At 37.3% G+C, this 72,089-nt stretch overlaps 3 protein-coding genes, 1 long non-coding RNA gene and 1 pseudogene across 12 annotated transcripts; 4 read left to right on the plus strand and 1 right to left on the minus strand.

Annotated features, from left to right (window-relative positions):
• The first annotated feature begins 8,551 nt into the window (after positions 1-8,551).
• Positions 8,552-12,342, plus strand: LOC140864918 (uncharacterized). Its single transcript, XM_073269329.1, has 8 exons — positions 8,552-8,727; positions 9,856-9,972; positions 10,116-10,309; positions 10,395-10,500; positions 10,589-10,736; positions 10,950-11,089; positions 11,600-11,766; positions 11,852-12,342. The coding sequence occupies exons 1-8, from the start codon at positions 8,667-8,669 to the stop codon at positions 12,143-12,145; spliced, it is 1,227 nt and encodes a 408-aa protein (XP_073125430.1). The 5' UTR covers positions 8,552-8,666; the 3' UTR covers positions 12,146-12,342.
• Positions 12,343-16,565: 4,223 nt separating this feature from the next.
• On the minus strand, positions 16,566-22,677 carry LOC140863640 (DNA polymerase kappa). Of its 2 annotated transcripts, XM_073267217.1 has the most exons (15): positions 22,488-22,677; positions 22,236-22,408; positions 21,890-22,063; positions 21,609-21,732; positions 21,411-21,511; positions 21,168-21,254; positions 20,914-21,009; positions 20,698-20,818; positions 20,383-20,511; positions 19,352-19,443; positions 18,665-18,776; positions 18,240-18,565; positions 17,783-18,102; positions 17,614-17,684; positions 16,566-16,756 (listed from the first exon to the last, which is right to left on the minus strand). In XM_073267217.1, exons 1-15 carry the CDS (start codon positions 22,573-22,575, stop codon positions 16,743-16,745), a joined length of 2,028 nt encoding a protein of 675 aa, XP_073123318.1. In that variant the 5' UTR covers positions 22,576-22,677; the 3' UTR covers positions 16,566-16,742. The 2 variants fall into 2 exon arrangements, with proteins under 2 accessions (XP_073123318.1, XP_073123317.1); XM_073267216.1 differs by lacking the exon at positions 16,566-16,756 and having other exon boundaries at positions 17,505-17,684.
• Positions 22,678-23,908: 1,231 nt separating this feature from the next.
• On the plus strand, positions 23,909-36,092 carry LOC140861191 (endo-1,4-beta-xylanase 5-like; annotated as a pseudogene).
• Positions 36,093-58,639: 22,547 nt separating this feature from the next.
• On the plus strand, positions 58,640-61,476 carry LOC140865026 (uncharacterized). 8 transcript variants are annotated; one of them, XR_012144467.1, is made up of 7 exons: positions 58,640-59,014; positions 59,110-59,193; positions 59,440-59,515; positions 60,479-60,564; positions 60,654-60,871; positions 60,941-61,193; positions 61,279-61,476. It is a non-coding gene; the product is annotated as an uncharacterized lncRNA (long non-coding RNA). The 8 variants fall into 8 exon arrangements; XR_012144466.1 differs by having other exon boundaries at positions 59,440-60,871; positions 60,941-60,996; positions 61,079-61,193; XR_012144463.1 differs by having other exon boundaries at positions 59,440-60,564.
• Positions 61,477-67,061: 5,585 nt separating this feature from the next.
• LOC140861192 (endo-1,4-beta-xylanase 5-like) lies at positions 67,062-69,915 on the plus strand. Its single transcript, XM_073264200.1, has 6 exons — positions 67,062-67,119; positions 67,278-67,324; positions 67,457-67,679; positions 68,170-68,333; positions 68,554-69,432; positions 69,520-69,915. Exons 1-6 carry the CDS (start codon positions 67,062-67,064, stop codon positions 69,913-69,915), a joined length of 1,767 nt encoding a protein of 588 aa, XP_073120301.1.
• The last annotated feature ends 2,174 nt before the right edge of the window (positions 69,916-72,089 follow it).

Genomic DNA, 72,089 nt, shown 5'->3' on the forward strand with positions numbered 1-72,089 from the left:
TGATGATAAGATATGATCTTATGATATATTAAGTAAAATTTGATTTTATTTGTAAAATTGGATTTTATAGATAAAATATGATTTTATTTGATATAGAGATAAAATATGATTTTATATGTGAAATGAGATTTTATATATAAAATATGATTTTATCTTGTTTAAATTTGAATTGCCACAGCATGTTATCCAATAAATTAATTTTGAATTAAATGTTATTGGATAAGGATGATCGATTGCCATGACCAATTTTGTAGGTGTATGTTAGGAATTTACATTTTGTCTTTATTATTGTTGGTTTTATTAATGGGCCTGGTTTATGGTCCGATATGAATGTCATATGTAATAAAAGTGGGCTTGGTTTATAGCCGTTCCCACCCCTAAAAATGTATCCCCTACTTGTCATTGTTATTTATTGTAAATACATTAGATTTAGTGGGAGATCAAGATTTGAAGATGGTGGGCCCAGCAGACAATGAAGACTGAAGAAATGTAAATTGGAAGCATATGTAATAGGATTGCATTTGCATACTGCATATTACCTAGGATTGGACTAAGACCCGTGATTGGCAACCACGGGTCAATTAGAAATGGAATTGATCATCCTATATAATATGTGATATTATGATTGTATGCATGTTTAGACATAAATTGCGTGAATCCGGCAATGCATGCAATAAATTAAATATGATGAGACAAATATTTTTATAAATAAAATCTCTCATTTTAAATATGATTTAAAATTTATATCAAGATAAATAAAGGAAATTTAAATATTGTTTAAATGTTCCTACCTTCCATCAACGGTCAATGTATGTGATGCTACCCGCGGATACGGTCCGGCTCATATTATTGGGGGGGCCCGTCCGTCGGAAAGCTGTACATTGGATCGACAAATGTTGTAAGTTGGGTGGAACTCCCATGGGATCGGCTCATATTATTGGGGGATCCACATGGCGACCGTCCATCACAACTTAATATTGATGGGTCATCTTGACATGTCACTTTAAACGGCGTCATATTATTGGGCCCTTATTGGACATGAGGTAAATACATGGGGGTTGCTTTGGAAGCAATTGGGCTCTACCTTTTGAGAATTATGGTTGGCTGATATTATTCGGGACCATAAGTTTGTCAATTGGACTCCATGTTCTCACTAAGGAAAAAGTTTCCCGTTTTCACTAGAGGGTGGTGAAATCGTTAAAATAGTGGGAGTGAGATTCATAAAATTAAATTCGCCTATTTTATGTCTTAGTAAATTGTTAAACAATCATTGATATATGTCTGTTTTCCTTTTCAGTATTTCATACAATGAATTCGCGAAATCCTTTATTCTCGATCCTCGAACAAAACAAGCTGACTGGCGCCAACTATACGGAATGGTTCCGGAAGTTGAAGATTGTCTTAACTTCGGAGAAAATGCTCTATGTGTTAGAGAAAGCACCTCCGAAGGAAGCACCAGCTGATGTTAGTCCGGAGGAATTGGCCAAGCTTGATGCATGGTGGGACCATGACATCAAGACCAAATGCTATATGCAAGCCTCGATGTCTGATGAACTCCAGAGGCGATTTGAGGACACGGTGAATGCTGCTGACATTCACGCGCAACTCAAGGAACTTTTTGGGGCTCAGTCGAGGGCTGAAAGGTTCTCTACTGTTAAGGAGTTGATGACGTGCCGCATGCGTGAAGGGACTTCGGTCCGTGATCATGGGGTACGAGTGATTTGGCTCATACAGAAGTTAGCGACCCTTGATTTGGTGTTGGAGCATGAACTCAATGTGGACTTGCTGCTTCTATCTCTTCCTTCTTCATTTGATGGATTCGTGATAAATTTTAATATGAACAAGATAGAGGCCACCCTTGAAGAGATGGTCAATATGCTCGTTACATATGAATCCACACTTAAGAAGGATAAGCCAGCTTTCTTGGTGGGCTCCTCATCTTCTGCTAAGAAGGGGCCAAGTATGAAGGGCAAGAAACGTTCTGCCCCACCCAAGAAAGTGGAACCCGAGAAGAAGCAAAAGACAAAGGCTTCAAACAATGGAAAATCCAAGGATGTTTGCCATTACTGCAAGAAGCCGGGTCATTGGAAGCGCAACTGCAAGGAGTATCTTGAGCAGTTGGGAACTGCAAAGGGTATGTTCTATATCGAAATAAACATGTCACTTAATACAACTTCTTGGGTATTGGATACCGGATGTGGATCTCACATTTGCAATGATTTGCAGGTGATGACAAGAAGTCACAGGCTTAGAATGGGTGAGACCCAGCTGAGGCTCGGGAATGGTTCCAGAGTTGAAGCTACGGCCATTGGAGATGTTTGTTTGATTTTGCAGAATGGTTTTAAATTATTGTTGAGAGATGTTTTATTTGTGCCAGATTTAATTAAAAACATTATTTCTATTTCTATGCTTGATAGAGATGGTTATTCTTGTAATTTTGTGAATGGGATTTGCAATATTTACAAGAATGAATGTTTAATTGGAAATGGACAACTTGAAAACGATCTATACAATTTAAAACTAAAAGACGTTCCAGTGAATTGTATTGACAAACCGGCGACAACAAACAAAAGGAAAATCGATAGTCAAAACCCGGCAAACCTTTGGCACGCTAGACTAGGTCATATTTCCTCAAGGAGGATGAACAAGCTAGTGGGAGAGGGCATGTTTGATATGTCTGATATTAACTCTCTACCTACTTGTGAATCCTGCCTAAAAGGAAAAATGACTAAATCTCCTTTTAAGGGGAAACCTGAGCGTAGTCAGAATCTGTTGGATTTGATCCATACAGATGTTTGTGGTCCATTTAGAGTAGGGACTCAACATGGCCACACCTACTTCATTACCTTTACTGATGATTATTCAAAGTATGGGTATTTATTTAATGAAATATAAGTCTGAAGCATTTGAAAAGTTCAAAGAATTCAGGGCTGAAGTAGAAAACAAGCTAGGTAAAAGTATTAAAGCACTTCGATCGGATCGAGGTGGAGAATACTTGAGTACCGAGTTTTTGGACTATCTGAAAGAGAATGGGATTCTCTCTCAGTGGACTCCTCCTATGACACCACAGCTTAATGGTGTATCGGAGCGTCGTAATCGAACTTTGTTGGACATGGTTCGATCTATGATGAGCTTCACTGAGCTTCCACCTTCGTTTTGGGGCTATGCGCTTGAAACGGCGGTATTGTTGTTGAACAACGTCCACACTAAAGCAGTGGACAAAACACCATACGAGTTATGGAATGGCAAAGCTCCTAAGTATTCGTACTTGAGGATTTGGGGATGTCCTGCTTACGTGAAGCGGACAGTGGGAGATAAGTTGGATAGTCGATCCAGCTTATGTTATTTTGTAGGGTATCCGAAGAATTCAATCGGATATTATTTCTATTATCCTGCTGAAACAAAGGTGTTTGTTTCTAGGAATGCCACCTTCTTGGAGAAGGAATTCTTATTGGATAAGAAAGGCGAGATGATGGAACTCGAAGAAGTTCGAGAAGAACCCGAAATACAAAATAACGATCCTACACCTCAGGAACCATTGCTGGACACGCCTGCACCTAGAAGATCCGAAAGGACTTCTAGACCTCCAGTTCGATATGGTCTTCTTCTTGAAGGGGATCAAGATGAACCCGACATTGGATGTGATCCAAGAAACTTCAAGGAAGCAATTTCTGATGCGGATTCGAATTTATGGCTTGAAGCTATGCAGTCAGAATTGGATTCGATGCATACAAACCAAGTTTGGTCTTTAGTAGATCCTCCCGATGGAATTGTTCCGATAGGGTGTAAATGGATCTACAAAAGAAAGCTTGGGCCTGATGGTAAGGTATTGACCTACAAGGCGCGATTGGTGGCTAAAGGTTATACTCAAAGGCAAGGAGTTGACTATGACGAAACCTTTTCACCAGTTGCAATGTTCAAGTCCATAAGAATCCTAATTGCCATAGCTGCATGGTATGACTATGAGATATGGCAAATGGATGTGAAGACTGCTTTTCTTAATGGAGACATTAAGGAGGAAATCTATATGAAGCAGCCTGAGGGGTACACATCCATGGGAAGCGAGCATAAGGTATGCAAGCTTCAGAGATCAATTTATGGTCTAAAACAAGCATCAAGAAGTTGGAACCAGAAATTTGATGAAACAATAAAAGATTTTGGTTTCATCAAGAACCCGGAGGAACCTTGCGTGTACAAGAAAGTAGTTAAGGATGCGGTGACATTCTTAGTACTTTATGTTGATGACATCCTACTCATTGGGAATGATGTAGGGATGTTGCAGTCAACAAAGATATGGTTATCAGGTAGATTTTCGATGAAGGATTTGGGAGAGGCATCCTACATTCTTGGGATACAGATCTATAGAGATAGGTCTAAGAGAATGATAGGACTCACTCAATCAACCTACATCGATACCATATTGAAACGGTTTTCAATGGATGGGTCCAAAAGAGGACATCTACCCATGTGTCATGGAGTTTCTCTATCCAAGTCTATGTGTCCCAAGACTGATGAAGAGATAGAGAATATGACACATGTACCATATGCGTCAGCTATAGGTAGTATCATGTATGGGATGATATCTACCAGACCGGATGTAGCATTTGCTCTGAGTGTCACGAGCAGATATCAGTCTAATCCTGGTCAAATGCATTGGAAAGCCGTGAAGGACATTCTTAAGTACTTGCGAAGGACTAAGAATATGTTCATGGTTTATGGAGGACGAGAACTCAAACTGGAAGGCTATACCGACTCTAGCTTCCAAAGTGATGTGGATGACTCGAAGTCTACCTCTGGATTTGTGTTCATGCTCAATGGCGGTGCTGTCTCTTGGAAGAGTTCCAAGCAGGACACCACAGCGGATTCCACCACTGAGGCTGAATACATTGCAGCATCAGCTGCTGCTAAAGAGGCCGTTTGGATGAGGAATTTCGTCCAAGAGTTGGGCGTCATTCCTGAATTTGTTGGTCCAGTCCGGTGTACTGCGACAACACGGGTGCCGTTGCTCAAGCAAAGGAACCAAGGTCTCATCAAAGGTCCAAACACGTACTGAGGAAATACCACATAATCCGGGAGATTGTGGAAAGAGGAGACATCATTGTCGAACGAGTGGCCTCTGCAGACAATATCGCTGATCCGCTTACTAAGCCCTTGCCAGGACCATTGTTTGACAAACATCGCGAAGCAATGGGTCTACGTAGTATGACTAGTTGGCTATAGGGCAAGTGGGAGATTGTAAGAGTGGGTGCCCAGTGAGCCAACTGTGTGGCTATGGGCTTTGATGACTCTTTGTATAAACAATCTTTTGTTTAACATTATTTACACTTTTATGGCAATGACTTTATATTACTTCATATTGTTATATTGTGATATACTATTGTTGTTTTGATAAAGACCTTGAATATACTATAGTGTATGTAAGATGTGGTAGAACATGGAGATGTCTATCATGAAATACATCTTATAGTCACTGTATATTCTAAAAACCGTTCCTAGTCGATTGAGCCGTCCGATAATAAGGATAAGGATCGCTCGAGTTTGAGACTAGCATTTGCGATGCGGAGTACCACGTTTCATTGGTAGGGAACATGGAGATGTTCGAAGCATGCAAATGGATATTCATATGATGAATAATCGAACTACCCTATCCGGACTTTCCAAGTGGTTATCACTTATCGAGTGGATTAAGTCCGCGGTTTTGGTTGTACACCATTAGTCCTTACGACTTGAAACATCATGGAGACTCTATATGCTAGTGCTGTGCTTTGACTCGTTTACCGACTCTATGGGGGTCATCAGGTGTCGAGATTGGGTACAGTCACGACACATATAGGAGTCAATGCATTGTTGTCAAGGATTCACCACATACTTGCGAGTGTGGATATCCTATGCGATCTGAGGAGATATTAGTGTGATAAATCTCTGGCCAGAGTAATTGATGTGATTTAAGAAATGGTTTCTTAGTAGCACATGCGATGTCACTAATTTGATCTTCAAGATGTATTGCATAGTTATCGAATCTTGAGCGACTCTCGATATACCAATGGTTGTTGATTCGATCGGGATATATGGATGAAGGGACCGTACTGTACGCTAACCAAAATCTACTGGTTCTTGTAGGCACTATCAGTGATACCTAGGGAATCATGGGGCGATGTTGCTAGGCGCTTTACCATGATTCGTTGGGCAAGTCGGAAAGTGTTGTTCCGAGTCACAAGGAGTTGTGAGCCCACGGCTAGCTGTATCCCTGAACCATTGAGGGTCACACAGTGTAATGGAGTTTTAATCCCCGTTGAGATAGTTAAATTTAAAGAGTTAAATTTAATGAACTAAGGAGTTGGACTTCTTAAATAAGAGTAAGGGAGTAGGGTTTCCTAAAATGACATAGGGATGGACATTTTTGGAAACCACTGAATTCGGATTCAGGAAAATTTATTTTGACTTTAAAACGTGCAGAAATGGTTTTTGTGCACATTGGTGAAATCGTTTCATCAATCGGAGTCACGATGAATTTTATATTAATTTCTGAACATGCGGGCTTTGCTTGTCGGGCCCCAGCTTATGACTAATGGGCCCTAAGGTGTTAGTGGCCTGCATTATAAATAAGTTATTTCAGTACAGAAATTACACACAACAGCTCATAATTTTTGAGAAGCAAAAATCGAACCCTAGCCTCTCAAAAGTTTCGGCCGTCCCCTCCCTGTCCTCTGCCCGAGAAAATTCCGGTCTGTGATTTTGAATCGCAGTAAGGAATAGCGAATCAGATTCGTTTATTCTCTTCGCAGAAAACTTCTGATAGATTTTCTAGTGCAATCTATCAGAGGGATTAAACCTCTGTTCGTGGACCTGATTGAAGGAGTTCATCGGTTCCAGGGAGAGACAACAAGAGCAGATCAAATCTGTTGGTGTCCATTAATCTCGTTGCGAGATTGGAGGTAAAATTTAATAACTGTTATTTAAATTTTACACACACAATAATTTAATCGTTGAACGGTTGATACCCACACTATGGAATTGTTCCATAACAAAATTTTTAAACTTCCGCTGCACCGGGTATCAATCGTGATTGATCTGAGAGCCGCGTTTTCCAACAAAGACATTGGGATGCAAGTGGATCTATAAACAGAATGAAGAAAATCTTGGTACAGATTAGATCAAGTATAAAGCAAAATTGGTTGCAAAGGGGTTTGGTCAAGTAGAAGGGATAGATTTTAATGAGGTCGATTCTTCAGCGGTCAAACATTGTTTCATCCGGATTATTTTAGCACTGGTGAACCAGAGCTTGAGCACATGGATGTGAAAACTATATTTCTACACCGTGACCTGGAAGAAACCATTTATATGGAACAACCTAAGGGCTTCACACATCATAAAACACATGATAAGGTCTGCTTACTGAGGAAATCATTGTATGGGCTGAACCAGAGTCCGAGGCAATGGAATAGGAGGTTTGACGAGTTCATGATTGGTATTGGTTTTATGAGAAGCCAATATAACAGATGTGTCTATCTGAAGAAGGATGAAGGGCAGGTTATGACGAAGTCACTGCCGTATGCTAAGTTCAAGAAATGTTTGGACTTAGTTAATGCGGTGATTGGAAATTAGCCAATGAGGCTAGGAAGGAGAGCAGCATTCAACCTGAAAGAATCGAGGTGGAGATTGTTGAAGTATGCTTCTATCAGATTGAATAAGAATAGAGAAGAGATCAGATCAAAGAGTACAGATCAGATGAATTCAGTGATCAGATGAGTTCATGCAGATCAATTGCTCGAGTACTGGGACTTGGTTAGAAGTCAGGTGAATTGTCCGTAAAGCTGGAAGCTTGAAGACAAATCAATGCAGATCGAAGTACGAGAGCAGATTAGACTGAAGCAAGATGACTAATCGGGTTGGATCATGTTGACTTTATAATTGAGTCATAAGTTGTTGTTGACCTAAATCCCGAGATGAAAGTCGGCTTAATTTTCTATATAAGCAGATGGAAGCTGACCGCAACGAACATAACAGAAAATCAAATTCTTTAAACTCCAGAATATGTTTGAGAGAGAAGAAAAGAGAGATTTCAGAGGAGAGAACTGGGACGCAGATTGTGACGAAAAGATTTCAAGGATAACAAGCTTGAATTGAGTCTGTAGCGTTAGAGTTTCATTCGGGTCTCTGTAATAAGCTCTGGTGTTAGAGTTTGGATTTCTTCTGTTGATTATTAATAAAGTGGTTGTGTTGATCTCCCGTGGAGGTACACGTAAATACTTGCGTCGTTTATTTGCTTTCACGTGAGTTTTGTGTTTGATATGCGTGTGCGTTGGGTTTTTATGTGTTTTTGGGATTGTGTTCTTGTTGCTGTGATTGCGTGGTGAATTATCTAAATATCGAATTCTTCTGTTTGATTCCTAATAGTTTTTTTTTTATTTTTTGCGTCACTAAAACATGATACCGGGTTTTCGTGGTCGATACCGGGTTTTCGTGGTCGGGACTAGTTGGACATTTAATGATTGGGCATTGAAAATTTCTATCTAATATTTGGGTGAAATTTAAATGGCTTACGCTTTCACCGACTGGCAAGTTTTTCACTTTCGACAGATGATCTGCCACCGTTCTTCACTGAATCCCAAATGAAATTACTCGTCAAAACTCATCTTTGAATAAGATCACAAGCAGGATCAGATATGGGCAGAGAGGAAAATTCGAAGTTGAACATCGCAATTATTCACCCTGATCTTGGAATAGGTAGGTTGATTTCCTTGCATCCTTCATTTGACTGGTTTTACGTTTTTATGTTCTTATACAGTTTTTCCTATTCTTTTATCTTTAATTTTCTAGATTTGGGAGCTTGTGGAATTAATCTATCTATTTTTATGTGAACTTTTATGGGCTTAGGTGTTTTCGATGATGTGAGAACAAATTTTTCAATTTTTTTGGAGATTAATCGACCCGAGAGAGATTATTAGTCGGTGTTATAGTGTTGGGATCCTGTAGGATTTAGAAATCTTTTGAAGGAGAAGCTTTAAAGTGCATCCTAGAAGCTCTCCAAAACACTACCTTGGCCTATATTTGCGAGAGAGGTTATTTTTCTGTGTTTGGGATAAAGATCAAGGCTTTGATATCTCTCATGCTTGGTATCGAAAAACTGTTTCCTGTGTGCTAAAGTTAAGTGAATTCGATTATGGATACGGTTAAGAGCAAGCTGAAAAGAAAATATTGTGCCATGCATTTTTTTTTAAAAGCACAATTTATTATCTTGATGCATAGATTCAAGAAAGCCATTTCTTTTCTTTTTTTTGAAAATGAAACCTTGTCCAGGGAATGCATGAAATGTGAGTGTGGGCTTATTTGGTGTGAGAAGGACAGTTTTTTCATTTAGATTAGTTCTTTTGTAAAAATGCAAGTTTTATATTTAAAAGGTTACCAAATTTCAAGATTTATCAAAACCAAGTGTTACTCATGCAGTTTTTGAAAGGATGAAGCTCTAACATCACATTTTGATTTCATGTTTGGATGATAACTATCCTTGTAGTTTATTTCAATGAGAATGTGCCATGTATATTCGGCGAATTTGTGGGTACTACTACAGCCTTGACACTGCATTCTTAAGATTTACATATATATGTTTTTGGATTTTAATGTAGTTTATTTAATTTTTTGGCATCCGTTATGAATTTGTGTTGAAGGAATTAATATGGGATAATGGTATAAATTATTTTTGAGTTTTGCATTGATCCCATGATGACATTTTATGAATTTATGCAAAAATAGAATTTCTCAAGGTTGGCAGTATCACATACTATGTTGTCTTTAACTTGTCTTGATTGAAAATGCATCAGCTGAATTTTAACTCTCTGTGTTTCGCATGCCTAGGTGGAGCAGAAAGATTAGTTGTCGATGCTGCTGTTGAACTCACATCTTATGGGCACAATGTTCATATTTTTACCTCACACCATGACCAAAACCGATGTTTTGAGGAAACAGTTTCTGGTGCACTACAATTTGTTGTTTTCTTTGCTTTTTTCTTTATCTCTCTCTCAATTGAAATTTGTTTTCCTTTTCTGGGAAGTTTGTAACTTAACGTTTTTTTAAGTCAATATGCATTCTGATCTTGGACATTAAAAATTGAACAGGCATCTTTCCAGTAACTGTGTATGGTGCTTTCCTACCACGCCATATCTTCTATCGTCTTCATGCAGTATGCGCATACCTGCGGTGTATTTTTGTTGCTCTATGTGTGTTTTTCATGTATCCTACATTCGACGTTATACTCGTGGATCAGGTCTCCGTTGTCATTCCATTGATGAAGCTGAAGAAGGTTTCAAAGGTTTGACATATTTAATACTACTTTTGAATTGGATCTTTGCTATGCTCGATCAGACCTATATATTTATGGAATTTTTGTTATCTAGGTTGTATTTTATTGCCATTTTCCAGATTTATTACTGGCTCAACACACGACCATTCTTAGAAGAATTTATCGGAAACCTATAGATTATTTAGAAGAAATAACAACAGGTTGTGTCTAACATTGTATTTATTCATTAAATATTTTATGCTTCCTTCTGTGCACAATTTGATTTTCTGAACTCTCTATCAATTGTAGGCATGGCAGATTTAATTCTGGTCAACAGCAAATTTACTGCATCTACCTTTGCCAAAACTTTCAAGTTTCTCAATGCGAGTGGAATTAGACCTGCTGTGCTCTATCCTGCTGTTAACGTGGATCAGTTTGATGAAGTCAATGCTACCAAGTAACAGACATGATTCTAATTCTTGGTATCTTCTAGTTCTAGGATAAGACACACCGTTCCCCATATTGAATTTTAATTCTGTTTGTTTTTTCCCCCAAATTTATACTCTTTTTATTCAAATGATGTCTATCAACAAAATGACAGAAAAATTGAAATAGATGAACACATGGACTCTCAAGCCAATGTGGTCTTATTATGCTGCACCTATTCTAGGTTGAATTTTCTATCCATCAATCGGTTTGAAAGGAAGAAGAATATAGACCTGGCTATATCCTCTTTTGCAAGGCTCTGCAATAACGAGTTTGATGTCCTTGGAGGTGCCAACAATGAAGGATTTACCTTGACTATTGCAGGTGTGTTAGTTTGAAAGTACTTAAAAAACATTTTTACCTTAAGTATTTGTTTCTGTGTTTGTGTTTACTACTACATTTGTAAATGCAATAAAAGAATTCTTGACAGGTTATATCAGACTTGGACGACATTTATGATGACCGTGTTGAAAAGGATTACCATTTTTAGCGGTCACAGAATTACTAAACACCAAATTAAATGTTTTTCTTTCGGCAGCACTTTGTTTTTACCTATCTATTGCAATTGCGACAAATTGCATGTTCTGTTCCAGAGGAGACAAAAAACTCATGTTGAAGAAATGTTTTAATCTACTTTGTTAACCTGAAAAGGTGAAAAATTGTTTTGTCATTCCATTTGATCTCGAAACTCAATAATTCCATCTAAAAGAGTGCTCCTTTTGACAGTTCAGTCCTTAACCATGGAAAATTTACACCCTCCCCCCTACTCTCTCCTTTAACTAGTGCCGTTCTTTTATGCTTGGGGCAGCCTGATGCAACTATGTTGAATGACAGGTGGTTTTGATAAACGCCTCAGAGAGAATGTCGAGTGTCTGGAAGATTTGAAAAACTTGTCAAAAAGCAAAGGCGTGCTTGATCGAGTTCATTTCGTCACGTCTTGTCCAACGTCTGAGAGAAACACCCTCCTGTCCCAATGCCTCTGTGTTATTTACACACCAAAGGTCTGTTAGTCTCTTATAAATATATATTCACCCATCTCAACTGAAATAATCTAGCATTGTCTAATATCGTATAAAATTGATGTAGGACGAACATTTTGGAATCGTTCCATTGGAAGCAATGGCAGCCCATAAGCCCGTAATTGCATGTAACAGTGGGGGTCCAGTAGAGACAATTAAGAACGGTGTGACAGGCTTCCTGTGTGACCCTACGCCCCAAGAGTTCTCTTTGGCCATGGCAAATTTTATTCGGAATCCTCAGATGTCAGAAACAATGGGGAGTGATGCTCGAAAGCACGTGGTGCAGTCATTCTCTACCAAGATTTTTGGCCAACATCTGAATGCATATCTAGTCGACACAGCTCGGAGAAAGAGAGAATGAAAAGGCTACAGAACATCGAATTTTATGACCTATACGAGTCAACAACTTCTTGATAGTTATTGAAACATGCCTTTTTTTTCTTCAGAGTTGTTGCTTAGGTAGATAATAGGACATTTTTATTTCCTTTTTATACAAACTTATGCTTGCGCATCAACCACTTTTGCCTCCTTCGCTCAAATAGAATGATTTTGCAAACGTTTCCCGCTCATAGTTCATTTCTTGAATGCGTTTTTGAAATGGTCGTTAAGCAGGCCATAATATCTTAAGATTAATAAAAAAAAACAATGAAAAACCAGAGCTGTAATAATTGCATAAGTTTAATGTTAATATCGTGTTAGTGTAAAACTACATTAAAATATTATATCTATAAACTTACATGAATTATTGATGATGTCTTATTCTAAATTGTTAATTTAGATATAAAATAATGATGACTTGTAAATAATAAAAATATTGAAACTGCAAGTGTTACATTATTCGAAAATGTTGCAAATATTTTTATTAATTACAATGTCGAAAATTATATTGATTCCTCTTTCAAAAAGCACATATTATTATTATGAAAATCATTAATTAATTGAGTGTTAATATCTTTTCATATCAACTAATTTATTTAACAACGTTTATCGATAACAAAAAGTGTTCCCACGTGCATCTAAGATTTATAGTAAAAATATATATTAAGCATAGTAATGCTTATTCATGGGTTGAGTCGGAGATCTCGGCTCACAAAATTGGCTGACATAACTATTTTATATAAGATTTTGTGTATGATCAGTTGACTTGTAACAGTGTCTCATAAGACTTTAGACTCTACTTGTTCTCCTTGATCCAACCAACCAATTCTATAAACTATAAAAAAAACTTTTCTGAGAATAGTCACTATGTTTTTTTCTTGAATCTTGAACACCATTTGATCATAAGTTGTTGAATATCGGCATCCATACGAGTGCCAACTCCTCCCCAAACCAACATGTGACTCAAATCTTCAAGTGACCCACCCCTCACCTCGTACACTTTCTTGAAACCAAGCCTCGTGTAAAACTTCACAAGCTGCAATTTAGTTTATAAAACAGGTCATCGAATTCGACCCCAACTTTGCATTAGTTTATAAAAAAAATGTAATTCAAAATAATTTGGTATCTCATGGTTCCTACGCTATAATATGAGTTAGAAGAGTCTGATGAAATCACAGTCGACCATATTACTTTCTATGCTAAAATTATATATATCTAGTCAGACTTGTTCCACAATATACCTCTCCTTTATTTGAATCTTTTTTAAAAAAATAAAAAATAAAAAATAAAATTCAAAGATAACCTTGGAGTGGTACAACTGGGTGTCATTGATAGCGAGCAATTCAGCTGTGCTGCAACCACACTCGTATCCATGTCTGATGGCAACCGCTCCGATGAACAATCCGATCCCAAATATCGATTTCTCCATCCCAATCGTCTCCTTTCGAAGCTTCATAGAATCCAAATGCAGAATCTTCCCTCCAAACCAGACTCTGATCACCCCCTCTGCCCTTCCCAGATCGCTGTTCGTCAGCAAGCTCGTTGCCGTGATTCTGAAAAAGGGTCCAAATGTCCGCAGCTCAAGCTCCAGATTCTGCGCTCTCGATGCGCCCACGATTTCGGACATTGTTGGCAATTCCATCTCATGATTCTGATATCGGATTCGCGTCGGGCTGGATTTCGGATTGCATTTTCTTACGGGGAATTGAGGGTGGTTCTGGATTGTGATTAGGGCTTTTTGAGGAGGAAAAGGGGAAACGGAGTGATTCAGAGGATTTGTTATCCGCATGGATTGATTGAATCTCACACAAGACAAGAGAGAGCTTCACCCTTGCAAAGTATTGAAACAATATTCTATTTGTATTTTTTTCAAATAAACGTGGCCAAACCACGATATTGTTGGATTATTTATTGTCCTCTACTTAGGGGTGGAATATATGGTCGGGACCCTACCCAACTCCCGTCTCGAAAGGATTGGGAAACCTTTTTTTTTTTCGATCCCGTACCCGAAACATTTCGGGACCCGATTATTCGGGATCTCGAAGGGAGAGAAAATTCCGATTTTTTTTTTCATATTTCAGATTCCGTTCAAAAAATTTTAAAAAAAAAATTGATTATTTTATTAAATATATTATTTAGAAACTTATATTTATAAATAAAAATAAATATTCAACTTAAAACATATAATATTAAAATATTTCGGATAATATTTCAAGGTTATGCTAAAAGAAAAAATGTATCGGATAATTATTAGTAAATGTTCGGATACAATTACTAAAAAAATTTGTTAAATAGATTTTTAAATTAATCTCTTAAGTCTTGTTCTACATATTTGTTTTAATTAGATAATTATACATATGAATTAATATCGTTAATTAAATTATTAAATTAATTTTTTTTAAAATACACAAAAATAAAATGTCATTTCGTGATTTTACAATTTGATCGTTTCAACAATAAAAATTATGCCAATTAAGTTCACAATTAAGTGTTATATGAGTTGAAACCTAATAGTATTTAGCTTATTATATCAATAAAGTTATTAAAAATATATTATTATATTATTTCGAAACGGGTCGGGAATCCCGTCGGGATAATGTTTTATTCCCGATCCATCTCCCGATATTAATCGGGATGGGAAAAATCCAGAAAATTCGGGTCGAAAAAATTTCAGGTTGAGATTTTTCGGGACGGGAATGGGATGGGATTCGGGAAGGGTCGGGGTTTTGGGAATTTTTGCCACCCCTACCCTCTACTTATGAAAATTGAAATTTATCACTATAAACTTTCATCATCCGACAAATTTTTTTTTTTTGTTTTTGACAGTATCATCCGACAAATTTTTGTTTCATATAATGTTTGAATCAAGTTCCACGAAAGATTAGAGTTTATATATTAATGGAAAAATTGCGTGTATCATCCTGTGAAATCCCGGGTTTGCTGATGACCTCCTATGAAAGTTTTTTGAACTAATAATAACCTCTTGTGATTCAAGATCTATAGCATACACACCCCTTCCAGTTAAAAAATGACAAAATATCCATGTTTAATTAAATAATTAAATTAATTTTATTTTATAATTCTATATTTAAATGAATAAAATAATCAAATTTTAGTTCAATAGCTTTTGAAAATTATATATAATTATTTTATCTTAATATTTTTTATACGCTAAATATATTTTAATAATAAATTATATTATTACATTAAATTAAGTAATAAGTTTAATTATTTTTAAATAAAATTTAATATTAAATTAATTAAAGTGATTGTATAAATAAATTTGATTGAAAATATAAGTAAATGCATTTTTGTTTTAATTTAAATTTTCAATAAAGAGTGATAAAAGAATTCATAAAAATCATTCAATGGAAGTTTCGTCATTTTTTAGCCGAAAGGAGTGTGTGTTACAGATCTTGAATCACATGAGATTATTAGCTCAAAAAACTTTCATAGGGCGTCATCAGCAAACCCGAGACTTCACATGAGTGGTACATGTAATTTTCCCTATATTAATTTATGTCTCCTATAATGCATTATATGAATGTCACATCTTAATTCTTCTGAATCAGACGATACTCTAGATAGCCCTGAGAACCAGAATTTTTTAATTATCAGCAACTTAAGTACGAGAATGTGCGTACAAAACCTTATGATATTTTTTGTGTTTGCTGGTGCTCCTTTCAAAATTTGTGAAATCAAATCAAAATAAATAAAATATATATGATCGATACTGAGTTTACATCCTTGTGATATAGTTACATAATTCTCTCTCGATTATTTTTGAAAAAAAAGAAGAAAAAAAGAGTTTATAGGTTTCGGATCCACGTTGAATGAAAAATCTTTCACTTGGAGAATGTTCAAATTTCAATGGAGAGAGAATGTTGGTGTGATGAAGTTGGTAACTACATTGCATGAAGATGTCAACGATGATAACTTCATCGCTTAATTCTGCGAGGGTGAGATGATGTTGTAGAGAGGATGTTGAAATATTAATTTTTTATTTTATTAAATATATATTTTTATTTAAACACAAAATAAATTTGCATAATTAAAAGAAATTAAAATTAAACATAATTAAAATTTAAATATTACAAAAAATTAAGAAATACACGAAATTAATAAATTTTAAAAATTACAAATAATTAAAGCAATTTATCAACAATAAAATAAATTACTGCCCAAATATTTTACGAAGAATTGCTTGTTGCATCTTCGTAAAATATTCACGTTGCACATCATTCATGTTTGGATCATTAATATCTTTCTCCATGATTCGATTTTCTTGATCCTCTCCAGCTCCATCTCTTTCATTGCTTGTTTCCTCTCATTTGTTTCCTGCTTCCTCATCTCTATTTCGTACTTCTTGAACATTCGTTCCTCAATTTTTGCATAATTCTCTCTTGCTATAGCAATCTTCGTATCCTCAATTTCATAAAATCTTGTTTGATTATCACACATTTTTGCATACAAATCTGTCATAGATGAATTTTTTGAGCCAGATTCTTTCATTCTCTCTTTGAAGGTCTTTCTTCCCATTGGTCTAAATGGTTTTGTCCACTTCTTGCACGTCATTTACTTCATCGGTTGTAGCCTTGTAGGCGTATCAGTAAGCGTATCAGTAAGCGTATCATTTTCGGATTTGAATGGAATGAAATCAAAGATAAAAAAAATTTATTTTTTATAGAATGAAAGTAGAAGTAGTTGTGAATTTTTGAAAGAATAACGAAGAATATAGCCGTTAGAGTTTTTTTTTTAATTTTTTTTTAAAATTAATAATTTTTTATTTTTTTAAAAAAAAATTAAGGATGGAATGATCTTGACCATTAATTTACAACGATCAAATCACCTCATTCACTCCTTGGTTTTTTTTTTTTAAATGTTTTATTATAAATTTTTTAAATTTTTTAATAATTTAAAAATGTCAGATTAATCTGAGCCGTTGGATCTAATTCCACTTAAAAAACAAAATATAAAAAAATAATAATAAGGCCCACCTATAACATCGCACGAGGAGTCTTCTTCGTGCGATTTCCTCGCCCTTTGCCCACTTCCTCGCTGGGCTTTCTCGCTCGTTGTACACACCCTAAATGGAAGATTTTTTTTTTTACAGGGTTTCTACAATCTTTAGCTTATTATTTTTTATTTTTTTAATCTAATTTATTACCTGAGTTTTTTATAGTGAGATCTCGTGTCTAATTGTCTGCTCTAGCCTCTAGTTTAATTTCAGGAATCAATTTACTACTATTTATTTATTTATTTGATGGTTTCACGGAGGTGCGCTTATTTATGAATCTTGTGAGATAAGATCTGATGAGCATACTACTTATAGCAATATAAAATTTTTCTTATAAAACACATTCTTGATATACACAATAAATATTAATTGTATAATATCTCAAAAATTTTGACTTGTCTTTACAAAGAACACATCAATTGGAATGTGTGTACCTTTCGAAGGACATGCTTTGGGCTTCTTTTTCTTTTGGCGATGGATTACTTTATGGTCTTCATGGATGAGCCTGGAACATATTCAAATATCATGAGATTCTTCACTCGGTTATGAGGGGCGAAAGGGACACTCATGGCTCAAGAAAAAGCAGTAAAATCGATCGATTACCTCTTCCTAGGTGTGGGAATTCTCGGAACACTGCTCGACTCTTCTTCTTGCAGCTTTTCGGCTAGATGGAAGTCAAAATGTTCTTGTCTTTCATCGATGAAGCTAGAGGGTAGTTCGATACCACATATGGAGCACCTGTAATCATTCAACCAAAGAAAAGGTTCTTTTTCATGCAATGACACTGGTTCATCGTCACTGCAGCCGATTGCTCTTCTCTGTCTTTCCAGGCAGCTTTCCTCATACTTCATGGAAGGGGAAACTCTTTCAGCACCGGTTGGAACCATCTTTATTGCCCCATGATCTGTACTGAGGTCATCAACCTAAGTAACGAAGACTCTGAATAAGTTTTGATTGGAATAACGAAACAAGACTAGCTAAGAGGCAACCTAAATGTATCCGAGTTTTTTTATGTTGGTAAAGTTTCAATGCCAGAAACAACCAGAACTAATAAACTTACATTTTTTCTTGAACAATCAACCTGAAGATCTAAACTTTCCCCATCTTCCACCACGACCTCGCCCTTCTTGGGGTCAGGGTGGCCAAGATTTTGTACTTGGTGGAAATGGGCAAAATCCATCGATTCCCATGAACTTGTATCATTAGAGAAACTGGTTCCTCTGTCTATGGATGAGCTATCATCCTTGAGATTGAATTGTGAAAGCTTTTGGTCTCTCAAACCTCTTCCCAAAGCATCATCTGTAACAATGAAGGTAGAAAGTGTTTTTTGCTTGGGGTCTACTGAAACACATTTGCCATCTTCACTGAATTGAGACATTCGTAGTCCTGAAAGAAGGGGCAAAAATTCAAAGTTCAGTTCATCACTTCAGAACAGTGTAAAGAATCGATATTTGTATAATCGATGCACAAAAAGTAGTGCCTTACCCATCAGCCGGAAGGATGCCGGGAGTTCAGCCTTAAGAAGCATCATAGCATGCTTCAGAATATCCTCACTTGAAAAAATGTAGCGTGGCAAAGTCACTGCCCGAGTTCGAACCTGAAGTCTGATATTAGTGGATAACATGCCAACAAATCTCTCCTTCAAATAAAGTGGAATAAATATCTAAAGATGAGGGAACATAAACAAGTAAATCTAATCTCCGAAGCTTCAATAACCGAGAAACGCAAAGACACGGTTGGTTTCATGTAAGCTTCACATGGAATGCAACAGCATGAGAAGTTCTTTTATATATAAAAACAAGGCAGAAGCAGAGGATTGGCAAGGAACCTACCGACAAATTTTTTTCTCAAAAAAACATAAAGGCTACACCTGACCTCATAATGATACAAGCAAAAATAGTTCGTATATTTGGTTCATGTCCGCAGGGTGATATAATAACTCATCAGTATAGCATGTGTTGAATGTACAAACTAATGAGTAAATTAGTTTTAGTTGATGTATCAATTAATTTATGCTGAGCTGTTTGACCTTTCAAAGGAACTGTTGGCACAATAACTTTACTTTCAGATGACATTTAAAGTAGAAAATGAACTTACAGCAAAACTACATGTAGATACACAATCTCTAGAAGGAGAGTTCAAGCACACAATTCAGCGATGATCAAACAGTACCTCAAAACATGATGTTTTCAACTTCAATGTCAATGTTTTTCCGCACAGGCCTTCTTTCTTCAAGTCAGTAGAAAGATTTTCAGCAAGATCAACTGTAAACAGATCATTACATATTACATTGAGAATGCACATAACATGCGAAAGAATATAGTTTATGCAGCATTCACATGGGATACCACCCAGCACCAGAACCATTCACTTAAAGACCTTGTTTCGGCTAACTCATTTTGAAAATGAATATTCTTGTTTCAGTTGTTTGACTATTCAAACTAAACGCCATCTAACACCATAAAAATTTCATGCATATCGGAAAGCCGACAAATCCATGCTGCATCAATAATGAATCAAACTGGCATATCAAAACTTGATGCTGAACGGTAAGCCACGAAAGTCATTTGAAAGCAACTCGTTAGAAGCATATAATTACTCCCTTCCCCCAACCACAAGGATTTGTTGAAGCTCCTATGAAAAATACCTTAAGGGTGCATTTGCACTGTCTCATTTGGAATCTATGTATTTGAAATGGATTTTCATTGTTTAACTTTAAGTAAATTAATCAAAGCACTTCAGATTTACCTCTCTACTTATTTACACAATAATTATACTAGTCACAATCCTCAGAATATTGGACTCACTTGAAATTCATTGTGATTAGTATAATTATAGTGTAAATAAGTATGAGATAAATTGGAGTTTCCTTTGTCTAAGTTATTTAACAATAAAAATAAATTCTAAATGATGGATTTCAACCGACTCAATCCAAATGCAACCTAAAATACCGAATCATCATCACCCAAGGTTGGGATAAAATTGTGAGATGACTTTATTTTTTGTTTTGAAAAAGATAGTAAAGCAAGTATAATAACAAGACTATTTTTAAAGAAGTTGCTGTCAAACTATTTTTAAAGAAAAGTAAGATTTCAGAGATTTATCGCATAGTTTGAGCCAGAATGGAAGTGAAGGGGTGGGTGGAGCGATTGATACTAAAGTAAATACATGAATTTGAGTGTTAGACATGTTAAACTGATTACCCAATTTCTGGCAAAGTGAAGTCTCATCTTTTGTGGATGGAAATGTTCTCTCAGTACTCATACTTTTTCTGCGGACAAATTGGGGTGTATCTGTCCTTCCAAGTCCCAGGCCTACAGACAAGAAAAAATCTACAACATCGAAAAAAAATGTTCAGTACATGTGTAGTCAAAAAACTCATAGTATTCAAGTAATTAGAATTTGTGAAGCTTTCAGTGCCAGCTACTAGAATCTTAAAAAAGAACGAGTACTACTGAAAAAATCCTAATCACGTTAAAGATAGTAGGAAAAGAGTTTACAACTATTATCGCACAAACCTGCCGATGACCGAGAAAATAGAGCAAATATTAAGCCGCTCTTCTGCAGCATTTCCTCGCATGTTGTAATTTCAAGCACATCTTTCAAAATATTTTCAGTGACTTTACCAATGCCACCAATCTACACAAGGGATTTTTCTGTGAATTTGACAAAAGAACCTCCGGCATAACAAAACATAAAAACCACTCGAAATATCAACATGCAACAGAATATACCTTCCTTATAGGTAGCGAAGATACAAATGTCATGATAGCCATACGGTCGTTTGGCAACAGAAACTGTCCATTCGGTTTATTGATATCAGAACAAACCTGTTTGAAAAAGAAAAGGTTTAGATTTTTAACATTTACTAGAAGGCAATGCTAAACAGAACCCAGGTTGTATGCGAAATCGACTGAAGGTTTGCATTGCTTGCGAGATAGTTAATAATAGATAATGCTAAAAATCTTCCACATAAAGCCTGCAAAACCTTAGCTAGTAAGCGATTCGGTGCCACCCCAGCACTACAAGTGAGTCCAGTCTCACTGTGAACACTTTCTCTGAGCTCTTCTGCCACCTTGAGGAAGCATAAACATAAAGAATTAATGTTACGGGCATCTGAAAACAACATGAGAAAACGGAGAAATGATTGATAGAAAATAAAAGGTAACACATGTCAATGCAAAGGAATAAACGAATATTGGATTGCATGGTAATTCAGTCTTCGACATACTTGTTCACCAGTTAATCCCCTGTCACTACAGAAGTCTGTTATATCTAGGTATGCCTCATCCAAACTAGCAGGGAAGAAGTTGGGATCATATTTCTGGAAAACTAAAATGCAAGAAAAAGCACAAGGAAAATCAGGAAAAGAAACAATAGTTTTTGTGCAACAAAGAATTCACATGGGGTAAAAACGATAAAAACTAACCTTTCCTGGTCAAATCACTATAGTAAGTGTATTTTTTGAAGTCAGTTGGAACAAAAATGAGTTCTGGACACAATTTCCTGGCAATAAAACCAGGCATTGCAGCTCTAACCCCAAATTTCCTCGCCTGAGAAGAAAATTTTGAGCCTCAGTAAAGGCTAAGCAGCAAACATGAGTCACAACTTTGAATAAAAGGTGAACCCAAATAAATTACAAGCTTGGCTTAGCTGAGATGAAACAGCATTCACAATCAACCAAAAAAATTCAAACTCGACGATTCCAACCTCATAATTAGCAGTTGAGATCATAGACAAACCACCAACAGCCATTGGCTTGCCTTCCAGAGAAGGATTGCTCAGCGTTTCAACAGCGGCGTAAAAAGCATCCATATCAACATGTAGCCAAATCCTAGACAAGTCACGTGTGGCCTCTAAATATACCAACCTCTCATCAGCAATCTGTATATGATATACAGAAGTCAATCAAAGCTGACACGTCCTCAACACGAAAATTTCACAATTAAAAGAAGTATGTTAGGCCGAACTAAACATGTTCAATTTCAAAAGCCAGACAACATTAACCAACAACTTGCTCAATTTTTACTTCATTTTCACTAAAGATAGACCATACCTTCTGATAACTGGCTATGTCCGAGGGAGTGAGCTTCGCAAGTTGCATCCGCATAGTCTCGATTTTCTGCTTCATGTAAGCTTCTTTTCTTTCCTCATTCTCGAAATATTTGGACCCTTTGCTCATCTCATACACTATTCTCTGCACTTTCTCCTTATCCACCCCTTCCATGCCTAAGTGCAAATGAATTCGCCCGATTACAAAAATCCGAATTGCGTGCATCAATCTCGGGACTTAATCAAAGAAAAATACCTGCTTTCGCGTTGGTGTAAACAGTGTGATAGGATTGCCATGGACGAGCGGTATCGTTTCCAGAATTTGAATCTTCCTCATTCTTCATCAATACTCTTCTAGCTTTCTTCAATTTTTTTCAATTAGGGTTTTACAAATGTTCAGAAAGTAAACACCGATTCACATTTTGGGAAACGAGGGAGACGGCGCTAAAGATTAAATTATATATATATATATATATATATAAAAGTTTTAATCCGTCCAACAATTCCTGCCAAGCTACCCACTTCGTCTCCGAACACTAAAACCCGATATCGAATTGAGAACGAATTGAACATTATTGGTTGGACAGCTAAAAATTTATATATATATATATAATAAAAATAAACAAATAAAGCAAAATTCTTTAAGAAGCTAGCTACATATCTCTTGAATTGTTAATTAATTAATTAATTAATTAATTAGTTTGACATTTTACAAATGCGAAAATAAACGATTGCAAACCGCATTTGCATGCAAGCTCTGTATCGTAACATTGTGATTTTTTAACTTTTGTTTGTCGTGCATATCAGTCGTCAACCAATTTTTTCTGATAAAGTCAGTAAGATCTTTGTAAGGTGTGTAGCTTGTATGAGAAAATAACTTTACTCAAATTTTCAAAAATATTGTGATAGTAAACAGTTGAGTAGTCCTTATATCCTACCGTGTCAATCTAGATGGTTGAGTAGATCAAGTAGACTACTGAAATCTTGAAACGACTAGATAGCTTTGCATCTTGAAATCGGCTGATAATTTTAAGTTGTATATTCAATGGAGCGGCCAAGTACTTATAAAACAGCTTGATTTAGTAAAATAAGTTATTGTTTGTTATCACCAAGACTAAATGTTCTAACAAAATTTTATATCGATTAACATAATTTCTCGTATTAATTATAAATCTCTATTTTTCAGTGCTAAATCAAATTTAAAAATATCAAGTAAATAATTATGGAAAATTAGTTGTCTTATGTCTTTAAGCACCTACAATAAATTTAAATTTCAAATTTAAATGTTGGAAATCAATGAAACAGATTTTTAACATTTAATTTAATTTTATAGGGAATAATTAATCACTATAAATCTTGTGTGGCGTTTTCCAATTAGAAGAACGTCGTTGCCTTAAAAAAAAAAAAAAAAAAAAAGATAAAAAAAAGAAGGAATCCATGGAAAAATTCTTGAAAAATTGTTTGTTCTTCTTTCTAGTTCTTGGTCTCGAGCATTTTGGTAATATGCTGATTTCTATTATTCTTTATGTTATCATTGTTTTGTTATAACAATTATTATAATGATATATAAACCATATATTTATCAATAATCATGCAACTAAAATAACATATAGTCATATCTCAATCGTAAAAGATAACTGTTTGTACGGTGTGAATTAATGATAATTTTTTATTACCATGGGTTAGTATATTTGAGATACAAAATTTACATGTTTCTTAAAAAAAATTCATTTAAATTAGCAAAATTTTCAAGTAAACTAGCAAATTAACTCCCGGTGTAGCATTCGTCACTAATCACGTACACCACATGAAATTTATTTTAAAGTCATCCCTCCATCCAGGGGCGGATCCACCATAGGACCCGGGGGGGTCACGGCCCCCCCAAAAATAAAAAATAAAAATTTAGTACTATATAACTATTATTTTTATGATACTAAATATATACTGGGTAAAAGGTACATTATAACTTCCATGAATCAAGGTTCGATTCCTCCACCTATCAACAATTTATTTTCTGTTTTTCCTCTTATTATCTCTCTTTTGTTTTCTTTCTTCTCTCTCACATCCTATTTTGTTTTCTTATTTCCATCTTCTTTTTTAATGTCACCAAATATCTAAATTATTATTATTATTTAAATAAAAATAAATTATTTATTTATTGAAAATTTAAAAATTTATTCTCTAAAATTATGTAAAACAAAATGACATTATAGTAACAAATAAAATAAAAAAAATATCATATTAATCGAAAAAACAATTCCAAATATCTAAAATATTTATATATTTATTGATATCTTTAAAATTAATTTATGTTCTAAAATTATATTGTGTCATATATAATCACTTTTTCAGATTTTTTTTCCATAATATATATACTTGTACGATAATTAATAATATTTTTTCGGTTTTTTTCATTAATATGCTCATATAATTAATTAGACTTTTCATTATATATATAGTTTACTTTCAATAATTTTTTACGACATATAAGTATTTATTAAATTAAACTTGAAAAGTTATTTATCAATTGACATTCAAAAAAAAATTTTTTTGATATGTATAAAAAAGATGTAAGTATATATATTTGAGACGAATTGAGTATAAAATAAGATGATATATATATATATATATATATTTAAAGATATATATATATATATATATATTTAAAGTAATAAAATAACATATTTGAAATACATAAAAGATTATGAGCAAATTAAATGGAGAATGATTTTTTCTTGGATGCATTGATGATATGTATTGAAAGAGAAATCGCTAAAAAAATTTGTATTGATGTTATCATCGAAACTTTAAAAATTCTAATGAACGTCGAGTTCCTTTAATATATAAATATTTTGTTCGAAACATACATATGACGCTTAATTAGTTGAATATAACTGATACTGTAATTTATCTTTTCTCTCGAGCTTGTAGGCGGGCAAGGGATGAGCTGCGCGAAAGAACTTACTAGTGCTTGAGTTAACGGTGCCCCCCCCCCCCCCCTCCCCCCAATGACCGAAATCCTGGATCCGCCCCTGCCTCCATCCAGTGACTATTAACCAACTGAATATGTTACACTCAATATATGGCACATATATACATATCTTTTCCATTGTTTAAATTACATATAGCGATCATATATAGTGAAAACAGTCACTACTTTTAATCTTATACAGGTGATTCAAAACTAAAAGTCCATGCAGTGCCGTATGATTACAGCTTCACGAAAGAGGTAGAAAAACTCGATCATTCGACTTTCAAGGACTTTTCTTTTATCTATTATATAATAGACTTGGAGTCATCATGTTAATTTGATTGAAAAAAAATATTAAATTTTATAGTGTATGAAAAATCCTCTTGCTCCGCAATATGGTGGAGGGATATTGAAGAATCCCGAGATAAACAGAGGGACGTTGGAGGGATGGACTCGATTCGGGGACTCGAAAATTGAGCATCGACAATCAGAAGATGGCAACAAATACATCGTTGCATCGAATAGAAGTCGGTCATTTCATAGCTTCTCGCAGAGATTTCACTTGGAGAAGGAAAAACTTTACACATTTTCAAGTATTCGTATTTGGATCGATAATTTCACTTATAATTAATATAGAAAAAAAATCCCATTTTTAGCTGAATATTAATTATTTATAAAATTTTGGCCCTATGATTTCGATCATTATGCAAGTTGTTGGAATTCAGTGTTATGGTTCCTATATATCTTTCAATTCTTAGCAATTTCAATTATTTGCTCTTGCATGTGCTTGTAGCATGGCTGCAAGTGAGCCATGGAGAAGCGCACATTGCCGCCATGTTCAAAACAAAGGATAGCTATGAAAATGCGGGTTGGGTCATCGCACACAAGGGGTGCTGGTCCATGCTCAAGGGCGGTCTCGTCGTCAACGCTTCCGGCCCTGCCGACCTCTACTTTCAGGTTAGTTCCCTCTTCATTATACTACCTACCTCTGAAAGAGTGGGTGCCCTGTTAGCCAACTTGTGGCTAAGGGCCTTTATGACTCTATTTGTAAACAATCTTTGTTTAATATAATTTACACTTTATATTGGCATTTACTTTATATTTTATCATATTGTTATATTGTGACGTACTATACAATGTTTAGATAAAGACCTTGAATATACTAAAGTGCATGCAAGATGTGATAGTGGATATGGATGACTATCATGAAACACATCTTGTAATCACTGTATATTCTAAGCCAGTTCCTAGTCAATTGAGCCGTCCGCAATAAGGATAAGGATCGCTCAAGATTGAGACTAGCATTTGCGATGCCGAGTACCGTGTTTCATTGGTATGGAACATAGAGATGTTCGAAGCATGCAAATGGATATTCATTGGATGAATGATCGAACTACCCTATTCGGACTTTTCAAGTGGTTTTCACTAATTGAGTGGAAAAGTCTGTGGTTTTGGTTGTACATCATTAGTCCTTACTACTTGAAACATCATGGAGACTCTATATGCTAGTACTGTACTTTGACTCGTTTACCGATTCTATGAGGGTCATCAGGTGTCGAGATTGGGTACAGTTACAACACATATAGGAGTCAATATTTTGTTGTCAAGGATTCACCACACGCTTGCGAGTGTGGATATCCTATGCGATCTGAGGAGATATTAGTGTGACAAATCTCTGGCCAGAGTACATGATGTGCTTTAGGTTACTTGGTTTCCTAGTTGCACATGCGATGTCACTATTTGATCTTCAAGAAGTATTGCATAGTTATCGAATCTCTAATGACTCTCGATATACCAATGGTTGTTGATTCGATCGGGATATATGGATGAAGGGACCGTACTGTACGCTAACGAAAACCCACTGGTTCTTGCAGGCACTATCAGTGATACCTAGGGAATCATGGGGCGAGGTTGCTAGGCGCTCTTACCATGATTCAATGGGCAAGTCGAAAATTGTTGTTCCGAATCACAAAGGAGTTGTGGGCCCACGACTAGCTGTATCCCTAAACCATTGAGGGTTACACAAGTAATAGATTTCTAATCCCTATTGAGATAATTAAATTTAATGAGTTAAATTTAGTGAATGAGAAGTAGGACTTCTTATTAATGAGTAGAGGGAGTGAGATTTTCAAAAATGACATAGGGATGCCATTTTTGGAAACCACTGAATTCGGATTCAGAAAATTTATCTTGACTTTAAAATGTACATAAAAGGTTTCTGTACATATTGGTAAAATTGGTTTGTCAATTTAAGTCACGATGAATTTTATATTAATTTCTGAACATGCGGGCTTTGCTTGTCAGGCTTGAACTTATGACTAATGGGCTCTAAGCTGTTAGCAGCCCATGTTATAAATAAGTTATTGCAGTACAAAAATTACACAACATAGCTCAAAAATTTCGAAACCTAGAGAGCTCTCTCCCTAGGGTTTCGGGCGACCCCCCCTCCTCTGTGTTCGAATTTTCAGTCTGCAAATTTTCGAATTTGCAGTCTGTTTTAACAGATCAGATCTGTTTATTCTCTTCGTAGAAACTTCTGATAGACTTTCTAGTGCAGTTTGTCAGAGGGATTAAGAATTCTGTTCGTGGACCTGATTCAGGAGTTGATCGATCGAGTCATCAGTTCCTGGGATATACAAGAAGAGCAAATTAATCTGTTGGAGTCCATAACCTCAAATTAAAACTTGAGAGGTAAAATTTAATTGTTATTTTATTTTACTTAATTGTTTTAATCGTAAGGATTTGATACCAAAGATCTGGAATCGTTTCAGATCAGAAAATAAAAATTTTTAAACTTTCGCTGCTACCGGTATCACATCTGACAGATCCGAGAACGTGTTCCAACAACCTCGTCTCATTTGAAAACAAACACGTGTGTCCATCTCTAGTTTTTATGTTTACAAAGATGTTCTCCTGTGAAATATATAAATCATCTTATATATTGTTCACCTCAAAAAATATGCAGAGCGACAATGCAGAAGTAGATATACGGGCAGATAGAATCTCAATCCAACCATTTACACATGAAGAATGGAAATCCCACCAAGATCAAAGTGTCCAAAAGATGCGCAAGAAATCAGTGAAATTCCAAGTTTTGGATAAACATGGCTGACCCATTTCAAATGCCACAGTCTCCATCAAACAGAACAGATCGAGATTTCCATTGGGATATGCCATGAACCAAAACATTCTCCAAAACTCCACGTACCAAAAGTGGTTCGGGGCGAGATTCAAATACACGGTGTTCGAAAACAAGATGAAATGGTACTCAAATGAGCCATCCCGCGGCGTCGAAGACTACTCAGTCGCGGACTCCATGCTCCGATTCGCCCAATCCCACGGGATCACGATCCGTGGACACAATGTCTTCTGGGACAACCCAAATTTCATGTCTGGGTGGGTTGCAGCGCTTTCGCCCAACGACTTGCGGGCAGCTTCAGAGAGGAGGATAAGTTCTGTGGTGGGGAGGTACAGGGGCCAACTCATTCACTGGGACGTGATGAACGAGAACATGCACCATTCATTCTTTGAGAGTGTAGTGACCCTTACCCGGATCACCTACTAAACAGAACTTAGGCATGCAATTAACTTAATTAAACAGATATCAGAATAAACTGCGGAAACATTACAAATACTACAATCCCAAGGCAAGAAATCTATAAAAATCCAATTAGATTATACAACCATATCGAAAAGCTGTATCAATCCGATAACAACAGAAATAGAAACCTAAGCGAAGCTCCAGCTGACCAACCGCTGCCTAGCCCCTCCTGAAACCACCCGCCTCGTCCAATCGCAAACCTTCCCCATGGAATAGGGTGTCCAAAAACACAAAGTACGAGACGTGAGTATAAAACGCTCAGTACGAGAGTATGAGTATACATGCATGCAAAGTGAACTCTCTATAACTCGAGGTCAAAGATCAGATAACAGAGACTGACCGGGCCCTGGTATGTAGCATGTTGTGCCGTCGCTTCAGGAGGTGGCTCCCATACCAATATACCAGTGGATATGCCGGACCCAAATCGATGGAAGTCCATCCACTAACAGGCCTACTAATATACATCTCGAAGGAGATAGCTCAATATGCAGATGAATGAAGCATAAATCAATGACATATAAATCATGCAGTCACATAATACATGCATACTCAGTCAGGATATCTCGAACAGTACTATCGTACCTAACACCGAAGTCTGAACTAAGCTGGAAGAAGACAACCCCTAGCTGCCTTAGGTTCAAGTCCCGACCCGACCTGGTCTCAAGACTGACCCGACCTGACTTCTCCCTTCAAGCCCGACCTGAACTGCTCCTGGTCAAGCCCGACCTGAACTGCTCCTGGTCAAGCCCGACCTGAACTGCTCCTCGTCAATCCCCGAGCTACTCCTTCCCGAACTCCCGAGCTACTCTTTCCCGAGCTCCCGAGCTACTCCTTGGTCCGAGTAGAACTAAGAAGTGAGATGAAATGGTGTAAAATGACCGAACTCTCGACTCCTATTTATAGAGGATGAGCCGGGACAGGTGTCAATCGAGTGCATGACACCTAGCAGGACACTAATCGTGTTATAGCTCCAGCCACGTGTCCATTCCCGACCTGAATACCATGTGTTCTTCCCATGACCGAACACTACCCTGGCCTTGCACATCACTTTCTTGAGCACCCTAAGCCCCGATCCGAGCCAAGCACTAATACATTCCCGAGCCCTAGCTCCAAGCCCGAGCTCTAGCTCAATGCTCGAGCTCTTGCTCAATGCCTGAGCTATTGTTGAACAACCATGACCGACCCGAGCTACTCATGTCATGTGTTCTTGATCTTAACTTGTGCTCTTGTTAATAAAATATAATTAACCAATTAATCTTGTAAATTGGAACTGGGCTACTACATTCTCCCCCACTTAAGATATTTCGTCCTCGAAATAAGATCTTAAGTACTGAATGTAATACAGAAATCAGAAACATTCTTTATTCTAATCAAACGTTTACAACTGAATACAACTCGAAAATGAAATCAAAACAACTCAGGATATTCTGTGCGCATCCAGTCTTCGAGTTCCCAAGTAGCTTCCTCAATGCCTCGACGCTGCCACTGAACTAAAACCAGAGGAATGACTTTGTTCCGCAAAACCTTATCCTTATGATCCAGGATACGAATAGGTTTCTCAACATAGGTCAAATCCTTGCTCACCTGAACCTCAGACCGCTGCAGAATATGAGACTCATCCGCCACATACCGTCGCAACAGAGATACGTGGAACACGTCGTGAATACTGGAAAGATGCGGTGGCAAAGCTAGTCGATAAGCCAAATCGCCAATGCTCTCCAAGATTTCAAACGGACCTATAAACCTGGGAGACAACTTGCCCTTAAGGCCAAATCTGAGAATTTTGCGAAAATGTGACACTCTCAGAAACACTTTCTCCCCGACATCGAACTGCAAAGGCCTACGCTTGGTGTTAGCATAGCTAGCCTGACGATCAGTCTTAATCCGTTTCTTGATCTGATCAATAATGTCTACCGCCTGCTGGATAAACTCCGGTCCCTCAGCCTGTCTCTCCCCCACTTCTTCCCAGAAGAGTGGAGTACGACAACGTAGCCCGTACAACGCCTCAAAAGGTGCCATCCCAATACTAGTATGATAGTTGTTGTTGTACGCGAACTCAATCAAAGGCAAATGATCTTGCCAGGCTGAACCAAAGTCCATAGTGCACGCTCGAAGCATATCCTCCAAAGTACGGATAGTGCGCTCTGACTGACCATCTGTCTCCGGGTGATAAGCAGTACTCAAACTGAGAGTAGTACACATCGCACTCTGAACACTCCCCCAGAACCTAGAAGTAAACCTGGGGTCTCGATCACTGACAATGCTCACAGGAACTCCATGAAGTCGAACGATCTCCTGAATATACAACCGCGCCATACGATCCACAGAATACTCTCGGCTATAGGAAATGAAGTGTGCTGACTTGGTGAGTCGGTCTACCACCACCCAGATAGCATCACAGTTCCTCGAGGTCATTGGCAAATGGGTCACAAAATCCATCGTGATCAACTCCCATTTCCACTCAGGAATAGGCAGACTGTGAAGCAAACCTCCAGGTCGTTGGTGTTCTGTCTTGACCTGCTGACAAACCAAGCATCTCAAAACATACTGATACACACTGCGTTTCATTCCTTTCCACCAAAAACGAGTACGTAGATCCTTGTACATCTTGTTGCTCCCTGGATGAATACTCAACTTAGTGCGATGCACCTGAGACAAAATATCATCTCGCAACTCTTCATCCTCCGGAATCACAAGCCTACCAGACAAACACAGAAAACCATCTAACTGATAGTGAAATCCAGACGTACTACCCTCGTTGGCTAGGTGAGCCAAACGTTGGGTCTTCGAATCAGACATCTGAGCATCTCGAATTCGCGAATACAAAGCTGGCTCAGATAAAATTGCAAATAGTCACTGGGCACCAAACTTGCACCAGTTTAACTGACCATTTCAAAACATACATGAACACCTAAGTGCCCAGCTTTCACTAACCAAGTGAATTCTCATACTGATGAATCCATGTTGTAATTTAGCAGGCTCATGACATCTGTCAATAGAATCGAGTATCTTTTCAAGGTTATCAATCTGACACCAAACTATATTTTTAACGTAACTGTTGCAATGATCTCTAGACTGAGTAAATTTTCCATCCTTTCCTAAAGTACAAAAGACTTCCAGAATATCAATGGAAATATACTCTCCCATGTCTATCATTGATCACAGTTCACGTCTCCTAGTATAATTCATCACAGTGCCCTGATAAAATTCTTCTTTGCTTGACAATTCATCGATTGAATTCTAATTCTTACAAGAAAATTTACCTAAGTAAACTCATCACTTAGAATTTCCTGTTCATCTCGTAATCAAGATCCTGATCACTAAAATACCTCTGATAGAATCAGACAATACTAGTAAAACCTCCTGGTTCTCCCCCAATATCACGTGCGAGAAGTACCCGTCCAGAATATTCACTTGTCAAGGAATCCTTTCCAAGACTATTCTGTCCACGGAAACGAAAGTCTGTATCTCTGATGAAGTCAGACGATAACTCAAATCCCTTGGAACTAATCCAGTACCAAGTATAACTCCAGAAGACTCAAATAAATCCTGAATATTCTCCTGATAATTATACCTATTGCTATGACTATACAAACAACGAGACTGAGGTAAGTCTTCCTATAATGCCAAACTGGAACAAAAGAATCCTTCCAGAGTACACCGGCATAAGGTCGCACTTACTATACCATCTCGGAACCCGACAATCAAGAGCACCCTGGCATAACTCATCCTTGAGTCTCTGATATTATGCAATCATTCCTTTCTGGACCAAAATCATTGGTCAAGGAAAATTCTCTGTAGAGGCACAACTCAAATCCCGAGTCTGCAAGCATCTGATAATTAAATCCTGTTGAATATCAATTCAACTAATCTCCTGGATTAAATCCCGATATCACAAATCAAGATCAAAAACTTATCTACCCAGAACAATTACTTGTCAAGAAAAAATTCATTCCAAGACTATTCTGACAACGGAACATCTTTATCTCAAATAAACGATAACTAAACCTTGATACCACACCTGGTATCTGTCCTATCCAAAGTCATACCCTGTTGTGACTGTTGCCAAATTTCTAAACTGAGTAGCCTTCCCTATATAGTCCCTGGAGCACCAATTCCTCCAAACAATCTCCGAAGTATAGAAACTTCCAAAGGAATAACCGACTAAGGATGGCGCCCCCTCATGTCTAGTACTGGTCACAATCCATAACTCTTGGTATTAGTTAATCTGTCATCCTGATGAAAATCCATCATCACTAGGTAACAACCTAAAAGGATCAAAGCAGCCAACTGTTCTAAGAAAATACGTCTAGAACAAACATTCATGCGTCTTGATGAGTCACATCATCCCTGGCAAACATTTGTCTTAATAGAATATTCTAGGTAAAACATCTAGAACTATTCATTGAAAACATGCAAAATTCCCAAGTACTCATTTAAAACAATGATCAGTCTTTTATTCAAAATAATCAAGTTAATCTCAAAGATTACAACACTTGAACCACAAATTCAGGTTCTAATACAATCTTTATTACAATCCCATGTAATACATAACTTAATCAAAAGATTACACTGAAAGATGTACAATACAACAATAACTGAGTACATCAAATACTGAAATCTTTAATACATCTGATTACAACTGAAATATTGTTTACAACCAAATACAGTATTTAAATTCATGCGGAAGTCTTTCATTCCGTCTACTGATCTTGAACGTGAAGTTTCCCGTCTGCTACTCATGTCAGCAGAACTTCTACCTCACAAGATCTCAAAGAATAAAATCTTGCTAATCTACCGGATCCTTCCAATATTGTTGGGTTCCTTATCTGTTAGATGAGACGAGATTTTCCCGTCAATCTCTCCAACTACTATAGGAGAGTCTTCCGGGGTGGCTTCCTTGGTCGACTCAGAATGGATGACTACATGTCACACATTCCTTTCAACCTGGAGAAGCACCTGGCGTTGAAAACTGGATCTTCTCTACCAGCTCCATCCTGCTGGGATCCACATAATACGAACTTCTGCTGCCAACCTTGGCAATGACGATCTTGGAAAAGCCTAGACATCCTGCTATTCCAATTCCTGATATTGCTATCGTTATTGAATCCAACTTGTAATCCTACAAAGGATAACCCAAAATCAATACTATGTCCCAAAGAATCTTATTGCATGCTCTGATACCATAAATATAGTGACCCTTACCCGGATCACCTACTAAACAGAACTTAGGCATGCAATTAACTTAATTAAACAGATATCAGAATAAACTTCGGAAACATTACAAATACTACAATCCCAAGGCAAGGAATCTGTAAAAATCCAATTAGATTATACAACCATATCGAAAAGCTGTATCAATCCAATCACAACAGAAATAGAAACCTAAGCGAAGCTCCAGCTGACCAACCGCTGCGTAGCCCCTCCTGGAACCACCCGCCTCGTCCAATCGCAAATCTGCCCCATGGAATAGGGTGTTCAGAAACACAAAGTACGAGACGTGAGCATAAAACGCTCAGTACGAGAGTATGAGTATACATGCATGCAAAGTGAACTCCCTATAACTCGAGGTCAAAGATCAGATAACAGAGACAGATCGGGCCCTGGTATGTAGCACGCTGTGCCGTTGCTTCAGGAGGTGGCTCCCATACCAATATACCAGTGGATATGTCGGACCCAAATCGATGGAAGTCCATCCACTAACAGGCCTACTAATATACATCTCGAAGGAGATAGCTCAATATGCAGATGAATGCAGCATAAATCAATGACATATAAATCATGCAGTCACATAATACATGCATACTCAGTCAAGATATCTCGAACAGTACTATCGTACCTAACACCGAAGTCTGAACTAAGCTGGAAGAAGACAACCCCTAGCTGCCTTAGGTTCAAGTCCCGACCCGACCTGGTCTCAAGACTGACCCGACCTGACCTCTCCCTTCAAGCCCGACCTGAACTGCTCCTGGTCAAGCCCGACCTGAACTGCTCCTGGTCAATCCCCGAGCTACTCCTTCCCGAACTCCCGAGCTACTCTTTCCCGAGCTACCGAGCTACTCCTTGGTCCGAGTAGAACTAAGAAGTGAGATGAAATGGTGTAAAATGACCGAACCCTCGACTCCAATTTATAGAGGATGAGCTGGGACAGGTTTCAATCGAGTGCATGACACCTAGCAGGACACTAATCGTGTTATAGCTCCAACCACGTGTCCATTCCCGACCTGAATACCATGTGTTCTTCCCATGACCGAACACTACCCTGGCCTTGCACATCACTTTCTTGAGCACCCTAAGCCCCGACCAGAGCCAAGCACCCTAGCTCCAAGACCGAGCTCTAGCTCAATGCCCGAGCTCTTGCTCAATGCCCGAGCTATTGTTGAACAACCATGACCGACCCGAGCTACTCATGTCATGTGTTCTTGATCTTAACTTGTGCTCTTGTTAATAAAATATAATTAACCAATTAATCTTGTAAATTGAAACTGGGCTACTACAGAGAGTAATCTTGGAAGGAGTGTATCGACCATTTTTTACGAGCAGGCGAACCGTATCGACTCGAAGGCCACGCCATTCTTGAACGAGTATAACACGATCGAGGAGAGTAGTGATCTGGTGGCCTCGCCGCCAAAATATCTGCAGAAGATCTCGGAGATGCGGCGGCAGGGGTACAATGGCCCTTTGGGGATCGAGGTTCAGGGCCACTTCAAAGATGCCAACTTGCCTTATCTAAGGTCTTCGCTTGATACGCTTGCCTCCGCTGGATTGCCCATCTGGGTTACAGAATTGGATGTCAAGTCCGGGCCGAACCAGGTAAATGATTTAGCAAGAATTAATTCACATTTCACATCAATTAATCCCATTGTCGGCCAGTTCTAAAACATCCATGCATATATATTTTTGAACAACGGGCAAATTACTTGGATCAGATTCTACGGGAAATTCATGCGCATGCCGCAGTACAAGGCATAATGATTTGGTCCGCATGGGGTCCTGGAGGATGCTGGGCCATGTGTTTGACAGACAAAAACTTCAAGAATTTAGCCACCGGCTATGTTGTCGATAGGTTCATTCGGACATTGACGGAAGCAGATGGTGTTCAAGAAACCACGGACGCTAGAGGCATGTTTGAAACGTCCTTGTTTCACGGTGAGTATGAAGCGGAAATCAGCCATACACTTGGAGTAAAAACCCACAAGTACTTCAGTGTGGCGCCAAACGAGGCCCAAGAAGAAGAAGAAGCAACAGCAGCCGGCGGATTGGTGTATGAGATTAGATTCAGTGTGTGAGAAACTTTGAATTCAGTGAATCAAAGTAGGGAGACTCCTGTGGATATTTTGTTCGCGTAATAGATTTATGTTATATATTAATTAAACATAACTTAATATTTTGTTATTTTCTTGGTTCCAATATAATAGATATTTAATTTTTATTTAAAAATACAAATAAAAATAATAATTAAAAATTTTAAAAAAAAGAGTAAAAAGTAGAACGGGCGGAGTGGGTGGGGCGTTATCTTGGTGTCCAAAATAGTACCCCGGTTGTAGTAGGGCTCTAAACGAGCCGAACCCGCGGATTGGTGTATGAGATTAGATTCAGTGTGTGAGATGTTGGATCATAAATCCAACGTTGGCTTATATGTAAATAATTATGTATTGCGGACTGTCAAATTAAGTTAGTCCATAAAAGTGATCTAAATAAGGTTTCGGTTTATTTGGGCTTTAATGTATCTAATAGAGTGTGACCTTTAATGTGTAGATACTGGTGAAATTTCTATTTGATTGATGAGCTTAAGAGGGTGTTTGACTAACCTTATTAAAAAGATCTTATAAGCTCCTAGAGCTTAAAAGCTGTTTTACGAGCTTATAAGTTGTTAGAACTTATTTTAAAAATAAGTTGTTAAAGTGTTTGGATAAACTTATTTTAAATAACTTAAAGATGTTGATGTGTTTGGTATTATAAGATCTTTTTATCGTCGAAATTACCAAAAAGGGTATAATTATATGAAAATAATATTTCGAGTTATACATATATGAAAATAGTTTTAGAATAAAAATATATTAAAAAATAAATTGTTACAATATTTTATTTTGGAAAAATTTATGTGATTTGGAATTTTTTTAAAAATAATATTTAATATTTAATGGGTGGAGGATATGATGGAGATTTATTAAAATATTTAAGGATATTTTAGAGAGATAGAATATTAAAATAAGATCTTTTTGAAAAAAGTACCTCCCCCCTTAATTTTTTAAAAACAGCTTATAAGCTGTCAAACAACTTATTTTGACAGCTTATAAGCTGTTTCTAAAAAAATTTACCTAACAGATCCGGAGAACTTTTAAGCTCTAAAACAACTTAAAAGCTGTTTTTAAGAGCTTAAAAGCTCTCCCAAATATCCTCTAAATAGAATCCCAAAATATAAAAATAGGGTTATGGTCCCCAGATCACACGATGTTGACGACACTGTCATTATGTTCTATTCTATTTTCATCGATAGTCAGAGAGCGTGAGAGAATTTAAAGGACTCTCAAGGCAAATCGTGTTGATCTGAAAGGCCAAACCATGCAGATCTACATCAGTATCAATTGTTACGGATTCAGGTACGCTTCAGCTTTAGTTTACAGTTTTAATCTTGATGATTTAACATGATGATTCTGGATTTAAGTTTATATGGATTTTCTCCAACAAGTGGTATCAGAGTCACTCATGTTTAAATCATTGAGATACAGATTTATATTCGATTTGGTCTTATCGAAAAAAGAAAATTATGTTTTTTTGAATCGATATCGAATTTCCAGTCCAGTTTTTTTTTAATTTTATTTTTGGAATTAAAAAAACTGGAAATTCGAATTTTCGAATTAGGGTTTCAGGGCCGCCGGATTAAGGCCAATCGACTGATCTTCAGGCCGCCTCCGGCGGCGTATGATAAGGCATTTTGTTTCTCGTGACCAGGCACCTCACACAATATATTTTATTGGTCGGGTTTCGTCACATATCCACCGGATTTCGAAGCCAAAGTATCGACTGTCATGGTCGCGAGTTTCGGAAATTTCGGGGGCTCTTATCCGGTCGATCAAGGGATAATCGGGACCGGTGATGTGCAGTTGTGGTCGCCGCCCTGTGTTCTGTCATCGGTTGGTGGTGATTGTTCGGAGGTTGGGCGGCGGCGGCGGCGGGATGGATGATGAAGATGATGGGTTAGGGTTTTTCTATTTTTGTCAATTTTCGAAAATTCAAAAAAAATTTTAAAAAAATTTGAGGGATAAAAAATTTCAGGTTTTAGGAAAAATTTCCTGACCCAGCACATATTTTTTTTGGATAAAGTTTAATTTTGTTATAAATCCAATATTTATATTTTTGGGTTTAAGGTTTAAATATTCAATTTATTCAAATAATGATAAGATTTATTTTATATATTTTAAAATAAATTAATTGAAACATCATGTCGCCAAAGTGACCTCTCTTGTGGATGTTAATTTATTTTGAAATATAAAAAGTTTCGTATATGTAATTTTTATGAGTATTAATCGGCCCAAAGGAAGATTAATATTTAATATGGTATATGTACGTTTGAAAGGATAAACATGTGATAGTTATTTGGTTTTCATGTGAATAATAATCGGCCCAAAGGTCCCTTATGAGGTTGCATTATTTGAATTAATTGATTATTTTCTATGGATTTAGTTTATCGGTCAATAAACATGGGTCAATTAATTTTGCATATACGGGCATCCAACCCGAAAATACCACCCATGACCAGTTAATTATCTGATTTGCCCGCCAGTCACCATTGATCATACAGTCAATGGTTAAAAAGGTTGACTTTGACCAAAAATACTTAAAATTTATTTTTTAAGAAAAGAGGTCAATTTATTTAATATTAAATTTGAATAAAGGAACAGTTAAGGTATATATATTTTGGGATAAATTGATTGAAGCAACATATCGCCAAAGTGACCTCTCTTGTGGAAATTAATTTGTTTTGGAATATAAAAGGTTTGTGTAGTAGCCCGTAACCAACAAGGTAATTAAAGAACTAATCGCATTGGGTAAACTTGAGTTCGGACGATCCGAAGTGAGGGATCGGAGACTCCGAACGAGATCGGGCGATCCGAAGCCAGGATCGGAGGCTCCGAAGGTGTTCGGACGCTCCGTTGGCAAGTTCGGACGATCCGATCTTAACTCAATATTACGTCATTGCTTACGTCAGCGAGATGACGTCATTGCTGACGCATGGATGGGACTTCGGACGCTCCGAAGTCCAGTTCGGACGATCCGAACGTGTTCGGAGGCTCCGAAGTCAGTTCGGAGGGCCCGAACTCTGTCTATAAATAGGGGGTGCCGAGCTCACATTTGAGTGCACCAATTCCTCTCTTCTCTCTCGATCCTTTAGCCTTCTAAATCAGATCTAGGGAATTCTAGGCGTCCCGTTGGGAATCCGAAAGTGGCATAGCAGTCCAGGCATCGTGGCAGAGCTGTGGCCTAGTTTTGAGGCAATCGACAACGAAGGGCTAACGATGGACGAAGGTATAGTTTTTGCTTCCTAAAAATATTTAGGAGTATGCTTTAGCTTAGTTAAGGCTTTTAGAGCGCTATAATGATAGTAGTATCATTTGGCAGTGTAGCGCGGATTATAGGCGTGGACCTTGGGGTAATAGCACTTGCCTAGTATTTGAGGTACGAAAGTACTATTCGAGATATCCTGACTGAGTATGCATGTATTATGTGACTGCATGATTTATATGTCATTGATTTATACTGCATGCATTTGCATATTGAGCTATCTCGTTCGAGATGTCTATAGTAGGGTTTTACCCTATCCTGTTAGTGGTTGGACTTCCATCGATTTGGGTCCGGCATATCCACTGGTATTTTGGTATGGGAGCCACCTCCTGAAGCGACGACACATCGTGCTACATATCAGGGCCCGGTCCGTCTCTGTTATCTGATCCTTGACCTCGAGTTTATAGGGAGTTCACTTTGCATGCATGTATACTCATACTCTCGTGCTGAGAGTATTATGCTCACGTCTCATACTCTGTGTTTCTGGACACCCTATTCCATGGGGCAGGTTTGCGATTGGACGAGGCGGGTGGATCCAAGAGGGGCTAGGCAGTGGTTGATCAGCTGGAGCTTCGTTTAGGTTTTTATTCTGTTGTTTTGGGTTTATACAACTATTCGATTTGGTTGTATATTATTTTAGATATTTATAGATTCCTTTTCTTGGGATTGTATAAATGTTATGGTTTCCGCAGTTGAATTCTGATTTCTGTTTAATTAAGTTAATTGCATGCCTAAGTTCTGTTTAGTAGGTGATTCGGGTAAGGGTCACTACATTTATGGTATCAGAGCATGCATAGTATTCTTGAAATTTAGATTCTGCATAAGGTAATCGTGAGGTACTTTTGTAGATGGCGAACTACGATGACCAGAGTAGCCATGGTAGTGGAGGTGGACGCTGGGGAGATGACGATCGTGAGCGTCGTCGGGACCGTCTTCATCGTCGTCGTGATGAGGAACGTTTTAGCATGCGCCGATTCTTGCAGATGACACCTAAGCCCTTGGTTGGAGGTGAGTCTTCGGAGGATGCGGAGAACTGGTTAGACCGCATGGAGACGACTTTTCAGACTTTCCACTGCACCGAGGAGCAGAATATGGAGACCCTTGGCTATCTTCTGGATGGGCGAGCTCGTAGGTGGTGGAGGTTTACTTCTGCACCCTTTGTTACGGCGAGAGGAGTGACCACCTGGGCCGAGTTCCGCACAGCTTTTCAGAAGCTGTATTTTCCTCCTGCACTCCGCCAGTCGAAGGCGGGCGAGCTACTGAGTCTTCGACAGGGAGCCATGTCTATCGACGAGTATCAGCAGAAGTTCTTTGATCTGCTATCCTATTGCCCCAAGATTGCTGAAAGCTCTGAGATGATGTAGTAACCCTTACCCGGATCACCTACTAAACAGAAATTAGGCATGCAATTAACTTAATTAAACAGATATCAGAATAAAACTGCGAAAACCATAAACGTTATACAATCCCAAGTAAAGGAATCCGTAATTTATCCAAATAATATACAACCAAATCGAATAGCTGTATCAACCCAAACAACTGTAATAAAACCTAGAAGAAGCTCCAACTGGTCAACCACTGACTAGGCCCTCATGGATCCACCCTCCTCGTCCAATCGCAAACCTGCCCCATGGAATAGGGTGTCCAAAAACACAGAGTACGTGTCGTGAGCATAAACGCTCAGTACGAGAGTATGAGTATACATGCATGCAAAGTGAACTCCCTATAAACTCGAGGTCAAGGATCAGATAACAGAGACAGACCGGGCCCTAGTATGTAGCACGCTGTGCCGTCGCTTCAGGAGGTGGCTCCCATACCGAGATAACCGTGGATACGCAGGACCCAAATCGATGGAAGTCCATCCACTAACAGGATAGGGTACAACCCTACTAACAGACATCTCGAAAGAGATACAGCAAGATGCAAATGAATGCAGCATAATATCATGTCATATAAATCATGCAGTCACATAATACATGCATACTCAGTCAGGATATCTCGAACAGTACTTTCGTACCTCAAAACAGTGCAAGCTCTACCAACTCTAGGTCCACGCCTATAGTCTGCTCTACACTGCCAAATGATACTACTATCATTAAAGTGCTCTAAAAGCCTTAACTAAGCTATTGCATACTCCTAAATATTTATAGGAAGCAAAAACTATACCTTCGTCCGTCGTTAGCCCTTTGATGTCGATGCCTCCAGAACTTGGGCACAACTCCGCTAGGATCGGGACGTCCGAACCTCGATCGGAACGTCCGATCCTGCCATCGGAGCTTCCGAAGATCCTGATCTGCCACGTGTCAAAATATCACTTGTTGACTCCGGATAGGGGTGATCGGAGCTTCCGATCCAACCACACGTCATGCCTGACGTAATAATATCGGTGCCTCCGATCGCTCATCGGAGCTTTCGATCGTGCCTTCTGAGCTTCCGATCCGTCCGATACCCAATTTATTTAATTAGCATTAATCCTTTAATTACTCAATTAGGGTACGGGCTACTACATTCTCCCCCACTTAAGATATTTCGTCCTCGAAATCAGATCTTAAGTACCGAATGCAATACAGAAATCAGAAACATTCTTTATTCAAATCAAACGTTTACAGAGTTTGCAACTGAATACAACTTAAGAATGAAATCAAAACAACTCAGGATGGTCTTCACGCATCCTGTTCTCAAGCTCCCAAGTAGCTTCCTCAGTGCCTCGGCCTGCCACTGAACTAAAACCAAAGAAATGACTTTGTTCCGTAAAACTTTATCCTTATAATCTAGGATACGAATAAGTTTCTCAACATAGGTCAAATCCTTGTTCACCTGAACCTCAGACCGCTGCAGAATATGAGATTCATCCGCCACATACCGTCGCAACAGAGATACGTGGAACACGCCGTGAATACTGGATAGATGCGGTGGCAAAGCTAGTCGATAAGACAAATCGCCAATGCTCTCCAAGATCTCAAACGGACCGATAAACCTGGGAGACAACTTGCCCTTAAGACCAAATCTGAGAATCTTGCGGAAAGGTGACACTCTCAGAAACACTTTCTCCCGACATCGAATTGCAAAGGCCTACGCTTGATATTAGCATAGCTGGCCTGACAATCCTGTGCAGTCTTAATTTGTTTCTTGATCTGATCAACAATGTCTATCGCCTGCTGGATAAACTCCGGTCCCTCAGCCTATCTCTCCCCCACTTCTTCCCAGAAGAGTGGAGTACGGCAACGTCGCCCGTACAACGCCTCAAAAGGTGCCATCCCAATACTAGTATGATAGCTATTGTTGTTCGCGAACTCGATCAACGGCAAATGATCCTGCCAGGCTGAACCAAAATCCATGACGCACGCTCTAAGCATATCCTCCAAAGTACGGATAGTGCGCTCCGACTGACCATCAGTCTCCGGATGATAGGCAGTACTCAAACTGAGAGTAGTACTCATCGCACGCTGAACACTCCCCCAGAATCTAGAAGTGAACCTGGGGTCCCGATCGCTGACAATGCTCACAGGCACTCCATGAAGTGGAACGATCTCCTGAATGTACATCCGTGCCATGCAATCCACAGAGTACTCTCGGCTATAGGCAATGAAATGTGATGACTTGGTGAGTCGGTCCACCACAACCCAGATAGCATCACAGTTCCTCGGGGATACCGGCAAATGGGTCACAAAGTCCATTGTGATAAACTCCCATTTCCATTCAGGAATAGGCAGACTGTGAAGTAATCCTCCAGGTTGTCGGTGCTCTGCCTTGACCTGTTGACACACCAAACATCTCGAAACAAACTTATAAACACTGCGTTTCATTCCCTTCCACCAGAAACGAGTACGTAGATCCTTGTACATCTTGTTGCTCCCAGGATGAATACTCAACTTAGTGCGATGTGCCTGAGACAAAATCTCTTCTCGCAACTCTTCATCCTGCGGAATCACAAGCCTACCAGACAAACACAGAAAGCCATCTGACTGATAATGAAATCCAGACGAGCTACCCTCGTTAGCTAGACGAGCTAAACGCTGGGTCTTCGAATCAGACATCTGAGCATCTCGGATCCGCGAATACAAGGCTGGCTCAGATAATATCGCAAACATCTGGATACTCTGCATACCTTTCTTATGCTTGAAGGTATAATCTGAAGTACAACAGTCACTGATCGCACTAGACATCGAACAAGTCTGAAGTGCGGATAGTCGCACCTTGCGACTCAAATCATCAGCGGTGAGATTAGCAGCTCCCGGATGGTACTTAATCTCGCAATCATAGTCCTTAAGCAAGTCCATCCAACGTCTCTGCCTCATGTTCAACTCCGCCTGAGTGAACAAATACTTGAGACTCTTATGGTCGGTGAAGATCTCAAATTTCTCGCCATACAGATAATGGCGCCAGACCTTCAAAGCGAACAAAATGGCTGCCAATTCCAAATCATGGACTGGGTAGTTGTCCTCGTGAAGCTTCAGCTGTCTAGAAGCGTATGCGATCACATGCCCATTCTGAGTCAAGACACAACCTAACCCCTGAAGATAAGCATCAGTGTATACCACATACCCTCCAGATCCTGACGGTAATGCCAACACCGGCGCAGAAGTCAACCGCCGTCGAAGCTCACAGAAATTCTCCTCACACTCGGAGGACCACTCGAAATCCCCACCCTTGCGGGTAAGCTGCGTCAACGGTCGACGATAATACCCTGCTAGACCTAGAAAACTACGGATCTCAGCAACTGTCATCGGACGCGACCAATTAAGTACTGCTTTAATCTTGCTTGGATCAACAGAAATACCCTCCCTGGATATGATATGGCCAAGAAAGACCACTCTATCCATCCAGAACTCACACTTGCTCAGCTTGGCGTACAACTGCTCATCTCGAAGAGTCTGTAGTACCAACCGCAAGTGAGAAACATGCTCTTCCGTATTACGCGAATACACCAATATGTCGTCAATGAAGACCACGACAAACTTGTCCAAATACTCCCTGAAGACACGGTTCATCAGATCCATGAATATAGCCGGCGCATTAGTCAAACCAAATGGCATTACTAAAAACTCGTAATGACCATAACGAGTACGGAATGCAGTCTTGGCTACGTCCTGATCACGGACTCTCAACTGATGATACCCAGATCTCAAGTCAATCTTGGAGTAAACTGATGTGCCCTGCAGCTGGTCAAACAAGTCATCAATACGAGGCAACGGATACTTGTTCTTCACAGTGACTCGATTCAGCTGCCGATAGTCAATGCACAGCCGCATCGACCCATCCTTTTTTTTTTACAAAAAGAACAGGAGCTCCCCAAGGAGATACACTAGGACGAATGTACCCCTTTTCCAAAAGATCCTGTAGCTGATTCTTCAACTCACGCATCTCTGACGGAGCCAGACGATACGGTGCTCTAGAAATAGGCGAAGTACCCGACATCAACTCTATGCCAAACTCAACTTCCCTGACAGGAGGAAAACCCGGAATCTCATCAGGAAATACATCTGAAAATTCATCCACAACAGGAATGCTTTCTATCCTAATACTCTCAGCGGACAAATCAACTGCATAGATAAGGTAGCCTTTCCCGCCAGACTCTAGAGCTCGACAGGCTCTCAAAGCTGATACCAAAGGCATCGGGGGTCGCGCTCCCTCACCATAGAAAAACCAGCTCTCACTCTCCTCCGGTTGAAAGCGTACTAATTTTTGATAGCAGTCCACTGAAGCTCGATAGGTAGTCAAAATATCTATTACCAGAATGCAATCAAAGTCGTCCATCGCCAGGACCATAAGATTTGCTAACAGAATGTTCCCTTCGAACTCTAAAGGGCAACCCATCACTAGATGCTTAGCCAAAGCAGATTGGCCCGTCGGAGTAGAAACAGACATCACTACGTCTAGTGCAATGCATGGTAACTTATGCCTCTTAACAAAATGTGCAGAAATGAAGGAATGAGATGCACCAGTGTCAATAAGTACAAGAGCAGGTATACCATAAAGCAAAAATGTACCTGCGATGACTTTCTCATTCTCCTCCACTGCCTGATCATGTCTCAGGGCAAACACCTAGCCAGAAGCTCGTGGCCTCAAATGAGAACTCCCAGCAGACTGTCCCTGCGACCTCTGCTGTACGGTGGCCTGAGAACCAGATCCTGAACCAGATCCAGAACCGCCTCCCCCAGATAGTGGACAATCTCTCCGGATATGACCAGTCTCTCCACAACGGAAACAAGCTCCAGAAGCTCTACGACACTTGTCGGATGGATGGTTCTTCCCACAGTGATCACACTTGTCCTTCTTACCGAAACGGACAACACCTCCAGAACCAGAGCAAGAAGAAGATCCAGACTTCTTGAAAGTTTGGGCACGGGGACCCAAAGAACTAGCAGGCCTTGATTGAGGGAAAGACCTGTTCCGCCGAATGCTGTCCTCCGCCTGGTGACAACGGCTCACCAAACCCTCGTAGGACATGTCGTCGCCAACCGCCACACGGTCATGGATCTCAGGGTTAAGGCCCTGAAGGAACAGATTATACTTCATCTCTGAGCTATCAGCAATCTCGGGGCAATAGGATAGCAGATCAAAGAACCTCTGCTGATACTCATCGATAGACATGGCTCCCTGTCGCAGACTCAGTAGCTTGCCTGCCTTCGACTGACGGAGTGCAGGAGGAAAATACCGCTTTTGGAAAGCTGTGCGAAACTCGGCCCAGGTGGCCACTCCTCTCGCCGCAATAAAGGGTGCAGAAGTAAACCTCCACCACCTACGGGCTCGCCCATCCAGAAGATAGCCAAGGGTCTCCATCTTCTGCTCCTCGGTGCAGTGAAAAGTCTGAAAAGTCGTCTCCATGCGGTCTAACCAGTTCTCCGCATCCTCCGGAGACTCACCTCCAACTAAGGGCTTTGGACCCATAGCTAAGAATCGACGTACAGTGAAACGTTCGTCGTCATGATGACGATGACGCCATTCTCGACGAGGCTTCCGGTCGGCATCACCCCAACGCCCACCAATACTGCCATGAGAACTCTGGTCATCACGATTTGCCATCTACAAAAATACCTCATGATGAGACTAAATCCCAAGAATTCTTTTGCATGCTGTGATACCATAAATGTAGTGACCCTTACCCGGATCACCTACTAAACAGAACTTAGGCATGCAATTAACTTAATTAAACAGATATCAGAATAAAACTGCGGAAACCATAAACGTTATACAATCTCAAGTAAAGAAATCCGTAATTTATCCAAATAATATACAACCAAATCGAATAGCTGTATCAACCCAAACAACAGTAATAAAACCTAGAAGAAGCTCCAACTGGTCAACCACTGACTAGCCCCTCCTGGATCCACCCTCCTCGTCCAATCGCAAACCTGCCCCATGGAATAGGGTGTCCAGAAACACAGATTACGAGTCGTGAGCATAAACGCTCAGTACGAGAGTATGAGTATACATGCATGCAAAGTGAACTCCCTATAAACTCGAGGTCAAGGATCAGATAACAGAGACAGATCGGGCCCTGGTATGTAGCACGTTGTGCCTTCGCTTTAGGAGGTGGCTCCCATACCGAGATAACCGTGGATACGCTGGACCCAAATCGATGGAAGTTCATCCACTAACAGGATAGGGTAAAACCCTACTAACAGACATCTCGAAAGAGATACATCAAGATGCAAATGAATGCAGCATAATATCATGTCATATAAATCATGCAGTCACATAATACATGCATACTCAGTCAGGATATCTCGAACAGTACTTTCATACCTCAAAACAGTGCAAGCTCTACCAACTCTAGGTCCACGCCTATAGTCTGCTCTACACTGCCAAATGATACTACTATCATTAAAGTGCTCTAAAATCCTTAACTAAGCTATTGCATACTTCTAAATATTTATAGGAAGCAAAAGCTATACCTTCGTCCGTCGTTAGCCCTTTGATGTCGATGCCTCCAGAACTTGGGCACAACTCCGCTACGACTACCGAACGCCTCGTCGACCGCCGGGTCAAGCCTAGGAAGGCTAGAACAACTCGAATAGACTAGAAAGGAGAGGAAAACACTCGGAATTGGCAATTGGAAATGAAGCCTCGGCCCTCTATTTATAGACAACGATCGGAACTTCCGATCCTTGATCGGAACGTCCGAACCTCGATCGGAACGTCCGATCCTGCCATCGGAGCTTCCGAAGATCCTGATCTGCCACGTGTCAAAATATCACTTGTTGACTCCGGATAGGGGTGATCGGAGCTTCCGATCCAACCACACGTCATGCCTAACGTAATAATATCGGTGCCTCCGATCACTCATCGGAGCTTCCGATCCTGTTCGGAGCTTCCGATCGTGCCTTCGGAGCTTTCGATCCGTCCGATACCAAATTTATTTAATTAGCATTAATCCTTTAATTACTCAATTAGGGTACGGGCTACTACAGATGAAGTATAATCTATTCCTTCAGGGCCTTAACCCTGAGATCCATGACCGTGTGGCGGATGGTGATGACATGTCCTACGAGGGTTTGGTGAGCCGTTGTCACCAGGAAGAGGACAGCATTCGGCGGAACATGTCTTTCTCTTAGTCAAGGCCTGCTAGTTCTTTGGGTCCCCGTGCCCAATCTTTCAAGAAGTCCGGATCTACTTCTTCCTCTGGTTCTGGAGGTGTTGTTCGCTTTGGGAAGAATGACAAGTGTGACCATTTCGGGAAGAACCATCCGTCAGAAAAGTGCCGTAGAGATTCTGGAGCTTGTTTCCGATGTGGAGAGGTTGGTCATATCTATAGGGATTGTCCACTATCTGGGGGAGACGGTTCTGGTTCAGGATCAGGTTCTCAGGCCACCGTTCAACAGAGGTCGCAGGGACAGCCTGCTGGGAGTTCTCATTTGAGGCCGCGGGCTTCTGGTCAGGTGTTTGCCTTGAGGCATGATTAGGCTGTGGAGGAGAATGAGAAGGTCATCACAGGTACATTTCTACTTTATGGTATACCTGCTATCGTACTTATTGAAACTCATGTATCTCATTCCTTCATTTCTGCACGTTTTGTTAAGAGGCATAAGTTGCCATGCATTGCACTAGACGTAGTAGTTTCTGTTTCTACTCCGATGGGTCAATCTGCTTTGGCCAAGCGTCTAGTGATGGGTTGCCCTTTAGAGTTCGACGGGAATATTCTGGTAGCGAATATCATGGTCCTTGCGATGGACGACTTTGATTGTATTCTGGGGATAGACATACTGACTACCTATCGAGCTTCAGTGGACTGCTATCAGAGATTAGTACACTTTCATCCGGATGGGAGTGATACCTGGTTTTTCTATGGTGAGGGAGCGCGACCCCCGATGCCTTCAGTATCAGCTTTGAGAGCCTGTCGTGCTCTAGAGTCTGGCGGGGAAGGCTAACTTATCTATGCAGTTGATTTGTCCGCTGAGAGTATTGGGATAGAGAGTATTCCTGTTGTGGATGAATTCCCACATGTATTTCCAGATGAGATTCCGGGTTTTCCTCCTGCTAGGGAAGTCGAGTTTGGCATAGAGTTGATGCCAGGTACTTCGTCTATTTCTCGAGCACCGTATCGTCTGGCTCTGTCAGAGATGCGTGAGTTGAAGAATCAGTTACATGATCTTTTGGACAAAGGGTACATTCGTCCTAGTGTATCTCCTTGGGAAGCTCCTGTTCTTTTTGTAAAGAAGAAGGATGGGTCTATGCGGTTGTGCATTGACTATCGGCAGCTGAATCGAGTTACTATGAAAAACAAGTATATTTGCCTCGCATTGATGACTTGTTTGATCAGCTGCAGGGAACTTCAGTTTACTCCAAGATTGACTTAAGATCTGGGTATCATCAGTTGAGAGTCCGAGATCAGGATATAGCCAAGACTGCATTCCGTACTCGCTATGGGCATTACGAGTTTCTAGTGATGCCGTTTGGATTAACTAATGCGCCGGATATATTTATGGATCTGATGAACCGTGTCTTCAGGGAGTATTTAGATAAGTTTGTCGTGGTCTTCATTGACGACATCTTGGTGTATTCACGTAATGCGGAAGAGCATGTTTCTCACTTGCGAGTGGTACTGCAAACTCTTCGGGACGAGCAGTTGTACGCCAAACTGAGCAAGTGTGAGTTCTGGATGGATCGAGTGGTCTTTCTTGGCCATATCATATCCAGGGAGGGGATTTCTGTTGATCCGAGCAAGATTGAGGCTGTGCTGAATTGGTCGCGTCCAACGATGGTTGTTGAGATCCGTAGTTTTCTGGGTCTAGCAGGATATTATCGACGCTTCATTCTGAACTTCTCTCAGCTAGCTCGACCGTTGATGTAGCTTACCCGCAAAGGTGTTGATTTTGAGTGGTCCTCCGAGTGTGAGGAGAATTTCTGTGAGCTTTGACGGCGGTTGACTTCTGCGCCGGTGTTGGCATTACCATCAGGATCTGGAGGGTATGTGGTATACACTGATGCTTCTCTTCAGGGGTTAGGTTGTGTCCTGACTCAGAATACGCATGTGATTGCATACGCTTCTAGACAGCTGAAGCTTCATGAGGACAACTACCCAGTCCATGATTTGGAATTGGCAGCCATTGTGTTCGCTTTGAAGATCTGGCGTCATTATTTGTATGGCGAGAAATTTGAGATCTTCACCGACCACAAGAATCTCAAGTATTTGTTCACTTAGGCTGAATTGAACATGAGGCGGAGACGTTGGATGGATTTGCTTAAGGACTATGATTGCGAGATTAAGTATCATCTGGGAGCTGCTAATCTCACCGCTGATGCTTTGAGTCGCAAGGTGCGACTATCCGCACTACAGACTTGTTTGATGTCTAGTGCGATCAGTGGCTGTTGTACTTCGGGGTATACCTACAAGCATAAGAAAGGTATGCAGAGTATCCAGATGTTTGCGATATTATCTGAGCCAGCTTTGTATTCGCGGATTCGAGATGCTCAGATGTCTGATTCAAAAACTCAACGTTTGGCTCGTCTAGCTAACGAGGGTAGCTCGTCTGGATTTTACTATCAATCAGATGGTTTTCTGTGTTTGTCTGGTAGACTGGTGATTCCGCAGGATGAAGAGTTGCGAGAGGAGATCTTGTCTCAGGCACATCGCACCAAGTTGAGTATTCATTCGGGAAGCAACAAGATGTACAAGGATCTATGTACTCGGTTTTGGTGGAAGGGGATGAAACGCAACGTGTATCAGTATGTTTCGAGATGTTTGGTGTGTCAACAAGTCAAGGCAGAACACCGACGACCTGGAGGTTTGCTTCACAGTCTGCCTATTCCTGAGTGGAAATGAGAGTTTATCACGATGGATTTTGTGACCTATTTGTCGATGTCCTCGAGGAATTGTGATGCTATCTGGGTTGTGGTGGACCGACTTACCAAGTCAGCTCATTTCATTTCCTATAGCCGAGAGTACTCCGTGGATCGCATGGCACGATTGTATATTCAGGAGATCGTTCGACTTCATGGAGTGCCTGTGAGCATTGCCAGCGATCGAGACCCCAGGTTTACTTCTAGATTCTGGGGGAGTGTTCAGCGTGCGATGGGCACTACTCTCAGCTTGAGTACTGCCTATCATCCGGAGACAGATGGTCAGTCAGAGCACACTATCCGTACTTTGGAGGATATGCTTCGAGCGTGCGTTATGGATTTTGGTTCAGCCTGGCAGGATCATTTGCCTTTGATTGAGTTCGCGTACAACAACAACTACCATACTAGCATTGTTATGACACCTTTTGAGGCTTTGTACGGGCAACGTTGTCGTACTCCACTCTTCTGGGAAGAAGTGGAGGAGAGACAGGCTGAGGGACCGGAGTTTATCCAGCAGGCAGTAGATATTGTTGATCAGATCAAGAAACGGATTAAAACTACACAGGATCATCAGGCCAGCTATGCTAACACTAAGCGTAGGCCTTTGCAGTTTGATGCTGGGGAGAAAGTGTTTCTGAGAGTGTCACCTTTCCGCAGGATTCTCAGATTTGGCCTTAAGGGCAAGTTGTCTCCCAGATTTATCGGCCCGTTTGAGAACTTGGAGAGCATTGGCGATTTGGCTTATCATTTGGCATTGCCACCGTATCTATCCAGTATTCACAACGTGTTCCACGTATCTCTGTTGGGACGATATGTGGCAGATCCGTCTCATATTCTGCAGCGGTCTGAAGTTCAAGTGGATAAGGATTTGACCTATGTTGAAAGACCTATTCGTATCCTGGATCACAAGGATATGATCTTGCGGAACAAAGTCATTCCTTTGGTTTTAGTGTAGTGGCAGCGCCGAGGCACTGAGGAAGCTACTTGGGAACTTGAGGACAGGATGCGTACAGAACATCCTGAGTTATTTTGATTTCATTTTGAGTTGTAATCAGATGTAAATGTTTGATTTGAATAAGAATGTTTTGGATTGTTGTTTTACATTCGGTACTTAAGATCGGATTTTGAGGACGAAATATCTTAAGTGGGGGAGAATGTAGTAGCCCGTAACCAACAAGGTAATTAAGGAACTAATCGCATTGGCTAAACTTGAGTTCGGACGATCCGAAGTGAGGGATCGGAGGCTCCAAACGAGATCGGGCGACCCGAAGTCAGGATCGGAGGCTCCGAAGGTGTTCGGACGCTCCGTTGGCAAGTTCAAACGATCCGATCATAACTCAATATTACGTCATTGCTTACGTCAGCGAGATGACGTCATTTCTGACGCATGGATGGGACTTCGGACGCTCCGAAGTCCAGTTCGGAGGGCCCGAACTCTGTCTATAAATAGGGGGTGCCGAGCTCACATTTGAGTGCACCAATTCCTCTCTTCTCTCTCGATTCCTTAGCCTTCTAACTCAGATCTTGGGAATTCTAGGCGTTCCGTTAGGAATCCGAAAGTGGCATAGCAGTCCAGGCGTCGTGGCGGAGCTGCGGCCTAGTTTTGAGGCAATCGACAGCAAAGGGCTAACGACGGACGAAGGTATAGCTTTTGTTTTCTAAAAATATTTAGGAGTATGCTTTAGCTTAGTTAAGGCTTTTAGAATGCTATAATGATAGTAGTATCATTTGGTAGTGTAGCGCGGATTATAGGCATGGACCTAGAGCTGATAGCACTTGCCTAGTATTTGAGGTACGAAAGTACTGTTCGAGATATCCTGACTGAGTATGCATGTATTATGTGACTGCATGATTTATATGTCATTGATTTATGCTGCATGCATTTGCATATTGAGCTATCTCGTTCGAGATGTCTATTGTAGGGTTTTATCCTATCCTGTTAGTGGTTGGAATTCCATCGATTTGGGTCCGGCATATCCACTGGTATTTTGGTATGGGAGCCACCTCCTGAAACGACGGCACAGCGTGCTACATACCAGGGCCCGGTCTGTCTCTGTTATCTGATCCTTGACCTCGAGTTTATAGGGAGTTCACTTTGCATGCATGTATACTCATACTCTCATGCTGAGTGTTTTATGCTCACGTCTCGTACTCTGTGTTTCTGGACACCCTATTTCATGGGGCAGGTTTGCGATTGGATGAGGCGGGTGGATCCAAGAGGGGCTAGGCAGTGGTTGATCAGTTGGAGCTTCGTTTAGGTTTTTATTCTATTGTTTTGGGTTTATACAGCTATTCGATTTGGTTGTATATTATTTTGGATATTTACAGATTCCTTTTCTTGGGATTGTATAAATGTTTTGGTTTCCGCAGTTGAATTCTGATTTCTGTTTAATTAAGTTAATTGCATGCCTAAGTTCTGTTTAGTAGGTGATCCGGGTAAGGGTCACTACATTTTGTACATGTAACTTATGTGAACAATTAATCGGCCCAAAGGAAGGTTATTATTTAACAGAATTACATGTCGAGTTGTGGTAATAAATACTTTATTATTATTCGATTTTACATATGAATAATAAATCGGCCCAAAGAAATATTTATTATTTGATATGTTCTTATGATCAGTATTTGATTACTACACCAAGATATCATTTACAAGTTAATATTTTGTCCAAAGATAGAATATTAATGGAATGCCCGGTATCTTGAGATGGGGATTACCTTTATTTAAATTTATTATTGATTATTTGGATATTATTTTTGTCAGCATATTTAATTTATTGATAATTTTCTGTTCAGTTATTATTTGAATATTTATGTTAGTTTTACTGTCCACATCAACTTTATTCTTACTTTCAAAGATGATCGTTACTTCAAGTTATGAAAAATTTAACATCTTGATAGTTCTTGGAATAATGATCAAAGATATTGCAATAAAGATTGATTCAAGTACACCTTTATGGACTAGAGTCTACAGTACCTCTTTTGAAAGGAGGAAGATGGAAAGGTAGGAGAAATTAAATTGCATGTATGATGATCATTAAGATAAGTCATTCAGGAATCTTTAGGACAATATGTCGAAAAGATATAACTACAGTTAAGAATCACCTTAAGAATATTGAAAATGAGGGTTGTCAAGAAAGAAAGGGTGAATTTTGTACGTTCTTGACAACTTCACTTTCAATGAGGTATAAAGATAAATGATTAAGGATAAATTAAGCTGCAGATATAGCACCTCAAAAGGAACAACAAAAAAAACCGAGTTAATCGAAAAGTAATGTTGTTTTTTTTTTTCTGTGGAGCTAAAAGGCTCATGAAAAGAAAGTTTCTTAATTTGGTTTGTTTTAAGAATAATTTATCTTTGATGTTTAGACACATATGGTGGACAGATTTTGATGCTCACATTAGTGTGTCTATGCAGGGCTATTATTATTGCCAAAGTCCAATGATGATGAAAGATTCATCGGTGTACAATGGAAAAACAGTTAAAGTTGAAATAATTGAAAATTTTAGATTATTGTTAAGGCCTGAGTTTTATTTGAATCTGAATGAAACATTTATTGTACCGACTTTCAGGCGGAATAATTTTTATTTCTATTTTGGGCAAATTTGATTTCTTTTGCTCATTTGAAAATGAAAATTTAGGTTGTTTCATGATTCAAAATTGGTTGGCTCTGGATCTTCATCTCGTTACAATAATCTTTCTTCAGTTGATACAATTGTTTCATTTAATGAGTCCTTGTAATTATGTTTACAAGGCAGACCCAAAGATAAAATTCAAGTAAATGAGAATTCAGTTACGTCTTGACATAAGATATTATGTTATATCTCCGGATGGAGAATAAGAAAACTTAAGTATGACAAAATTCTCAATCCTTTATATTTCACATATTTTAATATTGTGTTAATTGTATAAAGGGAAACCAACTAAAGGAGATTTGAAGTCAATAAGAATTTGGACGTCTTTGAACTTATAAATACGGATATTTGGGGGTCTTCCATATGTTTTTTTGGAATGATCAACAATAGTTTATATTGTTCATAGATGATTATTTTATATATGACTTCTTATATCTCATTTATGGAAAAACAATAATGACTGCAGCATATATCCTTCACAAAATTTGATTAAAGTGATTCTTAAAGATCTAAGGAGTAAAAGTTTTATGGTCCCACAATTAATTTGATTCTCAGTTAGGAAAATGCTTGGTTTTTGAGGATGTCGAGTTTGTGGGGGGAGATAAAATTATGAAAGTTATCTTTAAGGAAGAATATTTTAATATTCTCACAGGTGTTATTGACATTGATCAAAATTTTATTTTGACTTTGTTCAAAACACAATACGGTAAGACAATTTAGGAAAATCTCTCATTCAAGAAATATTCTGAAAGAACAAAATCTTACATCTCAATAACCTCGTTATTATGGAATTCCACAGTGTAATCTTAGGTAATTTGATTGTACTTCTCCAAGAGAATAAGGTCGACGTTTGAATGATAGAAAATGATTTTATCAATTTCTGTCATGTCATAAAAATTCTAATTCTCAAAGTGGATTTATGTCAATAATAAGAAGATAAAATCTATGAAAGACAATGATATTTGAGATCTTATCTCATTACCTAAAGTATGACATTCATTGGTTTTAAATAGATATTTAAAATCATGAGTATTCAAAAGGTAATGTGAGAGATATAAGACTTGTTTTGTCATTCATTAGATTTTACACAGTAAGGACATCAATTGTAAAAGGTCTTTCTCTTTGGTTTCTTTGAAGGACTCTTCAGAATTATATTGGCATAGTATTGAATTTTTTAATCAATAAATGATATTTTTACATTTCATCATGTGATCATCTCGTTTGGTTTTGAGATGAATTTGGTCGGTGATGGTATATATCATAAGGTCTGTGGGAGTAAATATATTTTTTTTCGTTTTGTATGTGATGATAGCCTACTCGCTAGCAAAGATATAGATATGTTGCATGACACCAAGAGATTTCTAGTTAAGAATTTTGAGATGAAAGATCTTGGTGATGCAACTTTTTTACTGGGTATCCAGATATATCGGGATTGCTCTTGGTGTATTCTTGGAATATCACAAAAAAGCTATACCGAGAAAGTTCTCAAGCGATATGAGATAAAATATTATAAACCAGGTGATACCCCTAAGTTAAAGGAGACAATTTAGTCTCAATAAGTGCCCTAAAATGATTTTAAAGAAAAAAGAAATGCAAAAGAATCTAATGCATTGCTTAGATTTACACACGTAAAATTTTTATATACGTGACTGGGATGTTGGACAAATATTTAAATAATTCAAGAGTATACTATTGGAAAATAGTCAATTACGTATTATGGAATTTACAGAAAATAAGGAATTATATGCTCACATATTGATAAGTGTATTTTATGCACTTAATTAATTATGATTTTAATTGTTAATTGTTTGTTTCGAGCATATTTATGTGTGGATTTTGTTGTTTTTGTGATTGTAGAAAATTAATGAAGTATTGTGAAAAAGAGAAGAAAAATAAGAATTTGAGAAGAGAAAAAAAGAATTACAGAACAAGAAGGAGAAAAGAGGCTGGGAAGAAAAGAAACGAGAAAAGGAATTGGGCTTTTTTAATGGGCCTATTGTTTGCGCTTAAAGTAGCGCTAAAGAAGAGGAGATGAAGAGCAAACGCGCAACTTTCTGGGAGTTTGGAGATTGAAGGTCAGAGACGTATGCGCTCCCGCCTAGGAGTTTTGGAGCGCCCGCCCCGCCGCTGTATATCAGATTTTAATTATTACGGGCAAGTATTTTATGGGCTTTTTGGATGGGCTTTTACATGCGATATAAAAGGGATTTCTGAGCGTGAGATTGGGGGGCAGCCACCACAACACATACACGTACATATCAGAGACAGAGATTTGATCGTGATTTCTGAAGGAGAATTTTGGGCGTACTTGAAGAACGAAGACGGAGATCGATAGTCCGGACACGGCGTCGACGACAGATTTGTTTTCTATCTTTTATTTAATTCTGAATATGTTTGGATTTATGAATTATAGTTTTATTTAAAATTTTATTATGAACTAAATTTTTAGAGTCTAGAGGTCGGATGGAACCTGGTGTAGACACTTTCATGAATTTTTGATTTTATTGAATTGAGTTTTCTTCTAGATTAATTGTTTTTCTAGAATTGATTGTCTTTTCAATTATCTGATCAATAATTGATTTGTTATATTTATTTGAGATCTGGCACTCTGGAGAGGAGATTTTGAATAGGACCATTAGAAAATACACTGTTAATTATTTATATAACTCGGGAGAGTGTATAATTTTAACAGAGTTTTAAAAAAAGAACATTGTTTTGAATAGATCACTGCAAGTAGATTATTAATAGGGATATTGGAATTGAATTGTAGTTGATAAAAATTATTTGTTGCTCGGGAGAGGGAAATAATAAACTTAAGTGTTTCTTGGCTATTAATTGACTGAAATTCATGAAGATTAATTAATTAGGATTGATTGTTGTTGAAACTAGGTGAAATCTAAACCTCTAGACCATTTTTCCTCTGATTGATTTTTATCTGAAAGTTGTCTGCATGCTATCAAAAACTCATTGATTATTTTATTTTTTTGCAAAATTCTTGATCATTGATTTTCTAGATAAAATTAGGACTATTTTAATTACACGAACTGAATATTTTCATTTTACTCTCTGTGGGAATGATACTTGATTTATCACTATATTAAAACTTGACACTCGTATGCTTGCGAGCAATTTTTCACAACACATATCAGAGGTCAGATCGGTTTTGAGATCATTTGGTATACAGACTCTGATTTATGGGATGCCTAGATAGTGTGAAATCTATGTTGGACTATTTAAATCTACTGTCAAAAGGTGTCATTTAACAAAATATTACTAAAAAGTCACTTGTTATAGTCTCTTTTGTCATGACAGTAGATTTTATAATGTGTTATAAGGCATCCAATCAAGTTTCTGATTATTGAAGTAAGAGTTCAAAGTGAATAATGTCTATAAAGCACATCAGTATAAACTCCATGATTGTGGATCCACTTGCTAAGGGACTATCACCCAAAAGGTTTTGTGTGCATATTATTTGTATGGGTGTTTCGTCATTCAAGGATATATATTCAGGTTTTGTGGGAGTTTGTAATTTTAAATGCTTTTATAGACATGTTTCAGTGATTCGGTTTTTGGTTTATGGATGCATAAGGGAAGGTTATTTCTGCAGAAATAAAGGTTTTGATTTATTCACACTCTGACTTTATTATGGTTGATCTCACTAAAATTTAAGGGTTGACCAGTTGGAAATAGGCATGTTAAGATCACGTTACATGAAATTTCCATGCTACACATCCACATCATAATCCATGTCATTCAGTTATCTAGCATATGTGACCATTGATGGGTCGAGTTACGATGAATGTGAAAAGGCCTCTTTGATCCTATGTTAATATGATTGATGGACTGGATTAACAGTAGATACATTTCGGTAATGACATCAAAGTTGAGCTCATTTGATTATTTTTTGCAAAACATAATTATAAAGTTTCACATCAATACAACAAATTTGATGTACAACAACGTCTAAACGACAACGGTTTTTTGAAAAAACCGTTGTCTCGTGAGCTTTCACAACGGATTTATTAAAATCCGTTGTCGTTTGCCTTATTTTGTTAAAGAACGACAACAGATTATGACCTACGAATCCGTTGTCTATTAGCGCTTTTTTTATGGTCTACGACAACGGATATTAAAATTCGTTGTCGATGGGTTTTTTTTATGGTCATACGACAACGGATTATGGCCTACGACAACGGATTTTTGAGCATGTTTTTTATGGCCTACGACAACGGATTCTACAAAACCGTTGTATTATTATTTTATTATTAATAAAATTATTATTTTTTAAATATGTTATAATGAGAAACACCCTTTTATTCTCTTTTGATCTCTCATTTCTCTCCTCATCGCTCTCACCATCTATTACCAAACCCTAGCCGCCATAGCACTCTAGCCAACTTCAGATCGAGAGCGGTTGCAGAGAAGGATCGATGATGGAAGACTTTCGGTCACTCTCTCACTCCCGAGCATTTTCCAGACGGCGGCTCCGGATACGACTTTGCCCGGCGGCAGAGGTGGATCTAGCAATGGAGCTAAGTACAGGCTCATGTCTCCTGCAAAGCTCCCTATCTCTAGGTCCACTTGTATTACTCTCTGTTTTTTCAGGAAAAAGTTTGTCGAAAGGCGATTGATTGGGGATTTTTTAGTCGTGATTAGGTGAGAAAATGCCTAAATACAAAGATGAGGTTCCTACAGTTCGAGTGTATACAGTTTGTGATGAATCCAAGTTTGTGACTAACTTTTTATTCCCCTCAAATTCATTCTGTTTTAGTTTTGGATTTACTTAAGGAATAACTGGGTATCAAAATACTTTTACTGCAGATATTTGATTGTGAGGAACTTTCCGGTGTTTGGCTGCGGTGATGAGTTATTAAATTTATTCTCTACCTATGGCAAAGTTGAAGAGTGAGTGCTTGTTAATCATCCGATATTTGACATTGATGCATGTTTCACTATTAATAACTGGAAATTGGGCAGTTTCTGAATCATGTTTTTTTAAATTCTTTATTTCCCCACAGAATTCATCTTGTTGTGCTTGGGGATTTATTGGTGTCAGTTATCACCTAAAAAATATAGGTTTATTCTGTGGAAGCAGAATTTTAGTATCAGTAATTGATTAATATTTTGATTGTTTTGGTGTGTTTTGTTCAGATGTAAGCCAATGGATGATGAAGAGTGCGAGTCATTTTGTTTACTGGATTAAGTTTCATCAGGTCAACAATGCCAGGTGATTTTAGTTACTAAATACTTCTATTCCATTATCGAATACTTGTTTATATTCCTGTCAATCCTTAGGAGAAAATATAGCATATGACATTATTATGAATAAAGTTTGTGGATTTATCAGCAGATGATTTTGAAATAGGTTTGACAAAAGGAAGAGGAGCGTAATCATCATGCAGATGATTTTGAAATAGGTTTACCAGTTAACATTTTGAAATAAGTTTGTGGATTTAGTTACTAAATACTTCATTTTTTTCTAAAAGGAGAGTTGTATGTCTTATATTAAGATGTGTAAGTGGTAGTTTTTTTTTTAAAATTACTTTATCTGTTTTATATGGAGTGCGTAGCTTCTCATAATCTCATTAACGGCTTTTTACATTTTCTTACTTACTAATTATAGATTTTGCGTGTATATGAAAGGTTGCTTTGGAGATTGGTATAAAAATAATATATTATTTTGCATCCTAGTTCCGAGATTTTGAATCTTAAATTTGTTACAGACATCTATATCTCTTAACTTTATGTGTGCGCTAGCTTGTAGCCTTTCACTGATTCATATCAGCAAACAAAATGTCTTTAATTTGATTGTTTAAAAGAAGCTTGTAAATGCTTATATCGCTGCTATAATTCTTTTTCCTCGCCACATAATATGGCACTCAAAACGGTGTTGTGGTTTCGCTTTTTCTCTGTAAGTTAATTTTTTGATGTCTAACCTTCTGATTAGCACTTGGGATCTTACAGAGACTAATATGATGTACCAATATAATATCGGTGTTGTTAAACATTGTGAAAGATTTGCTAATCCTAACAGATAGGCAGTGGAATTTTTTTTAAAAAACTTTTAAACTTGGTTTCCATAAGCAATCAATCATTAATTGTGCATTTTAACATTTGTACTGCATTTTTGTCTGTAGTTTTCATTCTCTTTCTGGTGATATTGATCTGTGTTAATGTGCCGCGATGACAGTGTCATAAATTTTCCTAAGGAGTTTCATGGACGATGCTTACAGTTTGTCAGCTTTAGTAGCAGTAGATTGATTTCATTGCACAAAGGTGCATCTCTTTTCATTTTGAATGCATTTGATGGTGTGTACAGATTGTTAGCTTTAGCAGTAGATTGATTTCATGGCATAAAGGTGCAGAGGTGATGCGGCTCTTGGTAGTAGAGTTGCGTATCAGATGATCGTGAGGCAACTGGAGGCACTAATAAGGCTATCAGAGGCAATTGCACTAAGGTAGTGTTTGCAAGCTCTAAAAATAAGTGATTATGGAGATTCTCTTAACAAATTTGTGAAGAAAATCTCCACAATCACTTATTTTTAGAGGTTGCAAATACTATCTAAGTCATTTAGATGCTGAGGTATACAAATGACTTACACATAATAATTTGTCTGAATTTATTTGACCTGACTTGTCTTTGTGTGGTTAGGTGCATCCCCGGCACGTACGTCTTGCTGTAAGACTGCTAAAGACGTCAATAATCAAGTGAGTGGTCCATTACATTTCGTGAAAGAGAGATACCTTGGTTGTCAACCAATCAACTATGATTGATCTGTCAGAGTTTCAGGAAGAGAATTATGAGAATCATGACAATGATGGTAATGACGATGGAGGTCGTGTTTCTAGCTGAGGCCAAAGTCATTCATCCTGTGAAACAGTTCAGCCAGAATCTGAAAACAGGGGTTCGTTTAATATTATATCAAAATGATAACTGGTAGACTTTATTTTTGAAGTTTATTTAACTTTTGTTATTGATGCCTGCTTCAGACGGTGATAAACCAAAGATCGAAGAGGAGTTGATGTGAGCTAGAGCTAATTACACCATCAAAGATGCAAAGGGTCGGACCACCATGTCGATATTTTTTTGTAGTGTACATTGAATTAGAATTTTTAATTTCGAGTGATTTGTAATACTAAAAAATTGTATATTAAATTTTTTTTATGATTTTAAATTTTGATTTATTAATAATATTGAAATTTATATAAAAATATTTATTTATTTTTTGTTTTTTATATAGAAAAAGATTAACGGATTTTATCCGTTGTCGTAGGGATTGAAAAACTGTTGTAATTATTGGTGTTGTTAAAACTGCGCCCCTATGAGAACGGATAAAATTTGTTGTCGTTTTTCTCAAAGACAACGGATTTATGCCTACGTAACTCTCAAAGACAACGGATAAAATCCGTTGTATTTTTGTGTTTTTCTTGTAGTGCGTATAGCCCAGTGGCAGATTGTTGGATCATAAATCCAACGTTGGGCTTATATGTAAATAATTATGTATTGTGGACTGTCAAATTAAGTTAGCTCATAAAAGTGATCTAAATAAGGTTTCGGTCTATTTGGGCTTTAATGTTTCTAATAGGGTGTAACCTTTAATGTGTAGATACTAGTGTGATTTTCTATTTAACTGATGGTCTTAAATAGAATCCAAAAAATATAAATATAGGGTTATGGTCTCCAGATCACACGATGTTGACGACACTGTCATTATGTTCTATTCTATTCTCATCGATAGTCAGAGAGCGTGAGAATTTAAAGGACTCTAAAGGCAAATCGTGTTGATCTCGAAGGCCAAACCATGCAGATCTACATCAATATCAATTGTTACGAATTCAGGTACGCTTCCGCTTCAGTTTACAGTTTTAATCTTGATGACTTAAATTTTAACATGATGATTCTGGATTTAAGCTTATATGGATTTTCTCCAACATGAGAAACTTAGAATTCAGTGAATCAAGTGGAGGGAGACTCCTGTGGTGTGGATCATCCACGGTATATTTTGTTCACGTAATATCAAACCAAATCTGGCATCAAAAAGAATATTTTTGAAACATTTCTTTTATTTTACATATATTAAGTATTATTCAATATATTTTAAATAAATAAATATTAAATTAAATTAATTATTATAATAATTTTTTGATTAATATTTAATTATTAAACAATAAATTAAATATTAAATTATTATTTATAATTTAAAAAACAAATAAAATATAATAAATTTTTTAATTATTATTTAAACTACAAATAAAAATAATAACTAATTTTTTTTTAAAAAAAGTTAAAAAGTAAAAAGGGCTGCGCCAAATTTGGAGTGGGTGGGGAGCTATCTTGGTGTCCAAAATAGCGTCCGGTTGGAGTAGCATTTTGAATCATTTTGGTGCTCGGTTGGAGATGATCTAAGTAACTATAAATCTAATCATCTTGAAATTTTTCAAAAAATAATTATTTTTCAAATCTCATAATTACTTAATTTTTGGTTGTTATAAATCGAAAATAGCAATATATACAAGACCGACAATAATTGCAACATCAATAATTCTCAAATATTTCAAGAAATTGGATATTTTTTCCCAAAATTCGTAACAATTAATAAATTTTTAAGTTGAAAATCCAAATTCGTATACATCATTAGTCAACATTATATAATTTAAATAATTACAATTAAATATACAACAAAATTTTGGAGTTGCATAATTTTACCTCAAAATCGCATAATTTCAAAAACTACAATAATAAATCAAACAATATACGGGGATGAAGTGTTATATAAAGATTTATAGGTATATAGAGTTTCAACCAATATAGATTTTTGTATTATAAGACAACTAGATACATACATATTCATCCAATATTATAAAATATCTCAAAAAATATAATAAAATATAATATGATATTTTGTCATATCATCAATTTTCAAACCATGTTCCAATCCATGGTGTTGATCCGACTATTCACTCGAACACTTGTGGGTAATTTGAGACTGATTTTTTTTGTAACAAGCCCAAAAATCTTTTGAGCCTAACATAAGGGGCGGAGCTATGAATTTTGTACAGTGTAAGTGATAATATACTATAGTAGTTCGATATGCTAAAAAATCATATAATGAACAAATTCTAGGCCAATGCAACAAAATAATTAAGAATAAAACCATCAAAAAAAAAAACTTACCTTCATTTGATCTACTAAAAATCAATAGTTTTTCAACAAACAAACCCAATAATTATGTATCATTTTTTTAAAAAAAAACAACTGTATCCAGAAAAGAAAAAAAAACAAGAATGCTAAATTGTCAATGACCCTCACGTAATCTTCATTCATTTTCATTTCTCCATTCACATATTTTTGTAAGTTTAATATATGATTTACTTATAATTAGAATGTAAATTAAACAATAAATAAGAGTTCAATTTGATGCAACCTAAATACCTAATATCTATCTCATCATAGACAAAATTATTAGCCTATTTACATTTTTACATACCTAAATAAGGAGACCAATGTAGAAAAAAAAACAGAAAAGTGATGGGCATCACTGGCCGGATGACGATCTTTGAAGTTTGAAGGATGAGAGGGCAGCAGAGGCGCGCAGAAAAATATTAGCGCAACTGCGCAAGGAGTTAAGAAAAACGGAAGTTGGGTCGATCATAATGTGTAGTGAGCTTCACAATTTTGTTTTTTAAAAAAATTACTGGATTGATATCTAACTACTAACTAGGCCTATATATCCTTTTTTGGGCTCAGTGTAGACAAGTTCCCACAGTGGGCCTGAACTAGCTCCGCCTCTGCGGCTAACATGATCCAGTTATATTGACTCATATAATTTTCTCATACTAATTACCAAAATTTTTTTTGAGTGATATTTATGCTCCAAAACAATGTTTTTGGAACCGGACCGAACCTACCGGTTCAACCAAGACCGGTTGGTTCTCTGGCCGGAATGACTCCAAGAACCGAAAAAGTGGTCCAACCTATCAGAACCGGTCAAAAAGCAGTCAAGAACAGGTTGGACCGGCCAAGAACCTTTTCGAATTTTTTATTTTTATTTTTTTGAAAATTTAAATTTTTTTATTTTAAAACTTTAAATTTAATATTTATATATATATATATACATTATTATTTAGAATTTTTTACTTCATTTAAATAATTGTTTTAATAATTATTGTTTTTTTAAAATTAAATAATTTATAACTATGATTGATATTTTGAATATATTTATATATTTATTTAGCTTTCAAACTATGTTAAATATACGTATAACACTAATTTTATAGGATGTTAATAATGTTGGATAAGTAATCACATGTTTACTTTGATAGATCAATTTTGTGATTGATATTATGATTAAGTAAAATTTACAATTTTGCCATTTACTTATAATATATAATCTAATTTTTAGTTTGTATTTATAAAATTAAGATTGTGATTTTTATTGAAAAATATACATTATTATTAATCAACATGTAAATTATTTTAATTGACCAAAATTATTGAGTATAAATATTATTTATTTTTAAAAAAATTTAATTAAAAAAAGTTTGTACGAATAAGGATAAAATCCAATGAAATATATTTGATGCGTTCAAAAATTTCACATCAAATAAATTACCTCGAATCGGTAATCAACGAATCAATTTCTTTAATAAATCGAACCGAATGATCCCAAAATATTTATGTGTATAAAAGAAAACATGTGAGATGGCTCACTCGGAGGCGAAGCCACTCCGTTGCTCAAGTCAGTAGAGAATTCAACAGAAAAAGGTAGGTAGAATTGCAAGGGATAGAAACTATGTGAAAGACGTGTAAAAGACATATGTGAGATGTGTAAGAAAAGAGTTAAGAGACGTTATGAAAAAGTACCACCTACCTTAATAAGGGTTAGAGATCCCTTATTTATAGAAACAGTCCATGTAGAATTGTAATGTATAATATAACTAGAATTATGAATATCTATGTAATATTCTAATATATCTCTAAAATATAAATAAAGATATGATATGATTTTTATCATATCATCAACATTAATCATATCTTAAATTATTAGAATTTTTATTCATCTTTTATAATTTTTAAATAATTTTTTTATATATTAAAATCAAATGAAATATATTAAATATATCTTCAGGTATTTAAAATTTATATTCATGTTTTATAATTTTTTTAAATGGGATTTTCATATATTATTTTTTTGAGAAGTAAAAGAAATTAATGTATTTTTCTTCAATTGAAAACATAATTAGTTAAAATGATTATTTATCACACCATTTATTTCGATAAATCATCAAAGTTTAAAGTTTAAATTAGGTAAATAAGGATGTACTTTATGAGTTAATACGTACGAGCCCTAAAAAAACAAGTGAACATGAGATTGATAAGATTAGTAATATTATCATATATTTATCATAGCAAGTAAACACAACCTTATAAGATACGAAGTTCTTATAAATAAATAATATTATGTTTAGTTTGATGAATTATATTTACAATTGAAATTATAATTAAGAAAAATTACGATTTTATCCTTCAACTATCATAATAATTTTATATTTGGCATAATATCATAGAAAAAGGAAGGGTATAATAGATTTTTTTTTTTTTTTTCCGTTTATCACAAATATAGATTTGTAGGACTCAAGATCGATCATCTCTAATCTCAATATTAACGGGCTGAAGGATTAAGAATGAATTTCAAATTTGTAACTAAACATAGGATTAATCCTTATTAATAATCCCTAATTTATTAGGCAAGTAATTAAACGCTCCCTACATATTTTACAGTGGCAAAAAAATTAAAAAAAAATCACCGCTTCCAAATTTAGAGATTACTGATAAATTAGATCAAACAATTAAATTGATGATTTCAAACGATACCAAAGGAATTTATTATTACGATTGTTATAATTAATTTCTTGTGAACTGTAATTATTTCTTCCCCGAGCCTTTCGTTTTATTATTATTATTTTCGCTCTCAATATAATTTCTTGCAATTGAGATTCACTTCTCATATAATAATAGGCATTGTGATTATTTACATAAAAAAATTTTTATTCAAAAGTTTTTGTGACATAAGATATTTCTGTATAAAATTCAACTTAATGAATATAATGGTCTATGATTCTAAATTAGACTGTTCATATACTTGTATGCTTAAAAAATTTAAGAATTAATCCAATGTTAACTTTTTTCTAAAAATAGAATATATCTGAATTTGATTTGAACGTTTTTTTTTTCTCGTTTAATTAAATTGATTTTTAATTAAATTGTATATCTTGATTGTTATATGAGTAGATAATTGTTAATATAATAATATTACAACAAATATTTTCATATACTATTACTTAATTCACGAATATAAAATAAAGTTTCATTAAACAAGAACTTTTTTTTAACACATTAAAGCAAGAACTTAAAAATCTTGGATGGTGTACGTTAAGAAAAAATGTAAAGGAAAGACGAAAGAGGAAAAATGGGAAAATCGGAAATGATAAGATTTAAATCTCCTAAATAGAATAGGAAAGTTAATTAAGGACATTTTAATCAAATGAAAAAAATGAGTAATTAATTAAGTGAGGATAAATTTGTAAGTAAAGATAAGTAAATAATTAAATATCAGTAATCGAACGAGAGAAACAATTTTCAGAATAGAAATAACACCCTCTTTTTTTCATGCTAAATCCAATTTAAAGATCAAGTATATTTATCCGTTTATGTATTTAAGTGCCTAATTTTGTCGATAAAATTAGGGAGGAAAATTGTTGAGCTCCTATCCATGGCCAAACTCTTGAAAAATTGTTTGTTCTTCTTTCTTGTTCTTTGTCTCGAGCAGGGTAATATGGTGATTCTATCCTTCTTTTATATATGCTTATAATAAATAATAATAATAATTGGTTTGCTATAACAATAATTATTATCCTACGACGTCAAAACTTCGATGATATTAAAGTCATTGTTATACTGGTAATATTAACTCGATCGTCATGTATAGGTTTAAAAATCCATGCAGTGCCTTATGATTACAGATTCACGAATGAGGTACGTAAAAAAAAAAATACAGATCTTATTTTCAAGGGTTTTTCGTTTATTTCTTATAGACTCGGAAGCATCATATTAATTTGATTGAGTATTATATTATATACTTTTTATTGCAATCATAAAAAATTTCAGTGTCTGAAAAATCCTCTTGGCCCTCAATATGGTGGAGGGATAGTGACTAATCCGGAGATAAATAAAGGGTTGGAGGGATGGGCCCGATTTGGAGGCTCGATAATTAAGAATCGACAATCCAAAGATGGCAACAAATATATCGTTGCATCGAATAGAAGTCATTCATTCCATAGCTTCTCACAGAGATTTCTTCTAGAGAAGGAAAAACTTTACACATTTTCAGGTATTTGTATTTAAATATTTTATGATATATTTATATATAAACGCATATTTTATGGGATGATCCATATTTTACAGCAAAATCCTTTTCAGATTTTAATTTTAAGAAAGATTCTACGCACCTTTAGATTTCATTGCATAGTTATCACTTGACACGAGAAAATTTTATGCTACACCTGAGAAACACTCTTTCTCACGGATTATTTTATGCTACACTTGAAATACTTCTCTCCTCATGATGTAGTCAAATATCAATCATTGGATTATCAACACATTTGTCAATTTCCATAAAAATATAAGGATCCCACGTGATCTAATGGTATTGAAATATGGGAAGAAACACTCCGTCACACGTGTGTTTGCAAGAGATATTGATAAGCTGATCATCTCATTTTTTTTAAAAAAAAATATTCTTGGACCCCACATACATCTTGACACGAATGGGGTATGAATATTTTCTGTATCGGGGCATGATTGTTTTTGGGGTACTGTAGCCTGGCTGCAAGTGAGCGATGGAGAAGCGCACATAGCAGCCATGTTCCAAACAAAGGATAGCTATGAGACTGCGGGTTGGGTTATCGCACGCAATGGATGTTGGTCCATGCTCAAGGGCGGTCTCGTCGTCAAAGCTTCCGGCCCAGCCCACCTCTACTTTCAGGTTAGTTTCATCTTCAGTATACCACGTCACGTTTCATTTAAAAACAAACATATGAGTCTATGTGTAGTTTTTATGTTATCAAATGAGATGTTCCCCGGTGAAATCACAAGCTAGCTATTTTGTACAGATGCAGAATTCATCTGTTTGCATGCATGATCTTAATTATATATTGCCATAAAAATCTCAGTTATATCATCTGTTCACCTCCAAAAAATTGCAGAGCGACAATGCAGAAGTCGATATATGGGCAGATAGCATCTCACTCCAACCGTTTACACATGAAGAATGGCAATCTCACCAACATCAAAGCGTCCAAAAGATGCGCAAGAATTTCATTAAATTCCATGTTTTGGATAAACAAGGGCGACCCATTTCAAATGCCACAGTCTCCATCAAACAGAACGGATCTAGATTCCCGTTTGGATGTGCCATGAACCAAAACATTCTCCAAAACGCCGCGTACCAGAACTGGTTCTTGGCGAGATTCAAATACAGCGTATTCGAAAACGAGATGAAATGGTACTCAACCGAGCGATCCCCCGGAGCCGAAGACTACTCAGTCGCGGACTCCATGCTCCGATTCGCCCAATCCCACGGGATCACAGTCCGTGGACACAATGTCTTCTGGGACAACCCATCTCGCCAGCCTTGGTGGGTCGGAGGACTTCCGCCCAACAACCTGCGGGCAGCTTCGCAGAGGAGGATAAATTCCGTGGTGGGGAGGTACAGGGGCCAACTCATTCACTGGGACGTGATGAACGAGAACTTGCACTACTCCTTCTTTGAGAGTAAGCTTGGCGGAAGTGTATCAGCCGGTTTTTACCAGCAGGCGAACCGTATCGACCCCAAGGCCACACCGTTCTTGAACGAGTACAACACGATCGAGGAAAGTCGTGATCCGGTGTCCTCGCCTCCAAAGTATTTGCAGAAGATCTCGGAGATGCGGGGGCAGGGGTACAATGGCCCTTTGGGGATCGGGCTTCAGGGTCACTTCACAGATGCCAATTTGCCTTATCTAAGGTCTTCGCTTGATACGCTTGCCTCCGCTGGATTGCCCATCTGGGTTACAGAATTGGATGTCAAGTCCGGGCCGAACCAGGTAAATGATTTAGCAAGAATTCAAAATTTCTCAAATCGCCACCATTAATTAATTAATGATTCTAACATATATACCATGTTTGAACAGGCGAATTATTTGGATCAGATTCTACGGGAAATTCATGCGCATGCGGCAGTACGAGGCATAATACTTTGGTCCGCATGGAGTCCCGGAGGATGCTACGCCATGTGTTTGACAGACAACAACTTCAAGAGTTTAGCCACCGGCGATGTTGTCGACAGGTTCATTCGGACATTGAACGAAGCAGATGGTGTTCGAGAAACCACGGACGCTAGAGGCGTGTTTGGAACGTCGTTGTTTCACGGTGAGTATGAAGCGGAAATCAGCCATCCGCTGGGAGTAAAAACCCACAAGTTTAGTGTGGCGCCAAACGAGTCCCAAGAAGAAGAAAAAGAAGAAGGAACCGGCGGATTGGTGTATGAGATTAGATTTAAAGAGTGTAAACAAGCACCAATAAGCTAGGAGGGCTGATCACACCATCCGCACTGTAACGTGTAATTTTTTTTTATTACGAAAATCGTGATTGATTGAAAAATAAACAATCAAATCGCACAGCATATAATTTTGTGGAGACAAAATTTTTTTTATTATTAAAATCGTAATTGAAAAATAAACAATCAAATCATACAACATATAATTCTGTGGAGACAATTATTATTTTTTTTTTAAAATAAGTAATACTCATGAGCTATTTACTAAAACATTTATTTCTTTCCTTACCATTAATATCGTTTTGAATTAAGCATAAGATTACATGATTCAATTATTGTTTAATCTAATTTTTTTTTTTGGGTAATGCTAGATGTATACCTTGGGTTACACGTTGGGTTACATATTGCACTTGAAATTACATGATTATCCTACATGCATTTTTGAAAGATTTTTTCCAAATAAAATATATGGATAATCATGTAATTTCAAGTGCAATGTGTAACCCAACGCATAGCCCTCCGTGTACATATAGCGTTTTATTTTTACGTAATTTAGATTATATTTTTATTTGAAAGATATTCTAAGTTCAGTTAAATGAATTATTATCAACTTAATTATCACTTCTATGTTATTGTTAATTTATCTTTCGTTCTTAAATATGATCACTCTTTCTCGTAAAAAAAAAACCACGTTACTGTTCGAAACCGATCGGAACGGTCCGAAACCATACATAAACTTTGCATAAAAAATACGATCAAAAAATTTTTTCAAACCAAATGTTGCATAACAATTCGATTTGAGTTTAGTGAGAAACTGCCCAAACTGCACCGAGATGCCCTACCAATTAGCTCGCTTTCTTTCTACATAACCCAAAAAAAGGCACAAAAAAAAAATCTTTATTGTATCATTGGCAATTCTTTCAACACAGTATTTAAAAAATATTTGCTTTTTTTTTTATGCATTTCAAAGTGTATTTATTTTATTTTTATTGTCATTAAGGTTCGAGTTTAATCTAAATCGTTGCAAATTTCTTCAGACGCGTTTAATATTTGAAAAAGAGACCAACGGTTTATAAATTTTTTATTATAAGAAGTGGTTTAAACAATTACTTCTATTATGTATTTCTCGCTTCATTAGTTTTTTTAAAATAATTTAGAACATAAAAATAGATAAATAAATAGAAATTACTATTAATTTTGTGTGAACATATCAAGAGACCAAACAATTTCATGAGTAAGCCCTTCTTACTTAATACACGCAGTTGCGTGTGTGATGATTTAAATGATAATTAAATCAAATATTAAAATATATTGTGACGATTTGAGTCAAATCGTTGCAATATTGCAACGGTTTGACTCAAACTGTCGCAATTAATAGATTTTCTCCACCGACTTTCCTTCTTCCTTCTCCCTTCTCATTTTCGTAAATCTCATAAACCTTTTCCAAAATTTAGATTCACTTCAAGTCGTCCTATGTTTCACGTCGGCGATCGATTTTCGCAACCAAAAATAGTTTGGGAATTCTCACGACGAGATCTAGTTAGTGATACCAATTTTGTAAGGTTTTTTCTCGTCACCTTGGAACCCATTTTCGGCAGTCATCGTTTCGCCGCCTGTAAGGCCCGGGATTAATTAGAAATTAATTCGAATTTAATTTGATTTTAATTCAAGTATATTTAATTTGGGGATATTTAGAGTTTTGATTTAAATTCTAATATTCTTAAATTATTTAGGATTGAAATTGAATTAAAATAGGGGTCGAGGACCAAATTGCAATTATTGAAGAATTAAGGGACTAAATTGCAATTTTTATTGAAGCTATCTGATTTTAGAGTTATTACTCAGCATGAATACGTGTTCTTTGAATATTCAATTCAGAAAACTTGTACAGAGCCGAGTTCATCTTCTTGTTTCTTGATTTCATGATGTTCGATTTACCATAACTTTTGTTTCGGTTGTCCGATTTCGATTCCGTAAAGTGTTCTGGAATCCTTACAACGAGGGCTTCGATCTCGTGTAAGTTTTATGTTGTGTTATATGGATTTTGAAATCAATAAAGGGCAGATATCAGATTTTGAATCATTGATCATGTTTTTGAGTTTGTATCGTTTCTATTTTCGAAACCGGATGAAGAGCTTATGTTATTATGTTGAATCTTGATGCTAGCATGTTTTATGATTGTTATGGCTGTTTGTGCTGAGGTTT

The sequence above is a fragment of the Henckelia pumila genome, chromosome 4, assembly GCF_033568475.1.
Source record: "Henckelia pumila isolate YLH828 chromosome 4, ASM3356847v2, whole genome shotgun sequence".
Classification (NCBI taxonomy): Eukaryota; Viridiplantae; Streptophyta; class Magnoliopsida; order Lamiales; family Gesneriaceae; genus Henckelia; species Henckelia pumila.

Bases quoted from the DNA above. Each gene is read 5' to 3' on its own strand.
- LOC140864918 (XM_073269329.1), top strand. From the start codon at position 8,667: ATGGGCAGAGAGGAAAATTCGAAGTTGAACATCGCAATTATTCACCCT. The intron at 11,090-11,599 runs GTGTGTTAGTTT...GTTGAATGACAG, and splicing joins ATTTACCTTGACTATTGCAG to GTGGTTTTGATAAACGCCTC. The intron at 11,767-11,851 runs GTCTGTTAGTCT...AAATTGATGTAG, and splicing joins GTGTTATTTACACACCAAAG to GACGAACATTTTGGAATCGT.
- LOC140863640 (XM_073267216.1), bottom strand. From the start codon at position 22,575: ATGAAGAATGAGGAAGATTCAAATTCTGGAAACGATACCGCTCGTCCA. The intron at 19,444-20,382 runs GTAATCAGTTTA...ATCTGTTTACAG, and splicing joins TTCACTTTGCCAGAAATTGG to TTGATCTTGCTGAAAATCTT. The intron at 18,103-18,239 runs GTAAGTTTATTA...TTCGTTACTTAG, and splicing joins TTGATTGTTCAAGAAAAAAT to GTTGATGACCTCAGTACAGA.
- LOC140861192 (XM_073264200.1), top strand. From the start codon at position 67,062: ATGGCCAAACTCTTGAAAAATTGTTTGTTCTTCTTTCTTGTTCTTTGT. The intron at 67,325-67,456 runs GTACGTAAAAAA...AAAAAATTTCAG, and splicing joins ATTACAGATTCACGAATGAG to TGTCTGAAAAATCCTCTTGG. The intron at 68,334-68,553 runs GTTAGTTTCATC...AAAAAATTGCAG, and splicing joins CAGCCCACCTCTACTTTCAG to AGCGACAATGCAGAAGTCGA.